Genomic DNA, 72089 nt, shown 5'->3' with positions numbered 1-72089 from the left:
TACTATTTATATTCAGATTGTTTTTGAAAGAGTTAAAAAGGATAAAAACACGTCTTAGGCAATTTCATTAAAAATTAATCGAGGTGTGTTTCGCTAATTATATAGTGATAATTCAGATAGGAAGCTCACACTTAGTAATTCAAGTATAAAACTCAAAAAGTTCGGATAGTTAAAGTGTTTTTAACTCTTAAATCTTAAAAAGAAAAATTCAAACTCAACATGATGAATACTATATTTTTATACTAATAATGTGTGTGAGTGTGGGAGTACCTCAGTGGAGGACAAAATGTAGAAAGCGAGGCAGAAATTGAAAATAATTTGAATATGTAAAGAGTAGATGTACAAATGCTTCTTATGCAGAGGTGTGAGTATGGGAGAGGTTGACTATGAATGAATTTAGGAGAGGAGTGGATAAATCGAAGAAGTATTGGAGAGAGGTAATTAGACAGGATATGATACAATTTTAACTTATCGAAAACATGACCTTACACAAGAGGCTGTAAAGTACACAAATTAGAGTGAAAGATTAGTAGATAACAGCGCGTTTGTCTTACTTATCTTTTCATAGTAGGAGTCGTACGTAATATTACTTTTGTAGTTTCCTGTCCTTTTAATTATGTTAGTATTTGATTTTCTTGTACTTCGATAATGTTATACTTAATGTTTCTTTCTTCTTCTTTTTTCTAGAATATTTTGACATGCTTTCGATAGTATTGTACCATGATTTTTTCATTACTATTTTTTTTCTTGATTTGCTTTTAATTTTTTTTTTTGACAAAGGTCTATCAAAAATAGTTTCTCTACCTTTTAAGGTAGGGCTAAAGTCTGTTACAAGACACCGACTAATGCAAGCAATAATAACAAAAAGAAAGAAACACAAGTTCTTGTAAAAGACAGCTTTTCTCATGTTTAGTTGATCAAAATGTGATATTTTCTTATTAAAAACAAGTTCAGGAAAGTATTTAGAACTAATGCTTGACAAACAATAGTATTAGTAATGCAAAGATTTTTTAATGCACACATACTTATAGTTAAAGACACAATTGTTCCTTAAAAATTTTTTCACTTTCTTTTCATTGTATTTTTGGAGTGTATTTTTATAAATGAATTAAAGTATCAAAAATTATGCAATACATAGTATTTTTAATTAATACAATAAAACAAATAGTGTATAAGAAATATTCTTATCATAACTAATACTAATATTATTAATGTCAGCATTACTAGTTCTTATTCAACACTATTTTTATACATCCTACCAAGCGACTTCGGAATATTTTATTAAATGATACGTATAAATACTTTTGAATAATAATTTTTTATTTACTTATCAAACACTAAATAATAATTACTATTTCCCTAAAAAAGTTTTAGAAAACTTTTTCCTTTGCAATCACACTTTTTTTTGTTACTATTTTAAATTTGTGCCACCACATAAGACCCCATTAAATGAAGAGTAAATTTTAGAAATAAAAATGATACTAAACATAATAAGACTCTATAACAATATTTTTGGTAATTGCGCTCAATAATTATAGTTTTGTTTGCCAGTGGTGGAGCCAGGATGTTCGCTAAGGGGTTTGAAGTATAAAGTAATAAATACGTGAGATGGGAAAGAAAAATATTAATCTTAACTCGCTAAATTTAACTTGTTTTGTTATGTTGCGTTTAGGTTCTTCTTACTTTTTACCCTGCTCCATCGAGTTTTTTTTTTCAAATTCTTGTGCTCTTTTTTTCTTTAAGTTTTGTCATGTTTTATTTTATTTTGATTTTTTTTATTAAAAAAATTCAGAATTAGTGCCCTTTCAATCTATGTTACTATAAAAATCACCAAGATTTTTTAAAGGGATAAAAATTGACATATTTAGAAAATAAATAAATGACATCATCTTTTTTTTTTAGTTCAATTAATTTAATTTACTAGGTTAGTCATTTGTAAAAAAACAAATGATCAATAAATCAAATAAGATTAGTTTAATTTTCATCTCCGTAGAATAAAATTGAAAAAAATACAATGAAATTAAATAAAAAAATTAAATTAAATAGATTTTGTTTAAAAAACTATTCACAATTTTAATATTTCTTCGTTCGGTTAAATTAATTTACTTTATTATATATAAATATTTTTTCTAACTGAATTTAAAATTTAATAAAAATTTATCGTTTCTTCAACTTAGTACACATAAAGAGAACTATGTAGAAACATAATGAATCTAAAAGAAAAATTTACAAAAAATGTGGCTAATAAATTTAAACAAAGACAAATTGAAAAAAAATAAATAAATAACATAAAAAGAAAATAATGAAAAATAAAAAGGATAAAGCTTCACATTGAACCATTGCGCCTAATGAGATTTGAACTCAGTCCTTCCAGGCGAAACTTGAACCCCTTGACCATTCTACTATCCTTCTCTTTAGTATTGAGGGGGTTCATTTTAATTAATATACCCATAAAACTAAAATTTGACCTTATATATACAATGTAATTTTTTCGCGAGGGGGTTCGGGTGACCCCCCTCGGTTCCACGTAGCTCTCCCATGTTGTTTGCTATGTAGGTTGCCGTTTGTATATTTCATTTGTCCGTTACAAACATGATAAGTATATACAAATGGATGATGTGGTTCGTATATTTCACTTGCGAATATACAAACAAGATAAATATATACAAATTTTGTATTTATACATATATGAAATTTTCAAAACTCTATCTATATATTTTGCTCACCAATATACAAATAAATAATTTATTATGAATTTTTTTTATATACGATATACAAATAGCTGATGTAAGCATATATAAATTCTCAATTTGAACCGCCCAAGTGAAATATGAGGAAACAAAAGCTCCACCACAGAAATCACGACCACAGCAAGATCATTACCCAAAAGCAGCAGCTCAAATGAAGTACGTTGGCGCTCTGGGGAAAACAATGGCGTTATCACTATCTTCACGCTCTCTCTTCACTTCCTCCTATAAATCCCTTTCTCCTCTCAAAAACCCCTTTTCTTCCTTCCCAATTCGACAATATCGTATTCTTTTTGTTCTTGAACCCTGCAAGTACAACAACAAAACTACTAGGTACAAGTTGCCAAGACGTCGTAGTTCTTTCTCTACCCATGCTTCCGCCGCCCTACAAGAAGCTCCTGCCCCAAATGAGAAAATTGTTCTCCCAACTAACGAGTCATCCGATGGGCTCCTTCGAATTCGCCATACGGTAATGTTAATATTGGGAAATTGGGATGGTTTATGGGTATTGATGAAATTGAATTGTTTCCAGTTTTATTCTCGTTAAATTTGAAAATATTAAGTGGGTTGATTACAGAAATTAGTAATGCTTAGTAAATTGTTGCTCATTTTAATATCACTCAAAATGCTGTTTTTATACTGTTTTCTAGATTACAGAAAGCTAATGTTCTTGCGCCCAAAGACATTTATTGTGTTGAAGTATTCTCCTTGTACATTTGTTGGATTTGGGAAGTTTGATTTTTTTATATAAACGTGGTGTCCAGGCCAGCTTGTGTGCACGTGGACTAATTTCATAGGTAACTTTGTATACCAATGTTAGAATAGATGGAAAGAAACCAGCTAATGTTGATTTGGGAAGTTTTTTTCTTTTATGATACTCTATTAATGTTGTTGGAGATGAGGTTTGTATTGTCTGTTGCTTGTTTTTAGCGAGGACTGGCGTGTTTACTAGTTCATTATGTAGAATGCTGAGTTTTTATATTTTAAATGTGACCAGTAGATTTTAGTAATATAAATTACCATTCTGAGGGTGGGTTGATGTGTTTCTTGCTGCAGTGTGCTCATGTTATGGCCATGGCAGTCCAAAAACTCTACCCAAATGCAAAAGTGACAATTGGACCCTGGATTGATAATGGTTTTTATTATGATTTTGATATGGAGCCTTTGACTGACAGGGACCTGAAGAGGATTAAGAAGGAAATGGTAAGCTAACTTGTGCTTTTTAGTGATTGTTAGAAAGTTACTCCTTAGTAGTCCCTCTGCCTCCCCACAAGGATTCACCCCCTTAAAAGAAGAATTAAAAAATAGTTTGATCTTGTCAATGAAGCTTGGATTTTTGGTTAGAGAATTTACATCTTAAATTTTCTCTAGGATCGAATTATCAGCCGAAACTTGCCTCTTGTTAGAGAAGAAGTTAGCCGGGACGAAGCTCAGAGAAGAATAATGTCTATCAATGAACCTTACAAGATAGAAATTTTAGAGAGCATAAAGGAGGAACCAATTACGATATATCATATTGGTAAGACTTTGATTAATTGCTTTTGTTTAGTTTGAGAAACTTACTACAGCATACTCAGTGTAATCCCACAAGTTTGGGGAACTTGAATATAAAATATTACTTTAGCATATTGTACATGTTTTCTAACTAAGACGATATGAACTTTTACTTTATGATTGTATATGACTCATAAATGAGAATGATCATGGGGAGTTAATTTGAGAACCATAAACCCTATATATTTCAGGACTATACCCGGTGATTCGTTGAAATGAGTATCTTACGTCATCAGATTGATCTCAATAGAAGATTGTGGTATTCCACTTGAGCATTTTGAGTGTATGAACCTTATCTATGTCTTGAGGATCTACTATTATACATGTTGACGTTAACTTAGTAGCTGTCTTGATGTCATTGTTATTTAACAAATGATCATATGGTAGAGTGCTAGACTAATTCGTGGAGGAAAATTTTTGGTCTTTGCTGCTAATTACATCCTTCCTGAAAGTGTTTCCAGTGGAATTCTCAGTACCCACCCTAGTTATTGCTGCAGGTTGTTCTGAATATATCATTCTTTTGTTGAATTATATAGTTACTTCTTAATATTGCTAAAACATCAGGTTAAAATTATTTTCATGTCAAGTATTATTTTTCATTATGTTCTGTGCTAAATTCACTTATACTTGTAACCAAGTCAAATATTTTTCAATTTGAGGGAATTTCATTTCTCGATATAGAAACTTACGGTTGTGGAGGGCCAAATTGATGTCATGGGAAGTGTTCCCTGAACAGGTAAGTGAAGTTTCGGGGTTCCATCACAAAGGCTGTTAAGAAAGATATTGGCTCACTTTATGTCATAATGCACGAATTGAATCTAGTGCTTAGATGGAAAAATGTACCATACTGATATTGTAAGAGTACAATGAGTTCTGCAAGTTAAGTTATTATTATGTTAGTGCTAAAAAGAAAGGGAAACTGAATCTTGCACCTGGACGCCAGATGACTTGAACCTGGCTGGACCCCTAGATAGTTGATTTGTAGCAAAATCTTACTTCTAATATTCCTGAACTTCCACCTCTTACTAAAACTTTGCCATTGAAGCCTTATACCCCACCCTGGAAGCTTTAACAATTTTGCAGAGGTCTGAGGTGTGAGAATATGAGTCGGTAAGATTAGAGTCAGCCAAATCAACTCTCTGGGATCTGGTCTCAATCCTTGTGGTACCAGATCCAAGTCATTAGTCCTTCCTGTGCAAGAATCAAGCTTACATGCTGTTATTGGTGCTAACAATTATTGTTTCTAAAATACTTTTCAACTAAAAAGTGCTTCAGAAAATGTTGAGAAAATGTAGAATAGGTGAACTTACTTAAAGAATTTACCAGCTGCTTCTCTAGAACATCATTTTTACAGCATTATTTTAGATATAGTTGACAGATTAGGATCGATCGAAGAAGGGATTAAGACTTCTTAGAGGTGGACAAAGAAGGTTAAGCTTAGACTTTTCTAGCTAAAATTATCCAACAAAATGTAGGTCTTCAGACAACATTTGCATATCCATCGTTTATAAACTATAAAGCACCCACAAAAGCTTCATCTCGTATTTTGCAGAACTTGATCTGATTGTAGAAACATCCACATAAACCCATTGCTTTAACAACAAAGTATATTTTGCTTTTTCTCATGGTCAAATGCTTTCTTTCGTAGGTGATGAATGGTGGGATCTTTGTGCGGGACCTCATGTTGAAACTACAGGAAAGATTAACAAAAAAGCTATTGAGCTTGAATCTGTTGCTGGTGCTTACTGGAGAGGAGATGTAAAGAAACCAATGCTCCAAAGGATTTATGGCACTGCATGGGAGAATGAGGACCAATTAAAAGCATACCTTCATTTCAAAGAAGAAGCTAAACGGCGTGATCACCGGCGAATTGGCCAAGATCTTGATCTCTTCTCCATACAGGCAGGTATCTCTTTGATTAACCCATTTATGAGACTTATGATGTATATATATCCTTTTTTACGGAATGAAATTCAATAACTTCTTTTTTGTTGTTGCATATGCTTGAATTGAAACTAAAATTGATTGTAAAACTGGCAGGATGAAGCTGGTGGAGGCTTAGTCTTCTGGCATCCCAAGGGAGCTATCATTAGGCACATAATAGAAGATACTTGGAAAAAGATTCATATGGAGCGGGGCTACGATTTGCTCTATACTCCCCATGTAGCGAAGGCAGATCTTTGGAAGATTAGTGGTCATCTGGACTTCTACAAAGAGAATATGTTTGATCAGATGGAGATTGAGGAAGAGCTTTTTCAGCTACGGCCAATGAACTGCCCTTATCATGTATTGATCTATAAGAGGCAGTTACACTCTTATCGGGATTTTCCGATCAGAGTTGCAGAGTTGGGAACAGTGTATAGGTATGAGTTATCTGGAAGCTTACATGGGCTTTTCCGTGTAAGAGGTTTTACTCAGGTACGTTCCAAGCATAAATTTTTTATTTAGCTCAAGTCTCAACATCTGTATCCTTGATTAGAACTATCATCCCTAAAAGGGAGCGGTTATTGCATCAATTGTCTGAAAGAGAAGGAATGAAGGGTGGTAACAATGGGTCTTGCATTTTATTTGTGTTTTCCTGTGCAGTAACCACTAACCACAATGACCTATGTCTTATGCAACAATTAATATGAATAAATGAAGATGGATTTTCTAGAAGCCCATTGTTGTGGAGCACAAACATACTTGCTGTAGTTGATATAAGTGGTCTTTTTTCTCCTCTTGGAGGGCTAGATTTTGTCTTGGTCTGCTTTGGGTTCTCTGGGACATAGAGAACATACCTAATGTGGTTGAACAAATCAGTATGTTCTCTCTTTAGGGGTTTAGTTTACCATTGAGTCTCAACATCTGATCTTTGTTATTGGCTGAAACATTTGGTATTTTCCAGTAGACATGAAAAGTTTCTCAATTAAGAAAACTGCAAATCATTTATTGGTTTTAGTTTCTTTTTATTGTGTAAATTTTTCATTGGGCATCCAAGGGAAAAAAGAAAATGATTCAGTTCCAGAGCTAAAGATCATAGTTCTCGAACGAGCAATCGAAAAGATTCTGGAGCATCTTCGGGATTAGGTATTATTTACCCAATGATCGTAGTACCAATTACGTCCTGCCGAGCTCCAATATGATCCAATTTATAAGTAAGCATCTCTTGTAAAATATGAGCAACCTCAAACCCTTCTAGATCCCAAACCTCAATTTCTTGCAAGATCCCGGAGGAGTGGTGTTTATGACACCAGAAAGACCAGAAATTTCTTCCAGAAGAAATTTTAGTGACATAATGTGAAACATAAAAGTTCCATCTCCCGCAAATCATATACCAAGAGGCAAAGAACTGCCTGAGAAGGGAGAGAGGAAAACAACACACACTAATCTGTACACATAAAAGTAGTGCCTGCTATAATTGAGGACAGTCGGATACTTCTTTAGATTACTTTGGTTTTCTTTTTCTTGCACCTATACTAATTCAGGGGCAGCCTGCTTCAGCCTACAAGGCCACATGCATAAGCCAAGTAATCCTACTCACCGTGGCTGGAGCAGATCACATTAGACTTTAGAGTGTTGTAATTGGGATAGGAACTTAAGATCTCTAGGTTGTACTGTTGTACTCCTTTGCCTCCATCACTCAGCCGTCCTCTTAAGGACCAGATTACTTTGATATTCTTTTTGTCTGTTCTTTTTTTTTTTGGTCATTATTGTTTAATGTTCCTTCCATCTTTCCCGGTCAGCACTTAATTTGGTCCAAATATTTCCCCTTCTGCTTGTTGCTTGTCACACCTTCCGTGAGAATTATGCCCAATGCAGACATTCCTCATTGTCCCCAAAACTATATAACCAGAATTTCTGGAATGTTCATAATTCTGCAATCTGACTGTGGAGCCAACCCCCATTACCTCCTCTATTCATACCAAGGACTTTCCAAGAGGAGCCCCTAGAAAGTTAAAAGGATTTTACAGAGTGCATTGCTTGTGATGCTGTGGAGTTTCAGCTTTTTAACCTTCATAACTTAGATCTCTTACGTTATGTTATACTTCAGCCTTTTGTGAAAGACTTATATAGTACTCTTTTGCCCTGTATTGCAGGTGGTGGTGGGGAGTTGTTAACTTGTTAATTTTTACCTTTTTGTTATCTTCTCCACTTCTGTAAGAGATTTTAGTTTCCACATTTATAATTATAATCATTAAAACATATTGCAATGTACAGTCTTCTTAGTAGTATGCTTGTCCTCTCTCGGAAAAGGACGAGAAAGATTGAATCGTATGAGATAATTCAGATAAAATGTCTGCTTCAAGTGTTGATTCTTTCATCCAGAACTCTTAAGTAGTAGCAGCTTGCATTACTGTTATCTGATACCCCCTATATTGATTTTGCAGGATGATGCACACATCTTCTGTTTAGAGGATCAAATTAAAGATGAAATCAGGGGCGTTTTAGATCTGACCGAGGAAATATTACAGCAATTTGGTTTTGACAAGTATGAGGTGAACCTTTCAACAAGGCCAGAAAAAGCTGTTGGAGATGATGAGATTTGGGAAAAAGCAACATTTGCACTTAAGGATGCTTTAGAAGATAAAGGTTGGAGCTATCAAATAGATGATGGTGGTGGGGCCTTCTATGGTCCAAAGATTGATCTGAAAATTGAGGATGCTCTTGGAAGGAAGTGGCAATGCTCAACTATACAGGCATGTTTTGATTTTGGTCTCCTTTTCCATTGGCCCGTAGGCTCCATGGGACCACTCTCCTCTGTCTTCTTGGCCCCTCTGCTCTCTGTTTTCAAAACTCTTATCAAGTTTGCCTTAGTCTTGACCTCTCGCAAACTTGAAAGTGTTTGTTCTATTCATTTTCGTTGTCCAAGCTCCTTATCTTCTTTGAAATCCTTCATTGACACATGAGCTTCTACAGGTTGATTTCAATTTACCCCAGCGCTTTGACATTACATATGTTGATTCAAATCAAGAGAGGAAGCGACCTATCATGATCCATAGAGCAGTTCTTGGATCTTTGGAGCGCTTTTTTGGTGTTCTCATAGAGAATTTTGCTGGTGATTTTCCACTTTGGCTTTCTCCCATCCAAGCTCGAGTTTTACCAGTTACTGATGCACAGGTAATCAATACTTATTTGACTAATTCTTGTCTCCATTTACATAAATACATGTTTAGTATTTTACCCTGACGAAAGATGCTTACACTATTCTAACTCCTGGAAGTCATCCTCTAACATAATTTGTGGTTTTTCTATTTGAGTGTACAGTACAGATCATGATCCATATCATTTTCATCAAGTAAAAAGCGTAGCAAAAGGCTTCATGATGATTTTCTTTTATATTTTAATCTGTGAATTTGCTTCTGCTTATATATATATATATATATATATATATGGTGTCTCATACTGACTTATGAGTGCATTATGTTCACAGCTCCAGTACTGCAATGAAGTAGGCAAGAAACTAAAAGCTGGTGGTATTCGGGTCGAGGTTTGCAGCGGTGAGCGTCTGCCAAAACTCATTAGGAATGCAGAGAAGCAAAAGATCCCATTGATGGCTGTAGTTGGGCCCAAAGAGGTAGAAACAGAAACTATAACTGTTCGATCTCGGTTTGCGGGGGAGTTAGGGAACATGTCCATTGATGAATTTATCAGCAGAACAAAGACTGCTAGTGAAAACCGTACATTCTTATGATCAAGAGAATGATTTATTGAAAATGTTTGGGAGTAGGGTCTCCTTAATTATTAGGTCAGTCATTCATGTACGATTTTGAACATAGTTGTGAACCACAGAGCAAATAGAGAGGAAAAATAAAGGAATACATGAATTCTTATTGAATCTTTTATTTTGTGCTTTTCACCTTATGAAGGGCTCCTTGAAGTAATAGTAAAGTTGTCTCCGTATGACCTAAGGTCACAGGTGCCGTAGAAGCATTCATTATTGCTTGTATTAGCGAAAACTATCTACATCACCCTTTAGTAGGGATGAACATTATATGATATGGTATGGTATGGTATTTGAAATATTGATTCGGTAATTTTGATTTTCGTTTTTTAAACATAAGTATATCATATCATACCAAATTAATTTGGTATGATTCGGTATCTTTAAGTTTGATTTTGACATTTTTTTAGTATGATAAATTGGTAATTATAGCTTGTTCAATTTTGACAGGAAAGAAAAAAAAAATTGCCTTCCATGTTGAATTTGGTATCTTTGTTGATAAATAATCTATTCGATTTTTTAGTTGACCTATACGTAAGATCTCATAAATCATAAAAATGAATTTGTTAAGATCTACAAATAGTCAAATACAATGACACTCCTCACAGCTCACTATCGCTTTTGTTTTATTACTCTCTCCATTTCAAAATATTTATCGTGATTTTTAAAATTAGTTATCTCAAATTACTAGTCATTATAAAAGTTCACGACAAAATCAATTGTTTCTGTCCATTTTGTTTTCAATAATAATTGTTCTTAAAGACTACAAACACTTAGTAGAGTAAATCTTTAATGAAAAGAGATTATATCTTAGTTAAGATATAAAGAATCGTGTAAAAGAGAAACACAACATAATTTAAAATGAAAATGATATTAATGTTGACACGTGAATTAATTAGTAGATTACTTGGAGTCCATGTGATTCCAGTTGTAAAATATTTGACGGAATAGATCGTGATTTGTGTGTTAAGATTTAGGTTATGTATATACATATATTATAGTGTATAAGTAATATTTATACACAATTTGTATAATCTAACATATTAGTTATCACATACTATGATTTACTCTTTTATGTATTTTCCATTCCTTTTTAACGATTAGGTTAGCTCAATAAAATTATTTCAAAATAAGTGTTACATAAAAAAATAAAATTCAAGACTAATGTTTGTAATTTTTTCTAATTATAACCCTAAGCATTAAAGAAGTAATTTTTTTCTTCATTACAACTCAATTCTATAAAACATCTAGTAATAGTTAATAATTATAGCTTAATAAACTATAGCGTAATTATTTTTTTTTTATTTGGACCACTTTGTCCTTTTCTCTCAAGAGGTCGGACATAAAATTAATTTCACCTAGTAGATTAACATTATTTATAGTAAGAAATTCTTGGGAATTGTAATTACGCAATTTTTAGTCAACAAAGACTCTACATAAATTCAAAATTGTTGATTTGGGACACTTAAGTTTCCTGTATTTAGAATTGTCTCTTTCAAATATTCATTAATCAAGAGCTGCTCATCAAACTCTTCTTTCCTAATTGTATCTCCTCCGACTCAAAATAAGTGATATTTACAATTTTGATACACTTAATAAATAAATCAATTACTAAAACTAAGGGTATTGTTTGAAGAAAAAAAAACATTAATATCTTGTTGATTTCTTAAAGCGACACTTACTTTGGACCAAGAGGGAGTATGTTGAATTTCATTTGTCTTCTTTGACATGCTTCATTTCTTTTGCATAATCCAAGAAAATTGGAAAATCCAAAAAGAAAAACAAGATTGAAAAAATCGACTTTTATTTGTTTAGTTTGATCTAAAGATATAGATTTTAAAACCTGACATAGTTAGTTTAGTTTGATATTTGAAAAACCTCAACCAACTCGGCCTAGATACACCCTATAAATAACATATACAATATTTTTCCATGTGTTATCATGCAATGTGCCATAAAAATAAGGGGACATCATTTGCAAGTTGCAACATAGCAATGGAATAAATATTGAAAAGCTTAAAAAGATTGCACTTTGGAAAAAGAATTCCACAATGATAAAACAAAAGAATAGAAAAAAGGTTGATAAAGAATATGGAATATGGAGTATGAGAAAATGAAAATGATACATGAATGTATACAAAAATATTGTAAAGTAACCAATACTAAATCCCCAATGTATGGAGTATATCAAAACCAATCAGAAAAAACAGATGTACCATGATGTTCAACATTAATTTAACAGAATAAGACATCATTTCCTTACAAGAAAAACATCAAGAATCCACCACCAATTGCCAAAACCAAATGTTTCAAAATGCCCCAGCTCATCATCTTGTGAGAAGCTGATGGTGACGATGAATCAGGCGATGCTGGTGCTCTAGCTTTGCCTGTTTGATCAGCAGCTGGACTATCAGCAGTAGGGGCGATATCTGTTACTGGTGCTGGAGCTGGAGCTGGCATTGGTGGTAAATCTGTCCCGAATATGGCTTCAGGAAGAAGTACCTTGTCCACCTGATAAACAGCAACTGGATAAGTGGTGCGAACAGCGCTGCTGACTTTAGTCCTAGACCATCCTGAGTTAAGGTGAACGGTCCCAGAGTCATCGGTGAAGTTCAAGGAGTATAAGTTTCCTCCAGCAAAGGTATTAATAGGGCTAACATCACTAAGGTTCTTGAAATCAGCTAGACTATAGTAATGTGGCAATGCATGGAAAAGGCAAAGGGACTTGAGTTGTTCTGAGGTAAGATTGGAAAGTGAGGGCTTTTTCAGTGAGGTAAAGGCTGAGTCTTTGGGAACAAAAAGTGTGATCCCTTCTTCTGTGTTGTTAGCTTGGGCTTGGAAAGTCTCGATGACTTTTGTCGATACAAGGTAGTTAAGGAATGTATGGAAAGGCCCTGCAACGGAGAGTAAGTCCGTTAGGTTCGTGTATTCAGGACCTGGTGCTGGTGCTGGAGCCATGATTGGAGATCCAATCGCTTTGCCTTTCGCGACTACAGTTGACAATTGGAAGACTAGAAGTAGACTACTAACAATAAGAACCCTGGTGTAGCCCATTTTCACTTAGTCCTGATATACACTCACTCACCCCTACAAATTCAAGATCCATTAAGTCAACAAAAATCAAACCAAATTGACATAAAGTTAGCATCTTTAGCTTAAACTAAACCAAAACAGGACTGATCCAAGTGAATTGCTACTAAAATATTATCTTATCTAGACACCCTTTTAGTTAGATCTCAACATTTCAACTACAGAATTTTCTTGAGGGCAACTTTTATCTCCCTTTTTGAGTGGTACATTTTCATCCTCACCACTACAAAATCAATGCTAAAATCTTCTTGAAAAAAATGAGCTAGCACACAATTTGAGTATAAAATGACCACTAATTAGTACTTAAAATTGTAACTCATCAACTAAATTCTTGAAAATTCTTAAATGAAGTTGTTCATACAGATAAACATGCAAGACAAAATTAAGCAGATATAACAGTAAAATAAAAAAATACCAAGAAAAAGAAACTTCTAGATGTTACAATGTCAATTACAGCTTTCAATATCTTTTGAGGAAAACAATGCAGAACATGAAGCTGACTGAACAAGAACAAGAACACAGATCCAGATCCAGTCATACACACCCCCTACCCCCCCCACCCCCACAAAATAATCTCACTACCCTCATACACAAACACTAAAAAGAACAAAATAATACAAATATTATAAGAGAAAATGCAAAGATTAATTATGAGGGGAAAAAACAGACCTTGAAACAGAGAAGCTGAGAGAGAAAAGGCTTGAGAGCAAAAGGGTATGGAGTTTAGTATACAAAGAGAGTATTTAAAGAAAAAAGAATGTGTAAATTTTACAATATTTGCAGTGGCATTTGGTGAAGGGGGAAAAGGGCAAAATAAGGAAAATGAAAGCTTTTGCCTCCGTCTATCATTACTATGGGGGTTTTCTTGTCCACATTATTTTATAATATAGTAATTTGATAGTGTATTGTTCGGAAGACTCAGTTGGTTAGGAGGGTGGTTATCTACATGAATGATTCAAAATCGATCTTCTTAATATCTTTTAAGTCGAGTTTGTCGCATAGAGTTTGACTAGTACAATTTACATCCTCTGTGTAGTGCCGGAGCCAAGATTTTCATTAAAGGAGTTCAAAATGTGAAGAAATAGACACACGAAGTAGTAGAAGGGGGTTCAACATCTACCATATATACCTAAAAAATATTTTTAACCATGTATAAATAATATAATTTTCCGCCAAAAGGGTGAATCCCTAACTATATGGTTGTTACGTCACATGCTCTGTGTGTTAGCAGGTTATTACACAATGAGAGTTTATCCAATGTGCACAAAGTGCTCACTACAAAGTGGTCATCTGAAAAAGGCAAAGATTATAGCAGCTACAAATTATCCTGGAATTCCAAAAAAAAATAAAAAAATTGATAGGGTGTTAATTTGTCTGTTGAGTGGAAAAAATTGTTGTGACAAGACTTTAAAGCAAAGTGTTGATGTGCGTTGGCCTTTCAATGTCTTCATCTAATTGTGTTTTTTGAGAAAAACTCTTTCTATGTTTCTTCTTGTGTCTCCAAATTGGTAGTCTACCCATATATCTTCAATTTGTTGGGGACAACAAAATATAAATACGGCACGAAAAAGTTATACATCAACCACACGAGAAATTAGATTTACGTGGAGAACTTCTTCAATGTGAAGGGTGAAAATTACGGACCACAATTGATAGATAAAAAATAGCATTAAAATTTAGAGAAGAAAATGAGTAAAATCGTCAAATCTAGAGCTATAGAACTCCAAATCCACATATGTCAACTCTTGATAAAAGATTATGATAAAAAAAAAAAGTTATTCAGAAAATCACCTTAATCGGACAAGAAACAAAGAGGAAAACACAATCTATCAGCTAAACATATAATTATTTGTGCAATATAAATATTACAACACGGGACTTGATTAAGCCCATAGGTTAACATTTTAGATCTATTTATAGCTAGCTTTTTCATGAAAGTAGTGTAGTCTTTGTCAACCATCAAATTCCTCTTATATTAAGAGAAATAAGTATTTCTAAAATTAAATTGACAATGTATTTTTATGATCACGGTCAATGGATAGTAATTAATTTTTTTTTTAATGGGTGTGTCAAGTCCAAATATGACAAGTAAAAGTAAATGAATAAAATACTTATAAGCAAGTGAAACTTTGTCAAAATTCTACATTAAGAATGTAGTGAAAATGTGAAATCAGTATTAAAACCGGTTTGAATTGACTTATTTTAATTGCTCTTAAGCTAAAAAAAAAAAACTTCTAAGTAATTTTGTGGTGTTTGAATAAGTTAAAAAAATGCTCATAAACACTTAGTTTTAAATTAAAATGACAAAAATAAATCAAAACAGGCTCTTAATTACTTAAAAAGAAAGAAGAAAAAACTTTGTTAAAGTTTCAAGGCTGAGATTTATAAAGAACTCACTGATTTAGTGTTCAATTTAAAATTATTTATTGATTTCCTTTCTTACTCTTATTGTAACTTTTCTAGAAGAAACATTTCCCAGAGACAAAAAAAAAAAAGCATTGTAATTATGTGTTAATCGTATAATTATTACTAGCTTAAATATATCTTGTACTATAAGTAATAGGACAATAAATACGGAGATATTGATCTTATGCACCTATATTCTTTTGATCTTATTAAACAACCCTAATATATTTTATAATATCAATTATTTTTTTAGTTAACTTAAAGCTTAACCAAAGACAAAGTATACAGAAATATATGATTATACCTAATGAGTTGTTTTATTATGCAAAATGACAATCAAATAGCTAAGATGGGGTCCAACATGAACTGGCACTACTGTCCTAATTAATAATTTTGTTGATTTTATTGCTTTACATGAATAACAATTTAAAAAAATTCTTCTTTAGTGTTACTTTATTTACCTTAAAACAAATAAATAATAAGAATAAAATTTGATTTTGTTGGTATAGAAAAAGTAAACTGCATGGAACTATTAAATATTTTCTTTGATTCATTTTATCTTAACTTATTAGCCACGGTATATCCTCGATACAACTTACATTGACAAATAATAATTGTTTAGAAATAAAAAAAATTGGGACTTGAATATAATGACACGTATTATGGAATATTTTTGTGATTCTTATTATTTCTATTATTGGTTTAATCTTATTCTTAAATAAAATGCAATTTATTGGAGAGAAATAAACTGCAAGTTCAAAATCCGAGAGGGACAGCAAGGAAGGGTGTTTGTAGATTTATTCACATTGTTATTGCTATTCTCTCAGTCCCATATTAGAGTAGTTGTCAAGATTACTAAAAATACTAATCACGATTGAGTGATACAAGATAAAATTTGCAACTATTAGACGTTATTAGTGTAATGCAATCTACTATATACACATACAAAAAATTTATATATACAATATAATTTCCATCATGTCCTTGCATCCTCTTCACACTAAGTGGCTAGGTAATTTTTATATATGTATATATATTATACATATTAACCTTTTAAGTAAAATCTTGATTTCGCTATTATTCAAATCTTATATAAAATATTATAAATTTTAAATTTTGAATCCGTCGATTAAGAAACAAAACTTGTTGAAACAATGAAGGTATATGGAAAGGGGAGATGTGGAGGTTGAGTTGTTGTTGTCGGATATACAAATATTAATTATTAATAGAACCCAAATTCCTTTGAAACAGAATATTATTTTGGTATGTAGCTCACATTTTATTTTTGGTAACCGACATTTCATTTGGCATTTCTTTAAAGCAAGATTAATTAGGGGTACAATATATTTTCACTTCACAAGAATTATTCAAGTTATATTATTAAAAAATCACCAATCTCATAAATAGTTGACGTAAAACTCTTCACACAACTGGAGTTACTATAGCTTATGGGAAAAGAGTGAGAAACGATCGGCATATACATCTATATTTAATCAAAATTCCTAACAAAAAAACAAAATAGTATCCTTTATTATTAAAAAAATGAAAGGATTTTTTATTCTAGGCAGGCAGGGTCGTCTTAACCCCTAGGCCACTAAAGTCATCGCTTGGGGCCCCATATTTTTGGGGGGCCCTATTTTTTAGAAAACAAATTACTGATTTTTTTTTTTAAAAATTATATGTACTATGGGTACTATGATTTCTATTTTCTACTAAGGAAATTGCATATGAGTTGAATATATAGTGTAGGTAAAGCTATTTTTTCACTTCAAAACATATGATTTTTTTTTATGATTTCTTATTTAGTGGTAACTTGAGATCACTAGATGATGAGAATTCAAAAAAATATTGTCTTAACCTTGAACTTTCTCTAACCCATAATAGTTATCCTGATATTGATGGTTTAGATTTATTTTTTGAATTAAAAGTGTTAATAGAAATAATTCAAGTAGAAGATATTGATCTAAAGAAAGTATTCAATCAAATAAAAAGACTTGATTCTTTTCAAAATACAGACATTGCTTACAGAATAGTGTTAATAGTTCATGTAACTTGCCTCTGCCGAAAGAAGTTTTTCGAAACTAAAGTTGATTAAATCTTATTTAAGATCAACAATATCTCAAGAGAGATTGAATGTATTAGCTATATTATCCATTGAAAAAGAATTATTAAAACAAATCGATTATAAAATAGTAACTAATGACTTCGCATCTAAAAAAGCTAGAAAAGTAGATTTTAAACTAAAGTATTTATGATGAAAAAAATAAAATATTAGGGCCCCTCTCTTAAGTTTCGCTTTAGGCCCCCCAATCTTGTTGAGTCAGCCCTGTAGGCAGGTATACAAACAAGACAATAATAAGAGAGAAGAAAATGGTTTCATAATCTGTTGTAGATATTATTTTTTTCTTCTCATGACAAAATAATATTTACATTTTTGGTTGAAATAAGTGATAGGCAATATAGATATTCACGAAGTGAAATAATTTTTTCAGTCAGACTGTTCACAATTTGAATAAAAGTTGATAAAACTAATAAAATAAATCAATTTGATTGTATATTTTTAAAAATAATAATATTTGGTTTGATTTTGTTTAAAAAAAAGCCTGACGAAATAATCTAATTGAACTGACAAATTATATACATTAAATTTTCTTTAATATACATAATATATAATATATAGTGTTTTATGAACATTATTAAATATCTTAGGTATGTTTTAATAAAAAATTATTTATTTGAAACAAAAAGAAGCTCAGAATGATAACTTATCTTGTTGGTTTAATGTATATGAATGTTATGATAATTCTTGATGAAGACTAGAAATGTCATGGCCTCTTGCTTGTCTAGGCTAAAAATGATGATTTTTTGGAGCTTTATTCATAGTAAATTGAGTGATCGAAAGTTCTATAATGCGAGTCATTCTAAATATATTTCTTTTTGAATGAATTTCCTCTTTTATTTCCATGTATGACTAGTGATCGAATAACCAAACCAAATCCAATAACAACCAAACTTTTAAATATATATTATATTTAATTAATTTTAAAATCAATTAAATTAATTCGAATTTGTTTTAACAACATGGGATAACACCCCTCAAGGCCTCAACTATGACTACACCTAAGTACCTAACAATAGGGACCCAAAAAAAAGTGTAGAATGGGCCTATTGGGCCGTAAAGCCAACTCATAACTTAGCTCAATTAATGAGAAAAGTCCGAGGCCCAAACGCAGAATTCCCACCTTTAGGTTTTGGCGCGAAGAAGAACTGGCGCGAGTTTAGTGACCAACTTTGTTAGCTCATCGTGTAGCGCAAAGTGATTAACCATTTTTCTACATTCAATGCAGAGCTTGCTAGGGTTTCGTCCTCCTCAATTCTCCGAGGTAATTTTTCAATTGCATGACTGTGTATATGATTTTATGGCGATTTTTTTGAACTTTTTTCAGCAAAATTCAGGAATAAAACGAATAAATGAGAAATTCATAAGCTTACGCCTATACCAAAATCATAAATCTCTGGAAAATTTCAGTTTCAATCACTACTTGCAAAGCTCAATAATTAGAAAAAAAAGAAGTTGAATGAATTGAAGTGATAAAAAGGGGATTCATTGATTTGAACAAATTGATTGATGTAGGAGGCTGCTTGGCTTCCGGGTTGGCTTCAGCAACAAGATGTTGAAACCAAATCATCTTACGATGGTACAAATATTGGGAATTCATTTTCTCAGGTATGCTCTTTAATTATTATTTTCGATGCCATTGAGTAATAACTGCTAATACAAGATTTTTTACTTTGCCATAGTATTGTTGTATATCAAAGGATTAAGAAAGAAACTTCAGGAAGTCGAAGTAAAATTACACGGGAGCAAATTTTTTTTTTTGTTTGCAAGACATTAGCAGATGTTTGAAATTTTAAAGATTGTCCTTAACAGATATCTAGTTACATTTTTTGTTTCAAATATAAGAATCCATATAGTTTGTGAAAAGATACAAGGTATTATTTTGATAAAAGTTGGTTTGCCAGCTAGAGACTAGAAGAACAATTCACTACATTAAAATTAGTATTTTGTGCGACATTTTTTCATTGGTGAGAGAACATTAAGATGTTGAAACAATATCAAAGCTTTTAATTTACACCATATAACTAATGCTTAAATATGGAGGAAAGTGTAAATGTGGATTGAACTGAGCGTGGATTAACCTTACTAGGATGGAAGCTATCTTTGCTCAGAACTGTTAATTGTATTCTCATTTCTGAACCAGTTACTGAAAGTGCTAGGTCTACCTTTTGTAGCAACAACAATCTGTAGTAGTTTTATCAGCATCATTTATAGCAGTGTAAACTAAGTGATAAACCAACAGGAAAGTAAAAAAAGGAAGTTGCAAAAGTGAGGTGCAATAAACTTTAATACTAAGCTGATGATTCTGCGTCCTGTTTGCTCCAATAATCTGTTGTGAGCTAAGACAAATTGGTTCTTGCTTATATTTACTACAGGTAACTATCATTGGTTGATCCTTCATAGTTTTTTCATGGTCTACAAACTTCTAATTTTTCTAGATAAGCCTCGTGTGCCACGAGAAAAATCAATTTGGCTCCTTGGTCTCTATGTAGGAATTTCTCCAGCAACATAATGCAGTGGCGTCCCATCAACAATCAACTCAAGAAGATGGGTATAAGAGTTGCCATCTATTCTTATCCGGTGATGATAGTTCACCACTCAGTTTGGTTCAACCGATTAACAATGTAAGCTGAGGAACTTTTTGTATATATAAAATGTTTCGAAAATTCTTAGCTTTCACTGTGAGTTATTTCCCAACTTTAGTTCTTAAGTTGTAATCTTCCAGGAGAACTATGGATTTTTTTTGATGTGATAACTAATATTGTGCTACAATATGAGAAGCTACGAATCCATACTATTCTTTATTGACTACCTATAGTAAAGTAGCTATATTGTAAAACAGTTAAAATCTAGTTACATATTTTAAGTACTAGTGGCTTGTTGTGATTAATCAATATCTTTTTTGCTTGCTATAAGTTATTTTCAATACTGACATAGATTTCAAGACTTGGATGATAGAGACCAGCTTAGTGCTACTTATTTGGGCCTCTCACTAGGTGCTTTTCATAAGGAAGTGACAGAAGTTTGAAAAAATTAGTAGAATGGCAAAGGAATAATTCGTCAAAAGTTAGAAAACTAGTCATTTTAAGCAATACATTTCAGGCCTCCCAACCTCTTTCACGTCACTTTCTAGCTTGCTTCTATACGTGATAGAAAAAACACTATCAATTGCAGGAAATTCATGTAAGATGGCCTGGAAGGTTCCAAAAACCCTTCTGATTGACCAGAAAACTGCTTCTGCTATTACTAAGGATTTAGTCCTTGGGTGAGGAACAAATAGCAGTGCTGCTTTACTGGCAAAGTGTGGCGATTTTGCGTGGAAGAGTAGACGTTATGGAGAAGTCCAATAAGGGAAAATATGCGGTAGAGGATGGGGAGCGAAAAATTGCACTAATCAACAGCCCTTTTCCTGTAGCTCTGTGGAAAGAGATTTTGTAGGGGTGTCGTTACTCTGTAACAATTATTTTCTGGGTGGTTATCAACGGCGTGATGAGAGAATCTTAAGTTTGGTTTGGCAGCTGTATCCCATCCACTTGACAAAGAGGCCATTGTAGCAGAGTTATCTAGGTGGTACATCGAAGGTTTCTGGCCACTCCGATTTTAGGGAAATTCAAGATTGGAACATGAAGATTCAGAAATTCAGATGACCACACTACATTTTCTTATATTTATGGGGTGAAATATATAGGTGGATGGATAGATTTGTGAATTTGAACTCCTCTTCAATGAAGTTGTCTATGTATACTCCTCGTGTATAGGTCTTATGTTTTGTCAGTAGTCCTAATTAGTTATCACATAAAATTTTAAAAAAGGAAATAAAAGAGAGTGACTAGCAGGCTTCAATAATTAGTCCCATATTTCCTTATCTTTCATAAATTGCTAAGGAAAGGAGACTGTAGCTATGCTGCTAAACCTCACAAAACATACAGAATGTTCTTGTGAAAGTTGTGCATTCTCTACGGTTCTGCTTTAAGATGGTTGGCCGGTGACCTTTATTACTGACTTTGTCATAGGTTTGTTTTCTTTTAACCTGTTTCCACGAGTGAGATTAGTACGTGAAGTTAAAGTGAAACTGATCTATAAAACTAGTATTTTAATGCAATTATCTAAGACCGCATCTAGTGAATTGATGGGGATGCATGACACTGGATCAGTTCACCCTTGCAAATTTGGATTCTGCTTCTTGCATGACACCTTAATCTCAAATACAAGGATGGGATGAAGAATGTTACTTCAATAGCAATTGAAATGAGATGAACACCACATTAATTTGTCATGTGGAGGTTACAAAATTCTAGGAGTTATAGAAGGCCGCAATATCTCACTTGCCTGCCTACTGGCCAACCTTGTGTGTGCATTTACGGTTGGTCCTAGAATCAAATTTTACTTGTAGTATCATTCAACCATGGCAATTTTAGCATTCTTTTGTGCCTTTGTAGAATTGTATACTACATGCGTGCAATTTATAAAAGAACTCTTCGGTACATGTACAAAGTTCTAATGCTATTTTTACAAGCTTGCCTTTAGCCCAGGTATTCCTTTCTTATTTTCTCCGTTTCGGGGATCAAGGATTAATGGTGATTGTTACACTTACATTAGTACAGTATATGCCAGGATTGTTCAGAATTTGGTCAGAAACTTGTATGTCGGTGTAGAAATAAGTATTAGATTGTTTTTTTTTGTGATCGAGGAATCTGTCTAGAGCCAACACTTTGGGCCAACCGCACCCTTAGTTCCCTTGACACAGGGCTCTAATTTTTTACCTAAGCACGAGTCCCTCAACCTTTGCCAATTGAGCTAACCCCTGGGGGCAAAAATAATTGTGAGATTTAGAGAACCTCTAGCTTTAGAGACCATGTAATTTGCCTTAGAGTATTGGAATGAAATTGGCCACTACTGGAGTTGAATGGTTGTAGAGTAATCATATAGCCAACCAAACTAGTTTGGAATGTGTAGTTAAGTTTGACTGGATGATTAATTGATCTTCTCCAATTCCCTTCAAATCAGAGAAGCCAAGATAATGAATGTCACATAATTGGTTTTTGTCACTGCTTGCATGATGCTCTGTCCTGTGTATTACTAGTGCATTCATTAACTATTTCTATGTTACTTACTTTTAAAGGTGGTTCAATTTCATCTTCATCTGTCATTGGGTTGTAGCTCAGAGAATCTTCCAACTACACTTGAAGATATATCTGAAGCAGAAAGGATCAAGTCCAGTCATGCTCTGTCAGTTCAGTGTGTTCAAATCCCAATTGTCACTGAAGGGAGTGCTAAGGAATTGAAAGTAGACAACTTTACCGCATTAGGAAAAGGATGTAATAATGTGAACAAAGGAGAAGGGCATGAGAGAAATGCCTGCTTACATGAAGTCAATCACATGGATAATGCAATTGAGTTGTCGATTGCTGCATCTGAAGCACTGGTTATTCATGAGGTGTTCAAGGATGAACTGTTTTCAAAAAGATTTCCGGCTTCAACTGTGTTAGAAGCTGCACTACAGGTGAAACAAGCACGGCTTGAAGCTTGGAAAGAGAGTCATGAAAGCTGCAATTGTGCCACTGAGGAGATACCCGAAATTGATTGTCTATCAGAATCTGAAGATTTGAGAATGGAAGATGCATTCCATGATGTGGGGTTATCTGCTAGTGACTCTGCTGATTTGCATTTCCATGACTTTAGTCTGTCTCACGTTAAAGATACTCTTGCTTCACAAACTCAAAGTTGTAGTGGCAAATTGGAAAAGGAAGGAGCAGTTCTTCATGGGATAGACATTCTTCAGCCAGGAGATAGTTTTACCAAGCTAAACTTAAATGATATTGAGAGTGAGTCCCAGTTGAAAGTGGACGAAAGGTTTGGATCTCTTAGTGATGACGGGCAGAGAATACCAACAAGGGATCCATATTTGGTTGCAGATATCATCCCTGTGGAACGTGAGAGTGATCACATGTCAGACTGTTTGAAGGTAACTCCTATTGATTCAGCTTCAGTAGTGACAAAAGTGGAAACTATTAATAAAGACAGAAGATATGTGAGAGTTTTTTGTCTCCATGTAGTTTTTCCGTATTAATGATTGTTCTTTACCTAGTTGGTTTTCTTTAACTTTTGCTGTGGATTAGTTTGGGCATTAATGTTACCCTGTTTGCAGAAAGTCAATTTTCCTGTCTTGGAAGGAAAATCATTTCAAGCATCTATTGGTTCTCCCAGTGTTAAGAACATTAATGTTGTAGGTAAAGTACTTCTCTTTGTATATCACATTCCATTGGAAGAATCTTCATGTCAGATAATGTATTTCATTCTTACAGGAGAAAGTGAAGATTTACCAAAAGTATTTCCCAATAGATTCGAAAGTCGTTGGTTTGGTGGTTGGACTTGTTTGAAGGTCAGTAAATTCAAGTATATCTTGTCACTGGTTCCTTCATCAACCCTTCCTCTGTGGAATATTTTACTATTAAAGCAGAACTTATGTCATGGGTAAATCCAAAGCTTCAGTGATCCGTCACTTGAAAGGAGCACTTGTATGCCTAGAAATTGTCTGATATTGTAACCAATGAATGAGTTGATTCTTGGCACTGACACAGATGCAACAGGTTGAAGAGTATTCTCTGATTCTGTTTCGTAAGGTACTACAGTATATCTCAGTTGCCTTCAATCCATTAGTCAATATTAGCATTACTCATCTAAGTTGGGGTCACACATCCCTGTTGTAGTGATGGTTTAGGAATCCTCCATATAGAAAGCTCATTTTATCTTCTATTTTTTTATTCTTATGTCCTCAAATCAGGTCATTTTTTTAACCCAGGTTTCAGAATCAGAGGAAATTTGAGGGTATGATCGTTGGACATGATAAGCTTGAAAGACATAAAGTAACCAAATTTTCTTTTCAATGAAATAAACACAATAATTTTCTTACCAGCATAGGAAAACCAGAGCTTCAGAAGTACTAGATGCCATGTCACTGCTAAAAGAGATCACAGCAGTGCAAGTCCTATTTGACATTTGGAGTTTGCCTTTCCGCTTTGTATCTCATTTCTTAGGCTTTCTTTGTCATCTTGCTTTGATTACTATTCTCTCTCCTCTTCACTTGCTGTTCTTATCACTGATCTTTCTTGTTTTTACGTTCTTTTTTCAATTTTCATGAGATGTACCTTATTTCTGTTTCCTTCTCATCTTTCTTTTTAGAATGAAGTACGTTTGTTTGATCAAGTCAAATGCAATGCTATCAAAAGTATTCCCGAACCTTTTGTTGGCGAGACAAGTTATTTCTCAGAATCAGCTGACATAGCTCCAGATATGAGTTCCTTTGTCACACGAAAACAGGATGAAAGGGTCATCATTGCTTCTCAATTGAGTATACCTTCTGAGGATTTATGTAACAAAGGAAAGGAGATGACACTGCTCTCTCAGGATATTGTGGCATCTTCAGATCTGTCCTTAGATGATACCCTCTGTTCTGTTGTTCCGTGCAGTATATCATCTGACCATCTGTCTTCTCCTTCAGCTGTATACAATAATGTAAGGGATGAAAAACAACAAAGCTTTGGTCCCACAACTGAATGTGCTACGAACTTGCGGAAAAATTCGGTTCTTGATAATCAGGTGGTTCATGGGAAACAAGTTACCACTCCGAAGATTAATAGAGAAGGGATGCATGTCCCAGTTCGCCGAGAAGTAACCTCTCTAAGAACTTATAGTGTACTCTCTGGCAATGGGATATCCTCAGAGAAAGGATATTGTTTAAATACATCGTTCTCATTGGGAAGAAATGATGCATCGATGCTAATGCCAGTAGGTCAAATGACAAACGAAAAAGGAAATTGCGATGATATTCCAACAGACGGGAATGAAGTCACAGTTTCTATGCCCAAGAACACAAGCTCACCCCTTATATTGAACCCTGGACCACGCCGTCGATTCCAAGCTTCAAAATCATTTCAACATGATTTTGGAACAGAAAAAGATAGAAAGCAAACAACAGAAGATCAAGCTGCTATACAGTGTCCAAAAAGAAAGCGTGTTCACTTTTCAGAAACTGAAACTGAGATTCAACGGGGGAAGGAGCCTAAAAAGTCACTCGTTGCACTAAAATCTTGTTAGTGAGTTGTAATTTGGAATTTGACTTGGTGTTTGTTCAAAGAGTAAGGACACAATTTCACTTCTTTCATCACCTTCATCTATGTAGGTCATACTCCCAAAACTGCTAGAAATTTGAGACCTCCAACTTCACATTTAGAGTCGAGAACTCAAGAACTCAAGAAACGTCTAATAAATTCTAGTGCTAGAGTTGGAAGAAGATTGATGCTCGGAAATATGGAATTCTTAGTCACAGGATTTTCTAGGAAGCGAGAGAAGAAACTTGAAGACTTAATCAAGAAACATGGTGGCACAGTTCTCTCTGATATTCCCGCTCCAACTAATAGGGGGAAGAGATGCAAGGGATTTCAATCCCAGGCAGTTCCTGTTGTTCTTTGTTCAAAGAAGGTCAGTCATTGTCTCTCTGCTTTTATTTTGCCATTTCATTTCAGGTCTCTAGCATGATGCTTATAATGGGCATAAAACGGAACATTGTCCATATGTAAAAAAAGAATCCAGTGACTAGCTACTGCATCATGTGCTAGTGGAGGTAGTACATACCCGATGAAATAGTTAAGGCGCACGGAGCTGGTCTGGACACTACCGTCATAAAAACACTGAATTTGGATTGTTAAATTCTTAAAGTTAATTAATTGGACCTTGGAGCTTTAGATACTAAAACCATAACTTAGATTTGTAAAACTTCCAGCTTTCTTGTCCTGTTGCCTATATATTTACTGTCATTTCACTTAAACTGCTATTATCCTAGATTTTACTTTCTAAGGTAAATATTTATCACTACTTGGTGTTATTGCAGCTGCAAACAATCAAATTCTTGTATGGACGTGCAGTAGATGCCTTCATGCTTAAAGCTAAATGGCTTACTGATTCAATTAGTGAAGGCTGCATTTTACCACCTGAAAAGTAAGTTTTCTACCATGCCCAAGATATAACAGATGGATTTATGAATTCTTCAGCTCTCACCTTTATATATTACATTTATGATGGAAAGTTCATTGTCCCAGCTATAATTATTCTATTGGATCTTTTTTTAGTGTTATCATTCTACATGTGTAGTTCAAGAAATCTATAAGGCACTGATATCAGGAAAAACTTATATTCAGTTTTGTAGCATCTATCATCTCTATACCAAAAACTTTTAATATTCTTCCTGTATCTCCAATGATCTGTTTTCACATTATCAGTTTTTGAACTAAATTAATTCAGGCATTGAGAAGGATCGCTGCTCATGCTACATATACTTTAGCATATTATAAAACTAATAAGACTAACAAGACTCCCTCTCAACCTTTCCTACCTCATCTTCTTCAAGATAAACCCCTGAACCCAACATCGGATGGTAAATTAAAGGTTTGAATAATCCAAAAGAACTTCTAGACTGCTTTCGGAGTTAAAGGCAAAATGATTGCCAAAAGAGCAGTCAAAAAACATCGTTCCCAAACCTACTTAAAAAAAGGGCAATGTGTTCAGTCCCAAACATCTTCATCAACACTGGGAGGGGGTTTAAGGTGTAGGATGTGGCCTATGGTGTGTTCATCCAAAGGAAACATGTTATTTTGACTGCCATGATATGATTATGGGGCCTTCTCCTTCACCAAGATTTTAACTTTACAAATGGCATTGTAGCAATGTACATTAAGCCTCCCAAAAGTCTAAAAACTATCCATACAAGTGTTTCTACATTGCACAAATATTGACCTTACATAATGGAGTCTCTACTTGTTCAAAGTTCTCCCATTTTTCTCTTTCCTCTCTATAATAACAGCAAAATGCAAAAAAAGTGTGGTTTTCCACAACTTTTCCAACTTGCTAACTGAAAAAGGAAGCAACAAATGAATGTTAAATCATATGTACTATCACCACATCTCTGAAGCAAAGTTTAAAAAATGCATGAAGGTGGTTCACATCCTCCCCAAGTTTCTAGCACAAGCAACGCCAACTAAAAATGCATCTGCTATTTATGTGTTTTTTTGGTTAAGATAGTCTCCCCCCCGCAAACACACACACACCAAGTGAAGCCTCCTTCTTCAGGGTCTCAGATTTCCCCACGTCTTTCCATATAGGTCTGGAATCTCTCTTGATCTTCTCCCTAAGATTAGAATGAGAAGTCCTCGAGGATGTTCGTTTCCGTCTTTATATGATTCCCTAGGAAACTACGAAAGCTCCTCTTCACTTCCTTAGCTCTGGGGTAAGATAGTCTTGATAATGCTACTTCGGACTAAAGGCCGTAAGAACTCGAGCAATATTGTGTAGGGCTATATGATTTCAGTAGGAATGGCTCCACCTCATCATACTCCCATACTTAAAGAATTAGAGGTATTCTGGGAGTTATATCTCATGGTGGTTGAGTGCATACTCTCTCTAGAATCTCAACTGCTATGATCAACTGGTCAATAGTCAAATGCAATAAGTTCAGTAAATCATCTGTCAGTGTATTGTTTTCACACCATACATCTAACTACAATCAGCTCTATACTATTCCCATTCCCGACCGAAAACTCAAGTATGGACAGTACATTTTCTCCTTTATTATTCCCATTGACAAGCTCATGCTGTATCATCACCTCCCTTCTGAACTATCCATGTTGGTAATTGCTGTATTTTGCCTCACTTACCTTCCTCGACATGTCCCATCTTCACTTGCACCTCCACTAACATTTACCAGCAATGCTCAGATAAAGATCTCCAACCTTCGAATACCCAAACTTCCAATCTCCATAGGGATGGAACCCTCTCATATTTAAGCAGAAGATATTCCTGTTCTCATTTGTGACGTTCGACAAAATAAATCCCTCAGTAGTTTCTCCAATCATTTATTGACCTATACCAGAAAACAAATGGATATAGGAAGTGGGGTGCTCGGTGTTACCTGTACAAAAGTTGTATTCCCCTCTTTTGGGAAAATAAACTTTTCTTCCTACTAATCCAGCTTATAGCAAGAAACAATATGCTTCCAAATACTAGGTTTAGTGCCTTCTTGTGTCTACATGTTTCTTTGAATGCACTCAAATGATGGCTAGTTAACCCTTCTTCTTTTTTTGTGAATCCTAACTTCCACAGTGAGGAAGTGTGTGTTAGAATAGGAATAAGTTTATACAATCCTATTAGAATAGGAATAGGAATAAAAATAGAAATAGGAATACTTAATAATATCCTACTTGGTAAAGGATTTTATTCCAGGGTCTATACATAGGGTCTCAATGTAATAATGTAGACACGACAACAATTCAATAATATTCTTTTCCTATATTTCTCACATAACATCAGAGCCTCTACGATCTTGGTAGAAAATCAAAGAGCTTCCGCTGCCGGCGGGCGGCTATTACTCATATATGTCATCCGTCTGGCCAACGATTATGTTAGCAAAAAATTGGGTCACTGTGTATCTTTTATGTGACTATTTTTTCATATCTAATTTGTATAGCACCGTGCCATCATTCCGGTGACTACTTTTTCATATTTAATTTGTGTAGCACCGTGTCATCATTTCGGTGACTATTTTTTCATATTTAATTTGTGTAGCACCGTGCCATCCTTCCCGTGACTACCTTTTTTTGCATATCTGATTTGCGTAGCACCGTGCATCTCTCCGGGCTACTTTTCATATTTAATTTGTGTAGTACCGTGGATTTTTCCATGTGTCTTTTCAGTGACTTTGATTTGCATAGTTCCATTCGTCTTTCCGGTGACTCCTCAAATCTGATTTGCGTAGGGTTGTGCCATCATTCCAATCCTACCCTTATAATTTTTCTTTTTCAGTAGGGTCATGCCATCATTCCGACCCTACCCATATTATTTCTCTTTTTCAATGGGGTCGTTCCATCAATTCGAACTATCCTATATAATTTCTATTTTCTAGTTGGGTCGTGACATCATTCCGACCCTACCCATATAATTTTATTTCTTAGATTGTGACCACTTTTAGCCATCAAATCTAATACTCCGGCATATGAGCATGTTCCGACCAGTTTTTCGGTGACTTGTTTAATATCGACTCATCTATTGATTCCAACATGATCCATAGACTTTATACTAGATTTTAAGCACTTTGTTGCTTAGGGGGAGTTTAGTAGCCTTGTATGTTGATTACGTAAGTCACTCTATGGTCTGAAACAGTCTTTGCAAGCTTGGTTTGGGAAAGTTCCTACACTGTAATTTTATCACTCTGTGTTTTACCGGCATTATGCATCAAATTCAGTATTTCATGAGAAGACCAAGCACATTGAGATTGATTGTCAATTTTGTGAAGTCGAGTGATCAACTTGCAGATATCTCACCAAGCCCCTCATCGGTCCTCATGTTAATTACATTTGTAACAAGCTAGGTACATGAATTGTATGGACTAGCTTGAGGGGGAGTGTTAGAATAGGAATAGGTTTATACAATCATATTAGAATAGGTATAGGTTTATACAATCCTATTAGAATAGGAATAGGAATAAAAATAGAAATAGGAATACTTAATAGTATCCTACTTGGTAAAGGATTTTATTCTAGGGTCTATACATAGGGTCTCAATGTAATAATGTAGACACGACAACAATTCAATAATATTCTTTTCCTATATTTCTCACAACATAAGAATTCAAAACATAAATATGACTTAATGGTAGCATATTGCTTTACCCAAGCTAGATATTGTATTTAGGTTTGTGAAAGCTCCACATGTGTTTGCTTAAGGATTAAGAGATGGAAAACTGTAGCCTCAAGGACTAAATATACTCAACTTGTTATGCTGAAGCAGTTAAACTCTTTATTAAGTACTCAGTTTCAATGACCATGCTTATTTGATTAATCTGGAAAAAAAAGGATCCTGCTAACTTGAAAAATCTTCTCTAAGCATGTTCCTTTTCTTTGTTGTAAGTAACTTAGTTTTGATTATTGCTAATGTTAATTCTAAGTAATGATTCTCTTCCTTATTTGATTAAGAAAACATGATGAAAGGTGTTAGACTGCGCAAGTTACATTTTCCTTTTAAATTGTTCCTGTTGTTGATCCTGATAACTTGCTTATTCATGATTAGTTGCATCTTTACTTTTTGTCAGGTACATGGTTGTTAAAAAATGTGTTGGCAAAAGGTTTATTGCTGTTGGAAGTTCAGTCGAAAGCAATAGTCATAGCCCTATCTTTGACAATCTAGGCATCATGCTTCACGGCGAAAAGAATTTCTGCACCGACATGGCCAAAATAATCAAGGTAGTTTGGTTTTTGAAGTCATTCAGTAACTACTATCTTCTCTATTTCTAGCAGTTCTATTGCTCAGTTGCTCTTAATACTCCATTTTTCTTTTCCTATTTCAAGTGCCAGTTTCCTCAAAATAAAAAACAAAAAGAGAAAAAAAAAAAGGGAAAAGAAGAGAAAAAACTACTCTGGTCTCTGTTATAAATAAATAAATCCTTATGATTGTGTCCCATAGATCTCAGAATTTGTTCATTTGAATGAACCAAGTGCTTTCTCCTTTAACAATTTTTGTGTACTTGGTTTGTAATTTAGGAAGTTTTAATTCCATTCAATGATTAAAGAAGCATCACTATGTGAATAGCCAGTACGTGTCCAAGTTTGCTTGTATTTATCAGTTCTCTGTCGAAGTTGGCACCAAGAAAGAGAGAAATAGAATACTTGATTACTCTTCCCTTTTCCACAAGATAAATTTATTGATTGAGAGCTGTAGATTCCCGTCAAATTGTCAAGTTTTCCCTTTTAATGCTTGATTCAAGTGTCATAGTGTCTCTGTTGATCAAATGTAGGGTAGGGTGGAACTGAACTTTTTTTCCGACTAAAAAAACATCTATAAGCTCAACTTAGACCAGAAAAAAGCACATCAAAGAATATCAAATTGATCTAATGGACACATGAAATAGGTGAAAATTCGAGTTTTTCTTAGGTAAGTTATTCTTATTTCTGTTAAGTATACGTCATTAGGTTTTGTGAATAATATATTTTTTCTTTATTCCTGATTCCTTTGGAGAGTTACTATCATTATTGCTAATACATAAGAAATTAAGTAGAAAAAAAAAACAAATCCAATTTGATGATTCGGCGGAAAATATTGATTTATGTTTCCCTCAACCCCAGCTCAATAAAAACTTATTCTATGAGCCCCTTCTTTTAACCCATGGAAAAATTAAAGGCTTAAAGTCAATTGAACTAATCTTTGTCAAGATTTAGCCAGAATCTAATACATCTCTTCTCACATCATTGAAATTATCTGGGAATTTTTCTGCTTTAGCTTATTACTGCTTGTAAACATATTTAAATGTAGTAATTCTTGTCAACAAATTATGAAAAATCCTCTTGTTCGTCTTTGTTTGTCTTTAGTTTCTCAGTCAAATCTGTGTGATAGTATTCCTAGAGTGGCTACTTTGTTGTCATTTAAGCTTTCATGTTATGATACCCCTTTTTCTTCTTTCTGGGGCACCCAGCATGGTGGTGGGCAAGTTTTCAAAACGCTTCTCGAGTTGGTTCAAAATTGTGACAGTGAGAAGATTGCAACGGGAATCATTGTTACTGAGAATGAGCGTAGAGCATCACGTCACCTGAAACATTGCGCCTCGGAAGGGAACATACCAATTATGGTTAGTTAGACCCTTCTTTAATTACGTAGTTTAGCTGGTTAATTGAATTATTTAGTTCAAGTATATTAAGCTCCAACTTGCATAAAAGTGTGCTATGGATGAGCCGTTGATGCTCTGATGTTTTGGAGCATTTAAATCTGTTCTTTTTAGCTCTGCCTTACCATATACACTTCATTTTTTGTTTTCAATTTGTGCAGTCAGCTTACTGGATCATAAGGAGTTTACAGTTGGGAAAACTCCTTCCCTTGAAGGAGAAGACAAAAACCTGCAAGTTACCTACTCTCGTGCTTCCAGAATATCGTGATACCATGGGTTTAAGTCAAGAAATATAAATGCTCTTCTTTGTGGCCGTGTATGTGCGCTTGTGACAAAAGTTGCTTAGTATAACCCCTATGAGGAGAATCTCAAGAGGTTACTTCTTTTCTTGACATATGAACCCAGGTTCACTAGGGGAGCTAAGTAGGTTGCTGATGTGTAGCAGCACATTGTTTGCTCATTTATTTACTTCTAAAGACAGGAATTCTTTTTCATCTCCCCTGTCAAAGTCGACATCTTAACCTGACTTCCTGAGCTCAGTTGATTCTCAAGGTGTACATAATTTATCAGGAGGATGCTGGTAAATAGATGCACGATAGTTTTGACAACATTCATTTAGGCTGATGGGTTGAGTAGGCACACTACAAGAACAGTGATCAATGCTCAAGGTGGATATATTTATCCTAGCTTCTTTGGCGCATGATCAAAGTATTATATACAAATAACTACTTTGCTCTGAAGAAAGCAAGAAGTTAACAAGGTGTAGTGGACTGGGTTATAATCATGGGTGAAGTGATATGTTGTATATTGTATGCTGATGGATGAATCAAATTTGTTATCTGATGCTGTATGTTACAAGTCATCATCTATTTCTACTGTAAGAAGCCTGTAATATATCGTTTAATATGTTGTTTGAAAAAATACCATTCATGAAGATAATAAAATTTATCTTGATTTAGATTAGTTATTCACAATTGATCACTTATTCCTATTTATATGATTAAATATTAATATGTGAAATATGCAGTCTTTTGCAACAAATCTTATGGGAGACCCAGGGCACTGAAAGTATTTCATTCAATTTGTTAAGAGTGTACAGAGCCAAAGGAGGAGAATATATAAAATTTCCTAGTAAAGTATTGCAGTATGAAAAATCAAAGTTCTTTTTATGGGAGAGTTAATATCTCTGACTATGCACTCTTCTCTTAGAAAGTCACTCAATTTTCAATTTTATTTCAAAAGTCATTCAACTATGCACTTTTTTTTCCAGAAAGTCACTCAATTTTGAATTTTATTTCAAAAGTCACTCAATTATTCACTCTTCTGTTAGAAAGTCACTTAATCTATTTAATTGTTATTTTAATTAAAATTTGCTAATATAAATTATTTATATAAAAAATTAAAATTTTAAAAAATAAAAAATATCATTTAAACTATTTAGTGATCTACCCACTTGACCCGACCCATTAAAAAATATAAAGTGACCAATTTTATTTTGCCCTTATTCTCCCAAATTATTCCATCTTTATGACTCTTTCTCCTATATTGTTCTGCATTTTTTTCTAGTTCTTCATTGTTGCTGCCTCTTCTTTCCTTTTTAGCTAGGTTTTAATTTGGGCATCTCGACTTCAAGCTCTATACTATGTAGAAATCTCAATGGATTCTCCTATTCCTCTATTTTGATTTAGGCATCTGTTAGCTCAATTGCAGGAATCACTGAAGATTTGAGGATTGAGATGAACTGCTGAAGAATAGCTCAAGAACAATTAAAAGAGAAGAGAAGACTTAGAGAAAAAGAGAGATTTAGAGAAGAAAACAATGATCTGTATATTGATGATCTGAAATGTACATATGAGAGTGTTTATATACAACTGTAGTAGTGACTTATTCAGCCTAATTCTCAACTAACTTCCTGATCGATTAACCAACTCTATGAGCAGTAATTCAATGGAACAGTAATTGTGTATCTAACTAATTAATTGTCAGTTATAACAGAATCTGCTGACATGGCCAATACTAAGCCTAATTAGCTGATTAGTGTAACAATACTCCCCTCCTAAAAAAGATCCTTGTCCTCAAAGCTCAAAACTAGGGAACCTGACCTTCAATGCCTGATAGAATTCCCAAGTAGCATCATCAGCAGACAAGCCTTCCCATTTGACCAATACTTGGACCACAGTCTTGCCACCCTTCTTGACAATTCGCCTCTGAAGAATACTCTCAGGATTGGGACAAAGTGGATGGGCAATGTCAATGACAAGAGCTAATATGACATGAGCAGGCAAGACAAAACAACTTTTCAATAATGAGACATGCACAGTGGGGTGGATTTTGACAGAATCGGGAAAAAAAATATTGTAAGCCACTGGTCCCACCTTCATCTTGGCTGCCAGCTTATGAAAAGAGTGGCCAGAAACAGTACTCTGCTTATAGGGGTGGATCTTGTATTACCCAATCACCAACTTCAAAAACCCTGTCACTCCTGTGTGAATCAGCCTGTTGTTTCATTCTCAACTGGGCCATTCGCAAATAGTGTTTCAAGAGCTCCAACTTCATCTCACTGTGAAGTAATGTAACATCAACTTCAGCAGAAGCTGATTCACCTTGAAGATATGGCAAGTGTAGTGGAGGGGGCCTCCCATAAAATGCCTCATAGGGAGTTGTTTGAATAGAACTATGAAAGCAAGTGTTATACTAATACTCAGCCATAGCTAGGCAAGAGAACCAAGTATTAGGTTCTTTACTACAAAAACACCTTAAGTAAGTTTCCAAGCTCCTATTCAGCACCTCAGTTTGGCCATCAGACTGAGGATGGTATGCTGAAGAAGTGTCAACTGGACCCCTTGTAGGTTGAACAATTCTTGCCAAAAGTTGCTGAAAAAGACAACATCTCAGTCACTAGTGATTGTATCAGGCAACCCATGTAATTTAACCATTGTATTCATGAAAACCTCAGCTACTGACTGAGCAGTATAAGGGTGTTTCAAGGGAAGAAAATGAACATATTTACTTAATCGATCCACAACCACCAATATGGCCTCATAACCCTTGGATTTGGGAAGACCGTCAATGAAATCCATGCTAATTTGAGACCAGACCACTTCAGGAATAGGTAGTGGTTGTAATAGACCTGGATAGGCAGCTAAATCAGATTTATTCTTCTGGCAGGTGTCACACTTCTGAACAAATAACTTCACATCAGTTCTGATACCCTTCTAGTAAAATAGAGTCAAGAGCCTCTTAAGAGTTTCTACACTTGAATGTCCTCCCTGAGCAGAAGAGTGCCAAAAGGAGATGATATCAGATCTTAACTGAGGCACCTTACCAACTACTAGTTTCCCCTTTCTCCTGAGCTGGTTATTTTGCCAAGTAAATTGTTTATGGCAGTGTGGATTAGCTACAAATGTTGTAATGAGAGTCCTCAATTCAGGATTTGCATCCCAACTAGATGTTATAGCTTGAGGGAGATCAGAAGAAGTATTAGAGAGTATCAAGGTCATTAACTCAACACCTTGCACCCTGGACAAGGCATCAACCACTTTGTTTTCTACCCACATTTTGTACTCAATGACATAGTCAAATGGCATGAGCTTAGTAAGCCACAATAACTGTGAGTTAGTGTGTAATTTTTGGTTTAACAGATACTTCAAAGCCTTTTGATCAGTTCTGATAACAAATTTCTGGTTTAACAAATAATGTGACCACTTGGTCACAGCATGCAGAATAGCCAGCAGTTCCCTATCATACACAGAGAGTGTTGCATGCCTAGGTGAAAGCCCTTTGCTGATGAAAACAATAGGGTGACCCTCTTGCATTAGTACAACACCAATCCCAAATCCACTAGCATCAGTTTTCATGATGAACAACTTGTTCATGTCAGGTAATGCCAACACTAGTGCCTTAGTCAATGCATCCTTAAGTTGAGCTAGTGCCACAAAAGCCTCCTCATTCCACTGGAACCTGTCCTTCTTCAAAAGATCATTCAGTGGTCTTGGTATAGCACCAAATCCTTGGATAAATCTTCTATAGTATCCAGCTAATCCCAGGAAACCCCTCAACTATTTAAGGGTAGTTGGAGTAGGCCAATCCCTTATAGCAACAATCTTCAAGGGATCTGTAGACACGCCTTCGTGTGTGATGAAATGACCTAGATATTCAATCATTCTTACTCCAAAAAAGCATTTAGATTGCTTAGCAAATAGCTGGTGGTGCAACATAACCTCAAAAACAGACCTTAAGTGTCTCAGATGCTCATCTAGAGTTCTGCTGTAGATGAGTATATCATCAAAGAAAATAAGTACATGTTTCCTAAGAAAGGCCTGAAAGACAGAATTCACCAGTCCTTGAAATGTGGCAGGTGCATTTGACAGGCCAAAGGGCATAACCACATATTCAAAGTGCCCAACATGAGTTCTAAAGGTTGTTTTAGGTACATCTTCAGTTGTCATCCTCAGTTGGTGGTAACTAGATCGAAGATCGATCTTAGAAAACATTATAGCCCCCCCCCCCCCCAACTCATCTAATAAGTCCTCAACAACTAGAATAGGGAACTTGTTCTTGATAGTGTGTTTATTCAAATCTCTGTAATCCACACACAACCTCCATGTACCATCTTTCTTGACCACCAACACCACTGGAGCAGCAAATTGACTACAAGTCTACAACTAGGTTGCACCACCCCTTGATCTAACATCTGTTGAACCAACCCTTCAATAATGTCCTTCTTGACTGAAGGATATCTGTAAGGTCTTTTATTTATAGGTTCAGTATTGTTGTGCAACACTATTCTATGATCAAAGACTCCTCTGAATGGAGGTAACTATTGGGGTTCCTCAAATAAAATCTTGTACTCTTATATTAGACTTAGTAGTCTAGGGTCTTCCTTAAAGTTCTCCTGAGCGTCAATTGAATTCCACTGGTCTTTGTTAAACTTAGATGGCACTACTTGAATCATACATAGTTGGGAATTGTTACATGACATTTTAGCTAACTTCCCAGCTCCTGTAGTTCTGATTTGTTTGCCTACTCCCCTGAGAAGATGCTTTCTCCCTTTATACCAAAACTCCATGGTGAGTTTCTTAAAATTCATCTTGATATCTCCTAGTGTTAACAACCATTGCACCCCCAAAACTACACCACAAGATCCTAATGGCAACAAAAGGAATTCTGCTGAAAACTCCACACCTTGTAACAACCAAGAAATATTGCACATCTGGCTCACCTGCATGTCATTACCATTAGCTGTTGTTACTGCCTGAGGCATAGTAGATGTAACTTGGCATCCCAAACCCTTCACCACTTCAGGATCAATGAAATTATGTGAACTTGCTGTGTCTATCAAGATGTGAAGAGGTTTCTTGGAATGGTAACCAGTGACCCTTAATGTTCTGAACCCCAATGAGCCATTAAGTGCATGAACATAGATTTTCATCTGTTCTAATGGCCTAATTAATTGTATCTCTTGTTCCTCCTGAGCTGTTTCTTTTTCCTATTCACTCTCCACTTCTTCATGTTCCTCCACCTCTATCAAGTATAATTGCTTCAAGTTCTTGCACTTGTGACCAAACACATACTTCTCATTACAGAAATAGCATAGTCTTTTGGACCTCTTTTCATTCATTTCTTCGGCACTCAGGGTTCTTCTATTTGTCCCTCTAGTTGTTGTATTGGTATAGCTACTTGGGGTGGGTAACAAGGGAGGTTTACTTTGAAAATTCTGATCACTATACCTTCTTGGTTGATTTAAATTTTGAACAGGCTGTCTCATAGCTTCTAAGTATGCCTCTTGCATTCTTGCCGACTTATAAGCTTGAGATAATGTGATGGGGTTTGTTATTTTTACTGCCATGTTCAACTCCTTCTTCAGACCTCCTACAAAGCAACTGATTGCATTTTCTTGTGACAGATTAACCCTGGTTAGAATCCTCTAAAAAATAGTCTGATAATCTTTCACTGCTCCTGTTTGTCTCACTTTCTTTATCTCCTCAATTGGGTCATCATTATCTGCCCCAAATCTTTCTACTAGAGCCATAACATACTCACTCCATATTGGTGGTTGTAAGTATTGTCTATACTTCATGAATGACAAATGCCATTGAACAACCTCATCGTCAAACTGTAAATATGCAATTCATATCCTTTCCTCCATCGAAATGTTGTCCATACTAAAAAATTGTTTGATCCTGAATAACCAAGATCTGAGATCTTCTCCAGAGAACCTCAAGAATTCCATTCTCGACCATCGAGAGAATTGAGAATGGTGATTGGTGAAACTACTTGTACTCTTCTCCTTGTGGAACCTTTCATCGAACTATTTCTGTGCATCTGGCAATTCCTCTCTTTCAAGATGAATTACAGGTGATTTTTCTCCTTGATTTCCTCCAATAGTTGCAAGTGATTTATCTCTGTGATTTCCTCCAACAGTCGCCAATTGATCCTTCAATTCCAATACAACTTGATCTAATTTCTTAAGATTTGAAACTTCCCCTGCAAGAGTTCCCATTTCTGATAACATTTTCTGCATCATCTCACGCAATTCCCCCACTTCATTGTTAGAAGACCCATCATTTGTTCTTGTGTTTTTTGTCATTGTTGCCAAGGAAAGATTAGCTCTGATACCAATGTTAGCTCAATTGCAGAAATCACTGAAGATTCGAGGATTGAGATGAACTGCTGAAGAACAGCTCAAGAACAATTAGAAAAGAAGAGAAGAAGAGAGATTTATAGAAGAAAACAATGATTTGTTTATTGATGATCTGAAATGTACATATGAGAGTGTTTATATACAATTGTAGTAGTGACTTATTTAGCCTAATTCTCAACTAACTTCATGATCGACTAGCCAACTCTATGAGCAGTAATTCAATGGAACAGTAATTGTGTATCTAACTAATTAATTGTCAGTTATAACAGAATCTGCTGACATGGCCAATACTAAGCCTAATTAGTTGATTAGTGTAACAACATCTTCCTTTATAGTCTAAAATTCAACTTTTGATTGCTGAAACATCATTCATGGGAATCTCTGGCTGGAGAATCTTTTTTCACCTTGTTGGTATTATACGCGTTCTTGTTGATTTTCTAGTCCATTTTGTTGCCAACGATCCACGATATCTTGGAAATAAGTCTGACAAAGAAAAAGATCAGCTTCGACTAAAATCATTTAAAGAAGAATTAAGTGAACTGCTAAAAGAAGCAAAAGCAATTATCAATGGATAACTAGAAAAAAAAACGCATAGGGGAGGAGAAAGAGTCAATAAAATGGGTCAATGTTATATTTTTAGCGGGTTGGATCAAGTGGAGAGTGTCATTAATGGTTTAAATGTATTATTTTTTTATTTTTTAAAATTTGGTTTTTAAATAAAATATTTATTTCAGTAAATCTTAATTAAAATATTAATTTAATAGGTTAAGTGACTTTCTGAGAGAAGGGTGGATAGTTGAGTGACTTTTGAGATAAAATTCAAAGTTAAGTCACTTCCTGAGAGAAAAGTACATAGTTGAGTGACTTTTGAGTTAAATTGAAAGTTGAGTGACTTTCTGAAAGAAGAGTGCATAGTTGAGTGACCATCTAAGATATTAACTCTTTTATGGGATCCTTAAACCTTTTTGTTAGTGCAAAGTAATTAGTCTCAGGAAAACTAAAAATTTATACTCCTTCCGTTCACTTTTACTCATCCGAACTTAGAATTTCCTTTAAGAAATAATAGATGAAGTATATATTTTACTAATATATTCATATTAATTGGTATGTAGTCTCAATAGACTTGAAAATAATATAAAAAACGAGTAGTTAATGTTAAGGATAAAACAAAAAAAAATGTTTTTCTCATGATATGTTTAAGTAGACAAGTAAAAATGAATAGAGGGAGTACAAATTAGCATGTTTGACCAAGCTTCTAGGATGTCAAAAGTATTGAATAGTTAGGGTGTTTGACAAACCTTTTAGAGATAAAAATTAAGTTTATTTGACTGGTAACTTTCATATGCTAAAAAAAGTAGATTTTTTTCTAGAAGAAGCATTAGTCAAACGCAAAATACTGCTCTAATATTGGCAAAAATGCTCGTCAGATTGATTAACCTAACACAAATTACTATTAGCATTCAAACGAAAAAAAATACTTTTCAAAATATGTAGATTTTGAAAGCTTGACTAATCAAACTGTGGTGTGATTGAGTTTTTACTATCCTGTAACGATAAACCTTATTCCTCATTTGTCGATTGAATATTTCACTAGGGGTGTTTTTGGTATGAAGGAAAATGTTTTCCTAGAATGTTTTCTTGGAAAATAAGTGGATTTCTAACTTATTTTCTCATGTTTGGTTAGTGAGTAAAAAATTTATTCTGAAAAATATTTTACAGAAAATATCTTTTGTATTTGGATTGAGACAAAAAAAACTCTTTAGGAAAATAATTTTTGATCTGAAAATCAACCCCGATAATTGATCTAGGACTCCACCCCGACACCTAAACTAGAACAAGACCCCGTTAACTGTTTCAAAATCCGACCCTGAGATTTGACCCAGAACTTGACCCAGACTTTCGACTCAGGACCTAATTTTGACGGGGTCGCGGGAGTGGGGTGGTATAAAAAATTTCAAAATTTGAAATATTTTTCAAAAACAATTTTTATAAAAAAGTTTTTCTGATGGGGGTGGTGCGGGGAGTAGGGGTGGGGTTGGTGTAAAAAATGAAAAATTTTAAATTTGAAATATTTTTGAAAAATTATTTTAAAAAATAAAATAAAATTGACGGGGATAGCCTGGGTGGGGGTGGCGTAAATATATTTTTTAAAAAAAGAAAAATTGACGAGGTGGCAGGGGAGGGGGTGGCCCAGTGGTTTGGGCTTGAGACTTTCATGTTGGAGGTCTCCAGTTTGAAACCCCTTGCCAGCGAAAGCAATGGGTTTGCCTTCTGGGTTCGTCGCACCGGGCTTGCCTAGTGCGGGTTACCTCTCCTATGTGGAGTGCGGGTTACATCTCCTATGTGGTTTGCAAGCTATTGCATATTTGCGGGTTTTTACCCTGTGCGCACTCAAAGAGTAGTGGCGGCGCGTTTCCCTTGTCATCAAAAAAAAAAAAAATTCAAAAGTAATTTTTTTTTTGGAGGGGGGGGGGNAGGTGTGATAAGGGTTGAGTGAGGACAAAAAAATTGGTGGTAGGGATAAAAATATATTTGAATTTTTAAAAATTAATTTTTTTTAATAGGGAGGGTCGGGTACGGGGTATGGGTAGGATAAGAAGAAAAAATTAACAGATGAAGTAGAGTTTTGAAAAATGTTTTCTTTAATTTTGGAAGGAAAGTCATTTTCCTTATATTTGAGAAAAGTTAATTGATTTGAAAAACATTTTCCAAACATGGGAAAATTGGAAAACATTTTTCCTCCGTACCAAACACACCCTAGGAGTGTCATGTTTTCTTTTCTTGGACAGCAGTAATTTTCAGTGGCAGCAGAGGCAAAGAAAAAGGAACTCAAAATAAGGAAGAGGAAGTGCAAAATGCCAACAAAATAACTTCAAAACTAAAGAAGGAATGATCATTTCCTTTCTTTACCACCTTTTTTAACTGCTGATTGTAGGACAGGAATCGGAAAGAACTATAATAAAGTAATAGAGAAAAGTTATGTACAAAACTACACAACTCTATAACCTTGAAAAAACATGCAGTGCCAAACAGGTTTCTGCCAGCTCATGAAAACTTGCATGTTTCAACGAAGCATTAATCCCGTCAAGCAGCTTTTGTCAAGTTGGCTAGCTCTATCTGTGAGATGCTAAATGTTGGCTAGCTTTTCTAACTATACTTGCGTTGTTGCATCAAAATCAGATAACAATGGAGGCGATGAACCGCTCCTTTTGCTTGGCAATGGTGTGTTGAAACGCGATTGGCGTTTTGTTTGGACAAGCGAAGGTTCCAGCTCCCCATCTTCACTGGCTGCATCAATTTCACTATCTACTTCACCTTTGAAAACAGGGTGGATATAAGCATTCTGAAGGAACTCTTTCAAGTTGAAGTTTGGCTCCTTTGTACGTTCTAGTGTATCTTTCCTCACTGTTTCCTAATATTGATCAATCAAGAAAGGGATGCCATAGGAAGAAAAATCACTAACTGCCTCAAGTTGGCCATAGATCATACAAGGAAAAGAAGAAAGCCATAGAGAAAGCTGCAATACCTGCAACGGATATCTGACAAAAGCTGGCTCATAACGACCTTTGCAGAAGATATGGAACCATATGGTTAGTATAGGGAGTGTAATTAGCAATGGAGTCGATTTAGAAGCTTCCTTTGTACTTAACAATCCCATTAGAAGCAATTGAGAGACTATCAGCGCAGTTATGATGCGCCCATGTACATCAGGCCAGAATGCTGCTGCACTTTCATACTCCTGATTGTACACATTTATAATCTACAGGTAAACAAAAACATCACAAATCAGGTTTTCACAAGTCCATATAGAATTGCAAAGTAGTTTTGACTGTGCGCATGTATTAGGGGAAGCAAACACAAAATTATACAGCTGGCTGACATACTATATAGTTAACCAAGAAATAAAAACAAAATAAATAAAAACTGAGGTGATAATCACGTAATAAATAATAGTCCAATTAGTCTCAAGCCGGGGGAAATGTACTTCAAAGTGATCATCTTCAATCAAACGAACAACCAGCAGCATTTGGGTAAACATAAAATCATGCATAGTGTACACCTAGAAGTACCATGCGACTATAAAAAAAAACCCACTGATTTACTAAGATTTTGAATGGGTCACTTTTTCCACTGGAAGAAATCCTTTTGAAAAACTTAACTATATAAGAAAAAGTCATTCAAAGTATTAATTAAGCTTACCTGATGTCGATATACAACGTATGCCAGAGCAAAAAATACTATGATGAAAGGGAGTAGGATCGGTGACACAACAGCATAAACAAGGCCTAGTAAGAAATAGAGCTGTATCTGAGGTTCACCAGTGTTGAACCCGAGACTTCCTGGATCCATGGCCTCTTCTCTGTCCTTCTCAGTCTTCACCAGGAAGAAGTTTTTCAAGTGAAAGAATATTAATGGCTTCAATCTAAGTATCTCTCCAGCAACTCCTGCCCACCCATCCACCATTATGTAAGTTATGAAGAAGGTTGCCTTCATCGGAATGGATACACCGATTGTCTTTGGTATTCTGCATCAGAAACCACTCAACCTTTTAACTGTCTGATCTTTCATAATCAGCACAAGCAAACCAGAGTGAAATATTGTTTGCTCTTCTTTATGAAAGTTGCGATAAAAGAGTAGAAGAAATAAAGGCATGAGATTGGCAAATGAAGTAGCAGCACTCTCTAGATATGAATTGAAGAAGTTACATATAAACATGTCATTTGTCAAGATCATTATGTTCACCCACATTTTATGCATGAAACAAGATTGATGAGACAACTAGAAAATTTACTGAATTTCTGTCACACCTCAAAAGAAGAGAAAGGGACATGAACTGCAAAAATAAGGTGGACAAAACTCTCAGGTCCTATCACTGGCAGAACGGGAGAAATCAGGTTGTGATAGATAAAACTGAAGACAAACAACATAAATGAAAAACAAGAATGTTTATCAAAGGAAGCATTTTGCATAGGAGAATTAAATATGAAATTATAGAGGACATACTCATTTGCTGACTGATGCAACAAATTATTTAGCTGATTAAATGCGGCCCCAGTGATGATGCTTCCAAGAAATACATTAACAAACTGAAAAATATAATATCTTGTTGCGGATCTCCTTTCAAGAGCTGATATGGAGCAAAATCCTTCAAATTTTGACATTTGCATCAATAATGAAGGTAGGAAGATAAGGAAAATCTTCAATGCGATTCCAGGGAGGAAGCCTTGGATGAAGGATTTTACAGCATTACTGCATGGAAAAAACATCATTTAATATAAATACTTTAGCAATATTGCTTTGTAATCACATACTTTCTCAGTTTGCCAAAGCTGGTATTCAAAAACTATATAACTCAAATTATCAAATGAACTAGAGAGGAAACAGTGCGAAGAAGAAGAAACTCACGTTTCAATTAAGGATTTCAAGAAAGGTAACGCTTTCTCAATTCCCTCTATATTAGCAAGGGACTGTACAAATGCAATTGGAATCATGAAAAAGAAGGTAAGGAAGAAAAATGCTACAGCAACAATAAGCCTCCTGATTGACAGTGAAACATAAGGAATTGCCAAATTATCCCAGTAGACATCACGGGGCTCTGGAGCCCACTCAGTTAACCAGAGTGTTGGATTTCTGGCTTGTTGTGTTTGCGCACAAACAGCAGCTGCCCATCTTGTTCTGAAGGAAACAAATGCTGCTGGCATAATGTACTTGGTGCTCCCAATAATATTCATTCTCTCATCAGATATCTGACACAAACACAATCCAAAGTAGTGATGTGTGAGGGGCCATTATAAGGAATTTTAGAATTAGATATTAAATACTGACATCTGAGGATGTAGCTATCACTATGTTACTACAGTCGAACTATTCACCAAATCTTTTGAGACGCCAATGAACTCTCCCTGTAAGTTGATGTTCAACCAACTAAACTGATTTACCTCTTATTTTATAGACAATCTGACTTGGTCACAAATATCTGATAAAGTAATTTTTATGGTTTTGAATTCTCACTTAATACATACACCAAAATAAGAATGTCAGAAGCATAAGAATGAAAAAAAGGACAATCACTCCTAAAAAATTTAAATAAACTACGCAGTTACAGTGCACAAAAACCTCAACCACGTTAAAAAACATATTGTTGGTGAACTTACTTCTTTTGAGAGCCTTTCAATTTCAGAACTATTGAAATCAATTGCATCAACGGTCTTGCCGCATAAGCCAAGAAAACCAGTCTGCTTAATAGAAATAATATTCCTCATTAGATGTTAGTACTGAGATGTGAGAAATGGCATTTCACCTTGCGATCACTACTAGCTAATACTAGAGCAAAATTAAACTATTAATAGTACCTTTGATGTTGGCCTTTTGGACTGATTTCTAGTATACTTGAGTTGATAATAGTCCAGCCAATTCTGCTTTTTCTTCTTCTCATTGACTAGCGCTGTCAACTTGTTGGCATTGTATACAACCTACACATTTATTAAGGGGAAAATAAAATAAGTGTTTATTCATCATAGACGGAAAATAAAATAAGTGTTTGTTCATCATAGACTGAATCATCCTGCCTTATTGGCGTTAAAACCTGCAGCTCTAGTAAATAAAGGCAACTACTACAGAAATGTGACTACCTCATTTAATCTGATCTGTGAGAGGATCAAAGCAAATTCAAACAAAAATTTATACTTCTGAGTTTTGTCATATTTAAAATCCGATTCTCTCTAAACCATTTTGCACCAGTTTACCATGTTAATTTCACACCAAAAATGTATACAATTTTTTTGAAAATAAGAGGCAACGTGTTCTCACAAAGTATCAGATCTAATCTGTATGAGCAACTACATATGGTAAACTCATTTTGTACCCCACCGACAGTGAACTCGCAATAACACCTTGTTCTTCACCTTCTAATTCATGTTACTATATTCCTTCATTGATATTGACAAATGATTTGAGGATATATCAAAACGTTAAGAGCTAAGGTTATGGAAGTCCTTTAGAGGTCAGTACAAAAACAAAACAAATGTAATACTTTGAAACATTCTAGTTTGGCAGCGAGCAAATCCTTTAAATGAGAAGATATGGCGTATAAATTGCAACCTGATGAGTTAAATAATGATCTTGATGGTTGACCATGAAGAAGTGCTCTACCAGCTCACTCACTGACTCATCAGGATCTGGTGGCACATTTTTGACAAGTACCTGGGCAGGGCATAGTATTTGTTAGAAAACATGCATCAGTCATTGAAGGCTATTAGTTGGAAGGGGGGGTTTTAACCCAAGAAAAGAAAAGGTAAGAAATGTCTCTCTTGTAAGATGGTTATTATTGACCTAGAAAGAGAGATGGCCTTGAAAACAAGATAACATCACATATCATCATCTTCTACCCTCATTGAGGAGCGTAGCTCCTTTTCTTTTTTCCAGATAAGAAAAGCTATTATTTTAAAGCTTCAAGCTTCGGTTATTGCATTATTTTCTTGCGTTACTGTTCCACTTTTGTGTATGCTATGTAATGATTTTTCTATTAGTTAAATCATGACTGTTTTACTTCTGTATTTTATCTTTTAAAACTGATTTGATATGAGTTACTTGAGCCGAGGGTCTTTTGAAAACAACCTCTCTACCTCCCCACAAGGTAGGGGGTAAGGTCAGCATACATTCTACCCTCCTCAGCCCCCACCTTGTGGGATTACACTGGATATGTTGCTGTAAGCAGAACACAGTAAGTTGAAATTCTAAGATAGGATATGCTGAACTTCAGTACCTTTTGCATCCTAATAAATATTCCCAAGATCAATATTAAGTTCTCCCTCCCGAACAAGTAACAAGACATAATTATCTTAACAATGTTAAGTTTAAAAATTTCACAAGCTATAAGGTAAATTTATAGCCAAACTTTGCCTAAGGCTTCACTTACCCCATAAACCTACAGTCAGATTAAGATTGCCATCATAATAGATCAACAAGGCTTATGGCTCTTACTGTAAATTGGTCTGGTCGTCGACGTTCAGATGCAAGGAAATGCAACCTCATTGATGCAATTATCTCGTACTCCCTTTTCAGCACATAGCAAGTCCAGAAAGTAAAGATGTAAGCCATAACCAGATGGGTCCAGAATCTGCAAGCAGTAGTTCAAGTACTCAGGGACAGAAGCAAGAAGACATAATGATTCCACCAATCTACTTCCCCCAAAACATGCATTTACAAGTTCAATTTTTTAAGTCGTGTACCTAACATTTGAAAATAATCAACTTGTCATCACTGTGCTTTTAGAGTTGGTGAAACTTAAGCTCATCTATTTTGACTCCCAGCATGTGAAACCTTACAGAGACTTTGACAATGAGTGGTTTAAGCTAATTCAGTGAAACTTAAGCTCCTCTATTTTGACTCCCAGCGTGTGAAACCTTACAGAGACTTTGACAATGGGTGGTTAAGCTGGTTTAGGTTAAAACACCAAACTGTCAACTTGTAACTTCTGATCCCGTACTTAATGGTTCAGCGGGACTTAAAACTTGCTTTCTTTCCCCTCTTTTATTCAGTTAAAACTTAAGACCTGTTTTCTTCACATGTCCATACTTAGAAACTCAACATTGGACAACTTCAAGGCTTACGTCTAATAAGGATATGGTGCTTTGTCTCTATCGACACCCAATAACTTCTACACGCATGATATGTTCTACTATAGTTTATAGTTAGAACATAAGATAAAATCAATAGTAAAAAATATGTATATAATAAAATGTTGACTTATTAAACTGCCTGGACTGGTGTTTTTTTCGGCCACCAGTAGTGAGATGTCTTAAATAGATTTTGATGCACACAAAAGGAATCTCGTTTCGCTAAGGCACCTTGATACCTCTTTACGTGCATAAACAGATGTAGAAATTCTACTTTCTCTGAATACAATATGTTAAATATGCCTAAAATTTTATATGCTACATTTTCTGTTTTTTCTTCGAGTCATTAAGTGGTTTTCAGCACTTTGAGATTGCTTTCCCTAACATCTTCACTATATCGTGTCAAAAAGAGATGACTGTAAAAACAGAATTTCAGGATACATAAAGGAAAGGTTCATCAACTGAGTTGCAAAACCCGCTTGAGCTACTTTATAAGCACGTCACACTGAATCCGTAGAGATGGAGAAGCAGAGATGGCCTGTTCACAGACAAATATTACTACTACAGATTGCTAGGGAGAGAGGAATTGCTATTCCTTTACCAAACAATTTGGACACTGAGGGCGCCAAAAAAGGTGTGCTTCTTCAATCTTCACATAGTTGGCAACTAGGGGTGTAATATTAACCGTGAAAATCTGAGACACTTGAGTTGGTGCTTCATGTGTAAAGGTTCAGGTGAAGTAGTAGATCATCCTACTATTACATTGTCAGGTAGCAACACTTCTGTGGTTGGTGGATTTGAATTGGTTTGGAGTGTGGTGAGTGACGCAAGCAACCGTCAAGGAGTTGCTACATAGCTAGTCATTTAGAAGGAGAAAAAGAAGGCCTAAGTCATTAGCTCTTATGTTGGATTGTATGGAAGGAGAGAAATAGGCAAGTGTCTGAAGAAATAGAAAATGACTTTGTAAATCTAAGGAATAGCCTTTTTTTTAATGTTTAGTTTCTTTTTGGTGACCCATTAGGTCCCTGCTCGTATAGATGATTGGGTGTACGGTCATATTCATGTAGACTCTAAACTTTTGGTATACTATACCGGATTTTCCCTTCAAATTACATCTATTACAAGATTATGATACTTTGAGTACTTTGCAGCTGGAACCAAGCAATGAGGAGCTTCCTTATTTTTAAGGATTTGACAAATATCAAGGGAACTTAATGACATTGGTACATTTAAAAGGATCACAAGACATTAGTGAAACTGGGAATTTCAGGAACCAAGCAATGAGGACCTTCCTAATTTTAGGGATTTGACTGATATCAAGGAAACTTAATGGCATTGGTACATTAAGAAAAGAGCACAAGATATAAGTGAAACCAATAACATCTTCAAATTTGTCAAAGAAAAATGGAAAAATTAAAAGAATGGCAGCTTTAGAAAGAATAACTGCAAACTATACAGCAAAATAAAGATTCTGCTTACCTCTGTGATCCCGAAGGAATGTTGGAAATTGAAAGCTTGTCTAAGTCACTGTAAGTCAAATCCATATGCTCCAATGTGTGGTTGGTCCAATTAACAGGAACCATGACTGAGAACGCAATAAAAGCAATCGGAACAAATATTTTAAGCCTGCATTGAGCAAAGCGAAGATAGAAATTAAACACAGAGTGGGGAAAAAACAACTACTATAAAGCTATTAAAGACAATATGTTCTGGCTTTTGATTTAAGAAGCCCGGGGTTTTCAATATTAAGTTAGCTAGAAACAGAAATAAGAGACAGAAGTCAATGGTTATCCCTAAAATGATTATGATATGGTTCCTAAAAAGTTGAAACAATAGCCACATCATTAGGCAGGACTCCTCAATACCAAAAAAACTGTTAATACTAATTTGTATGAATTGTCTACTCAAATAATTTATCGGGGTAAACTTATCAGCATTAGATCACAGCATTACTCATTCCTCAAGGTATGATATTATTAGCCAGACAATATTGTAGTAGCACATATTGATGTGTGCCAAAGATTTTCACTCAAAACAAAGAACATCTTTTAAGATTTCTAAGTGCTCGAGGTCTATTTCCGAAATGACTATCATCACAAAAGAGTAAAAACAGTTGAGCAATTTCTTGAAACTTTAAGTTAGCTTCTAGACTTTTTTGTGATCAAAGCTAAATGTCAAAACAAATGGAAGAGAAGGCAAATGGAAGACCTCTAGCACATCTTAATGGACTTTCAATGTATACACATGGAGTATAGAAAGAAACTATAAGCAAGTCACAAGGTATCTATAAAAACTAGAAACATGGTAATCAGGATTCAAATAAGATTCCAATGTCAGGGATAATTATAATTTACACAATGGTCGTAAAGTTCAACTTTCATGAATGAATTTCAATATTATGTTAGTAAAAGAGGTCCCTGCCTAAATTTCTGATCATCATATTCCCTAGTCTGTTCTTGCAGTTAAAATTGGTGTCCTGTGCATTAATGCAACAAAGATATGCAGCTCCATAGCTGTACCTATTAAATTGTTTCTCTGAGTACAATATAACAGAGAGGACATGAAAGTGCAATTTGAACATGATTATATACTTCAAAGAAGTTGAACAAAGTAGTGCAAAATAGCTGATCTCAGCCACCTAAATATTCCATACAAGTAGACCAGAGTTGATGACTTAATTCTGATACCTTGTTCAGTAAAATTCTTGAAGCATGGACACAGGCATGATTCATCTGATGGCACAACTGAAATGAACCTCTATGCTTATGTACATACTATATGATGAATGCCTATTTTAATTTAGTCATATAAAAGTCCAGTATGCACAAACAGATAGTAGTGGCGGAGCTTCTAATGCAGAAAATGGAAAACAAGAAGTGAAAGTGAAAGTGCCAAATGAAGATACCCTATCAAATAAATCCTCAAGTAGACAGCTGAGTCCAATCCTGCGTGTTCAATAAGCTCTGGTTCTGGCATTTGTAATGCAGCAGGCATCCAATTTAGAAACTTCAGGTACGCACGAAAGTCCAAGTTGACAAACTTGTTGACAATTGTACCCGAGTGCAAAGGACTGCTTCTTAGACCCTTTAGGTACCATTTTGGGAAGTATACCCTATCATTGACAGGTTGTATTCGAAGGAATGCAAATGCAATTAAAAAAATACATGCACTCAGAATGTTAATAGCAGCTGCAACACCTATATCAGTCAGAGTGGCCATGTTTCTGCTTCAAAGACTTTTCTGCAATATTAGCATTCTTAATGAGATAAATATGTCAAAGTGAAATCCTATCAGGAACAATGTACAACATATATTTGACTCAAGTTTCAACAATGGGATTAATCTGGTGGAACTAATCAGAATGAATGAAATTTGAAGAAAGTGATAGCAAAGAATGAACTCATATCCTTAAAGATAAAGATGAGAAACTACATAAAGTATAAAGACAATAATACCAGGCTCACTGTTTTCAGTAAAAATGAATACTAAGACCAGAATCAGAGTCACTACACTACGGTAAATGAGAATATATCCATGTCTGGGCTAAACCTTCATGCCTTATGAAGGAAGGATTTGATGAGGATTAAAATTGCAGTCTGTCAACCCACATTCTCAATTTAAGATGTTTTGTCACTAGAGCACACTATCCCCTTTACATAGACAAAAAAATGAAGATCTCTAATTGATTCTCAGTAAAATGCTTTGGCAACAGCACACTGAGAAAAAAAAATAGAGGTCAATAGAACCTCGGAGAAAAAAGGGCCGAAATTTCATAGACAGCTCATGAAAAGAATCCAAGGAACGCATGACGAAATCACTGCCCTTGAAAGTCATCACCATAAAGTCTAGCTAACTAACATTATGATCACTCATATTTATCGAATAGAATTGGCTAAGCCTATACTAGTTCCTTTTGCTATCTATATTTTCACAGCCTCCCTTCTTAACCAATACTCATGATATCCAAAAGGAGTGAGTAGTTTGTCTCGGTGTACTCGAATTGTATCCTACTTGGTGACATTCAACCATACTCCAAGTAAATCACATCAATAACTTCCCTGTTCTCACTCATTGCAAAATAGCTGGTCCTAGATTATTCTAAAAACATTCACTGGAAGGAGTCTTAGTTCTTCACTCCAATGAACTGGTGTTAAGCCCACTGCCTCCAGCTCACTGTGCCCCTCTGGTATCCATCATTGACTAACCACTATATATAAACATTTAGAATACCATCAACTCAGATTGGTTAGGACTTGATTCAGAGTCATCTACCACCCTGAATATAAGGGCTTATCGACATACTAGTTGCCTCTCAAGACCTTGCAGTAGAACTATCATCTAAGAATATCAATTATTAAAAGAGATTCACCGGAGCCTAAACACAATCCAATTGTGAGATGAAGCAGTTCAGCACCAAAGAAACAGTTAATCAATGCAAATTCCATCTCCTCAAAACTTCCAGGATATCCAACTTCTGTTATTCATATACACTTCCCTTGGCATTAAAATTGAAACCTTGTAAATCAATCTTTATCGCCTTATCCTTTGAACCATCATAGATCAACCATCCTATAAGGTCATGAATGAACATTCTTCCCCAATTCACCATCATGTAAATTTAGAACAACAATATAATTAAAATGCACCAAATCCCTAAAAATTGGAAGTAGCTTTGAACTAACAATTAATCCAAAATCTTCCATCCAATAAAGTTCACCCTACAAAAATCAAATACTAATTTCACCAAAATCCAGTTAACAGTCCACTACAGCAGAAAAAAAAATTCAGCTTTACAGCATTTAGTTTCGCTCCTATATTCTTCCAATTACCTCGATGGTAACGAAAAATTGATCAACTTATACCAAACAAAAATCTAAAACAAAATCAACCCATTCTCGAACTATAGAAAAGAAACAGTAATTTTTCATGCACCCTTCAAAAAGTAGCAATCTTGATACAAGAACAACACATAAAAAAGTTCCAAAGTTTCACATAAAAAAATGTCTATACAAAAAAGAGTGGGGTATGGGGGTCACCATTACTCAAAACCAAGAAAAGGGTGTTTGAGATTCATACTCAATGACTGAGAAAAAAGCAATTCTTGGACTTGCCAAACAAGCAGAAGAGACAATGGAAGGTGTGAAGTAATAATTCAAGAATTCAAAAGGGACAGTTCTATTACAGTAGTATTTATGAAAAAGGACAAATGGGGTTCATGAAAACAGAATGAAACACCTGAAAAATGGCTAATTTTGGGGTGGCGAGATTACCTGAATCTGATCTGTGTGTAAAAGAGGGATAGTTTAATGGAATTGTTTATAGTATAATTTTTAATATTGAAATTGGAGATTTTCTTTGCTTTTATGGGCTTTTCTTACGTTACTTTTTCGTTTTTCTTTTTTTCTGTGAAAAAATGTTTAAAATTAAATGTCGGTATGGTCCATCTGCAGTAACGGCTACTTTCTTAGACTTCGTAGTACTGACATTTTAATTTTAGGGGAAAAAATGGATTTTTATCGCAAGAGAGAATCACTGAAAATATTTTTAAATTTAACGTGAATTATTGATAGTTTTAAAAATATTCATTTACTTGACTAACTGAATATATATACATTCTTGATATTATAACATGAGTGAAATACACCCCTTAAGTTCTCGTCAAGTTTAGGTGTGTTTTAAACATAACTTCTATCGATTTTTTTTATTAAAAGTCTCATGCTCCTAAAAAAGTTTGAGACCACTTGCTAAGTCATGTGACAGATCAAGGGTGTATAGGTGATGTATCTAAGTTTAGTTTGTCAAGTGAAAGAGTATTTGTAAGGCTGTCAATAGTTCGGGGACGAAGCTAATAATGCGCCAAGTTTTAAAATGTTTTTTAACAGTTCTCCAATAAAATGATACCCGATATAGTTTTTTATTTGTTTATATCTGACTAACATTTTTATTTTTTGCAATCTTGTTATGAGAATATACTTTTGACTTTGAGCCGATGATTTAGTGAAAATGACTTTTTTTTATCTCATAAAGATATAGAAATAAAGTTTGCATATAACCTATTATTTGCGTTTTCTAGATCTCCTTTTATGATTATATTGAATATATTATTATTATAATTATAATTATTTTTGACAAACTGTCAAATATGTATCTTTCCAAATAAAAATAATCTCTTAGCTATTTAACTAGTTAAATCATAACCCCGTATAGTTATAAGGGGTACAAAAAGAATAGGTAATTTTTTGGATCTCTTTTTAGAAAAAATATATTAAAAGATATAACACATTAAATTTATTTGTAGCAATAAATATTTATAATTAAAACGGTATACAATGAACTTTATAGAGATCTATCTCTAGTAATTAATAATGTAATATGGGGGTTGAAACTTTATGTATCTATTAAAGTGAGATTCATTTGGGAGTTACATAGTAATACGTTATAATTTTTTATATCGACATATTAGGGATTTTTATGATTATGTTCTATTGAATTTATTTTTTAAGCTAGCACCTTTGTCTCGAATTATTAGGAAATTCTACTTTTAGTCCTAGTAATTCAGACACTTTTAACCTCTTTACTTGTGAATAACCATAACTTTTTTTTGAATTAATAACTGTTCAACCATTTAATTACTTGTGTGGTTAAAATATTATTATTATTTCATATTTAAAGGTAATGTATTTTGACAAATAGTCTTATTGTTAATGTAAAATGATCAAAATCATATATTTTAAAATTAAAGAGTAAATATAATAAGTCATATATCAAACCGATCAGGGATCATTATTGATTTCATAATCAAACATTAGTCATCAAATTATGGTTCACGTATGCCTTTTGCCCTGTTATGTAGATAGGAGGTTTGGATTGATTTCACTTTCGAGAAACGTTTATGTCAATATATAAGTTATCAATTATGAATAGGAGCGCTGACTCCGGAAGGAGCTTTATTCAATGCGAATTCAAAATAATTAAATTTTATATGAATATCAAATAACAGACAAATAAATAAAAGTCATCAACTATAGTATACATTTACCAAAAAGTTGACATTTCGTATATGAAATGTTGACTTATTGTTTATTTATTTATCAAAATATCTTTTAAGATTGAAATGGATTGGTGGGTGTGAATTGTGATATATTATTACGTATACTATTCATTGCTTTTGGTACACGAATATTCACTCCATTTCTAAATTTCTTACACGTGCAGAAATTTATTAAAGTGATTAAAAGAACACCTGTCCCCATTTCCCTTTTAGTTTTCATTTCTTTTACAATAAACAAATCATGAACCTTTTTTTAAATGTATCGTTTTTCCTAAAGTTGACACAAGGGCATTGTGGCCGGAAAATATTATAAGTTGATTTAATTTTTTAAATACTGAATATGTATAGTATAAGTTGATTCAAGTACGTGACATGAGGGCATCGTGGCCACTTACCGTAATTAACTTATATAATTAGATTTAAACATAGGTGAATTATTACGATTTTTACCCTTTAAATTTATAAAAAAAGATTTAAAGAAAATAATTTTAAAATAGACTTCATTCTAATCCCATTCCCTTAACAAAATTCTTTAAAGTTTTCTCCTAGTACACTCTTTCTTCAACCTATGTCACTTAATTATCTGTTTTTTTTTAAACTCTAGGAATAGGGGTCCCTTGATACCTACATTTGAACACATTATTTAATCCGTCCCTTGACAACCAACATCTCATTGTATGCCTTAAAAAAAAATTATGTTTAGACAAACCCAATATATCAAAAATGTATTAGTTTAACTTTACTTAATGCATATAAGTATTTAATTACAAATTTGATGACTAAAACTAAAAAAAAAATTCTCTAAGAAAATAAATTTCTTTAAAATGAGGAAAATAACTTCTCTGGTGGGAGTAGGAAAACAAGTTCCGTAAGAATGACATTCCATAGTGATTGTGTCCTCTCCACCTTTCAAGTGTAGAACACACTTTATTTTCACCCACCAGCATAGCCCCCACCTTCCATAATATTTATCAAGATTATATATAAATACTTTTCATTGCGATAATACTTTTTGTTTGCATACTAAACACAAAAGAAGAGAGTAAGAAGCCTACTTATATTTCATAAACAACATTTACTTTCCTATCGATAAATCCTAAACTTTAAATTCTAGCTCTGCCACTAAGTTTATTAGCTTAAGTTTGATTCTACTAAGCAAACTTATGGTCTATAATCCACGGAAATGGCAGCTAGTTATTAGAAAAGACAAATGCAACAATTACTAATTACTAAAAAAAAGATTAGTACACTACAATTCAATAAATAAAAAAGGGCATTGTTCATTTGATCGCAATTTCTTTTGGTTTCCCTTGTAGAAAAATAATGCATGTTGTTTATTCAAAATGAAAAAAAGAACAAAAGAAAGAGGACTAATCTGGTGTTAATTAAATGTTTGATGCTTTATGTCTATTTATGAATATGATGATTAACTTTTTGTGAGTTAATTGAAGCTTAATTAGCAGGATTAATTGTTTAGTTGGGTTAATGACGTATGGATATATTCTTAGAACTTATTAAAACCAACGGGTCAAACGAGAGAGGTGAGGGGGTCATGTGTCCCCCACATAATCGCCATCAAATCAAATCAATGCTACAATTATCTTTATGAACATGAAATCCATATAAAAATATAGTCATTGATGTAGACAGACCTTATTTATATTTGAGTACTACATGAAATGATCCATGTGGCTTGTTTTATTTATGATGTTAAGATGTTTTTTAAGGCTTCATTTGTTTTCATGTTAAGATTAACTTATCCAAATAAAGGATGTATACTAAAATTAATATGTCTATATATTTGTATGACGGTGGTGATGGTAAATTCTAATCTCATTATTGAAAAAGAGAGTCCTACAACAACATTTGGGGCATCTCCAATCCTACACTCTATTTTACTCTTCATAGTTTTCTATTTTATCAGACAACCAATTTCAACCCAATTCTCTATTTTACACTCTAAAAAAGAATATTTTTCTCTCTCCTCAATATTATATTAGTATTTCTATTTCATTCTTATTTTCTTATTTCATAGTATAAATCCTTTATTTCTTTTTCCCAATAATTACTTTATATAATTTTCATGTGATATAATTTTTATTTTTTTATTTAATATAAAATTTTATTTTATTCTAAATTTTAAATAAGATAAATTACAAGAAAATATTATATAATATACAAATTAATGGACAAATTCAAATAAAAGTGAAATACAATTACATAAACACTCAATTTTCAAAATTATTACGTTGCTCCCATAAATTCTCTATTAATGCATTACGGAGTTCAAAATGAGCATTTTTGTCCTTAATTTTTTTTTATGTCTAGCTAGAAGTTGTTTAAATCGGAGATTTTCATCTACCACCATTTATGTCGTTGGAGTTGGAGCCTCTACGACATCTTGAATTATGCATTAAGATCACGTTGATCCTCAATTATCATGTTGTGCAGTATAATGCATGTAGTCATTATATTATGTAGTCATTATATCATGTAGCACTTTCTTTCTCCAAAAACGTGAAGGTCCTGCAAAAATTGCAAAACGTGATTGTAAAACTCCGAATGCGCGTTCAACATTTTTTCGGCATGATTCTTGTTTCATCGCGAATTAATTATTATGTTATGTATTGTATTTTATCTTGCATTTAAATTATTATGTTATGTATTGTATTGTTATCTTGTATTTTAATTATCATATTATGTGTTGTATTTTTAAATTAAATTTTTCATCTTATCATTTTAATTTTGTGTATTCTTTATAGTGAAAATTAATAATAAAATCAAATTATATTATCGACCAAAATTTAAAAAAAATACTATTAATTCGGGATGAAAGTAATATATATTAAATAATATATTTTTTAAAATATTATATTACATTTAAAAGAAGTATGAATGGTAGCTATTTAATTAATGACATTGTATGTAAAATAATATGTTAATTAGAAAGTAATAGAAATAATAATAAAATATTCAAAAAGTGAAATAGAGAGTGTGAATAGTAGTTCTCCAAATTTGGAGAACTACTATTCACACTCTCTAAATATGAAGAATAGAGGATGATATAGAGTTGGGTTGGAGTGCCCATTCTCTATTTTACTCTCTAAATATAGAGAATGGAGAGTAAAATAAAGGTGGGTTGGAGATGGTCTTAGTGAAAAGACTATTCTATGATCAGTCGCCTACTTAATTACATTTTTGGCATGACATTAAGCAAATTCATTCTTCTGCGAATATGAGATAGACCGATAGTCGGTACGAGACTAAGGGATAGTGTGAACAGTGATAGACCGAATTCAAAGATATAGGTCAATCAAAAGGAAAATGGTGAAAGACCAGACACCGATTAAAATGGTGGTTGATAATAATGTTAACCGACTAGAGTAATTATAAATATATAATAGCAAGTGATAACTATAATTGATAATAGTGGTTAATAGAGGTAACATAATGGTGGTGATCCCCGATAATGGTTAGTGATTGTGATAAATTTGTGCCTACCTAATTACTCAATTAAATGAAAAACTTCAATTTTCTAGTTAAGTTGCACGTTTTTTTAATAATAACTCGTGCCTTTTCATTTTTTTTAATAATTAATGAAGAAAAGGGCGATCTCAGCTACATATAACTTGTGCCAAAAGTGCTTCAATATGATTCACAAATGAAAAGTTGAAGGCCACCCCCCAAAAAAAAAAAAACTATCCTACATTCCTTTTCATATTTCATCTTGCTTGAAGATGAACCCAAGAAGTTCAGGCTCAAAAACATAGTTTTCCTCTATACATTTAACATATTATTTATTTTTTTTATATCTTTTTTACCCTTTCACATTCTTGAGATCAAGAGTGGGTACATTTTTACATCATATGTCTATGGGGTGATAGAAAATATGATGAAGGGAGAAACTTTCATGGGTCTATGGCCTTCTTAGAAGGGTTAGACAATTTCCTTTTCTTTGAGCTAGCGAATTAGAAAATTGGACAATCACGAGGAGTAGAAATATGTTCGATCTATAAAATTATGTACGAATAAACTCAAGATCTAATTTAACAGAATAAATACATTGTCACGCTCCGAGTCTACACCCTGACGCGAGTGTCACTCGAGAACCATTGCTGGCTCCAAGCGAACCCTTGGCCTGACTCAACTTTCTACGGAATACTTACTCAACATAAGATAAACTCAAATGTAAAACTTTAACTCAAATGATTAACTCAGAATATAATAGAATATTCAACTAGCCAAAAATAGACAACTCAATTAGTCTTTAAAACATTTAACAAAATAAATAAAATAAACTTCTCAAACTATACTGTCTATCTATGAAGCCTCTAAATGACAAAGATGGAAGTCGGGACAAGACCCACAACGTCCTAACAAAACTAAAAAGTAAATGGAATTCTCCGAAAGCAAGGAGGCTCACCAAAGCTAACTCGAACTACAAGTGGTATCAACGAAACGCCTGTTGATGACCTTAGTTACCTGTAACTGCATCATTAAAACGATGCAGGCCAAATGACATCAGTACATGGAATGTACGAGCATGTAAGGGAAAATCTGAAGCATAACATAAGCTTGAACTGAAACTAAAGGAAACATACTTACCTTGTCTCAAACTCACTCAACTCAAGGAATACTCAAACTTACTCAACTCAGAAGTACTCAAGGATAAGATACTCAACTAAGTAATAAGGTTCTCAACTCAGTGAAATATGTCTCAATTCAACAATAAGCTACTCGACTCAATGAAATATAGTTCAACTCAAGATACTCAACTCAAAGATGCTCAACTCAAGATACTCAATAATAAAGCAACAATAAAAGATGCAATATATGGAAATCTTTTAAAACTGTAGATAACAACTCAATGTAGTTAAAAATACAATACTAACTCAGTTTGTATGTAAAAGTACAAAATAATCCTATTTGGGAGATTCTCTAACCAACAACTATCACTATGAGCAATGTGATGATACAATGTCTCGTCCACGCTGCTAGAACTGTCATATACCTTGTCGGGGTATAGAACTCCTTAACTAAGTGGATCCACTAAGCTATGCTAAAAAGCAATAAGGAATCATCTAAAAAGTATGACCCTTTACCCACATTGGCATACATGGTTTATGGGGGCTGTGAGTTGTCTGAACGCTCCCCCATATCGGTGCTCAATACTACTCCCAATAATATAACTCATGCTCATAAATTTTAAAAACATAACTCTTCCTCTGGTTTGAGATAATTGCTCAAACTGCCCTCTTAAAAGAGGTAATTGCTCTTGAAATAACTTTTAAACTCATAACTCATTTAGAAATCTCAGTTTCTCTTTTATCAATGTAAAAATTGATACCTCTGGGAATACATAGTTCATTTATACTCTTTCTCAACTCATACTTGAAAACTCTTTCTAAAAAATATATCAAAATCATATTATAATATGATCATTGATGACTCGAGAAGTCATACTGCATAAATATTGATAGTATAGCTAGATACCATACTGCTCATACATTGATGGCATGCTCGATTGTCATACTAATCATGCTTTAGAAAACTCTTTTATTGAAACTCATCTTTACTTTCTCAAAACTCACTATAAGAACTCAAGTGTTGACTTTAAAAAGCTTCTCAAAATTCATAACTCAACTCATATGGTTCATGTGGAATTATGGACATGAATGACTCAACTCGAGGATCTTAATAGCAGTGTGGAACTCAATACTCAGAACTCAAGACTCAAGAACTCAAGGACTCGGAACTCATAACTCAATTATATTACTCCTCTCAAAGATACTCGATTTATGGAGTTCATACAAAATTATGAGCATGAACAACTCGACTCAAGGGTCTAAATAACAATATAAAACTCATGTGTACGACATTTGCCATTTTCATACTTACTTCCTCAAAACTTAGCTCAAATCGATAACTGATCTCAAAGGATTCACAACTTAACTCAAAGACTTTCTTGAACTCTACTCTTTAACTCTTTCTTGAATTTGAATTATGAATTCAAGGATCATGATTTGGGTATATGGGATTTCTCAATAATTAGATGAAGTTTAGATAGTTGATAATAAGAAAACGGGAAAAAACATAAGCTGGGGAGCATGTGCGCGACGCGGAGGAGGGTTATTATTTTTGGTTGCAAAATAAAATTTTGGGATAGTGGAGTCCGCGCTCTCTCTGCGACGCGGAGATAGAGGCTACTCTCTGGGGGAGCAAGTCCGCGACGCGGACCTGGGCCCTAAATTCTGCCCGATCTTTTCTTCACCTCTCAAACTCGATTCAACTCATACCCACTAAAATTATAAGGTAAAACCTCTCGAATTCTTATAACCCAGAACGAGTTCAACTAAATCCACCCAAGAATTTACTCAATGAAACCTCATACTTAAAGAATAGATCACAAACTTCAAGAAACTTATTAAGAATTCATCAAGAACTCAAATATACTCAATCTAATAGATGCAATTCGAATATGGAAATCATGATTGACGTGTGGGTGAACGAATCCAACACTATGAAATCTTACATATATACCTCGATTTGGCGAAATAAACCCTCGATTCGTAAGAAATCTTGACCGATCTCCCTTTTCTATTTTTTTCTCTTCTTGAACTCTCTCCTAAAACTCTAAGCGTAATTTAGGATTATGAAAACTGACCCAAATCATCTTAACCCCTAAAACCTTACTAAAAACGTTTAAAGCTGAAAGGGTAAGGAAAAGACCAAAATACCCCTCATAATTTTGGGTAACTTTCCTTAACTGGACAAACTGACTTCAAATGGGCATATCTCACTCGTCCAAACTCGAAACTTAGCAAACTCGGTGGCGTTGGAAAGAGGATTCCAAGACCTTTCATTTGATATCTTATGGACCACCTAACTCATCATGTACTGAAAGTTTTGGTCGTTTGAAGCTGACCCAAAACTTAAAAGAACTTACGAATGACTTGAATGAATTCTCTTTTGTTCTTTTTGGAACTCAATGTGCTACATCTAGTGACCTTAACACTTAAGAAAATTTAAATCCTCGGTAAAATCCTACTCACAATTAAAAATGGTTCGAGTTTTAGCTCAAAAAATTTTGAGGTGTTACATATATTCTTATAAATAGACGTGCAATTTGAAAGTTGGAACTATGCAATAAGTTTTAAAGGAAAGGAATATGAGTACTGTTAAACATACTAGACACAAGTGTTTGTGCTCACATAGGCTCAATATCTGTTTTTTTTTTTTTGTCTCACTTTATGTGATATAGATAAAATTTAGAGAGTCAATTAAATTTTAATATAATTTTTAAATATTTTAAGTTTTTAATTATTGTAATTTGTAGTACTTTTTACGTAATTTTAAAATAATATATGTTATTTTCCTTGTCCCAATTATATAACATAGATAAAATTTCAAGAGTCAATATGTTGTTAATTATTGAGATTTACAATACTTTTTACGTAGTTTCCAAATTAAAATAATGCATGTTACTTTTTTCGTCCTATTTTATGTGACACAAATAGATTAATTTTATGAATCAATCAATTTTTTTTTATAAGTAATCAAATTTTTATATGTTTTTTTAAAAAATACTTTAAGTTGTCGATTATCATAATTTATGGTATTTTTTTATGCAAATATATAAAAAAATAATTAAAAATAAGATAAACTAATTAAAACGGAAGAAAAAAAATAGGCAAATACATATGTAAGTGTGGAACCACACAGTGATACATGCATGTTGACCATCGCCTGTGTGGTTATCCACACTTCTAGATAAGTAATAAGTAATAGATAATGTATGCTAAATATATAGAGGAAAACTTGGTTTTAATCTGGACATGAGTAGATCAATCATTCTTCAAAATCTATTTAACACTTTTAAAGTGATGAAAAGTTAAAGGAAAATGTTATCAGTGAATTGGATTAAAATTTGATATTTAAATCAATTTAAATTTGCAATTAAAATATCATTATTAACGTATTTTGGATAGATTATTTTTTTAAAAATTACTGTCACGCGAGGCGCAATCAAATCTACTTGTAAATCAATAACCCAGAAGAAAACTTTTGATATATTGACATTAGTCCAATAAAAAGATGAATCAGCAAGTGGCAGCCGTGCATAAAAAAATAAAGATCATAAACCGCATATGTAGATAAAAATAATTCAAGTAATGCTTAATAAGATTTCATATTAATATAAGAAATCGAGAGAGAAGAAAAAAGATTCACGCAGTGAATTGTAAAGAGAGAAATAAGGGTGAGATGAAAACGTGAAAGGTGAGAGGAGAGAGGAAAGTTAGTGATGCACATAGAGAGAGGAGGATGAGAGTGACGAGCTAGAGAGAAAGAGAGATGAGAGATTCACTATAACATCCTAAGTATAACTATGTTAGATAGTTTTTTTAAAATATCCCTAAATAGGTAGCTATGTTTACTTAGGCCCCGTTTGGAAGGACACCCTGATAATTGGATTTGGTGTAATTACATTGTCTGTCCTGTTTGGTTGGATATGTAATTATTTGGTCAGCAGATAATTGGTGTAATTGGCAGGGGGTAATTACACTCTTCAATTCACAGCCAGAGGCTGTAAGTTGCTGGTAATTACATGGTATAATTACCAGGTGATTACTTTTTTCTTTTTTTTTTTTAATTTCTATTTTTTTTTGTTTTAATTTTTTACTTCTATTATTTTAAATATAAGTTCTTTTTTTTTTATTATCCTAAAAATTTCTAAAAGTTTATTTTTTATTTTCTATAATTATATTTCATTTTCTTCTCGTTCTCAACCTTACTTCACGTGATTCTATGCAATTTTTTCGTATTATCTATTTCTTTATGCCATGCTTATTTTCTCATTAGCATAATTCTATTAGTATTCTAGTTTTTAAATTAAAATAGAATTTATTGTTAAGTAAGGTTATAGACTTATCTTATTTTTTATTATTTTTTTAAAAATAAAAATAAAAATAAAAATAAATCATATTTATGTATGCTATGTTGAAATTTGCGATAAGAGTATTATGTTAAATTTTTTGTTTTGAATTTATAACTTATGTTATATTTTCAGTTTCATTTGTTTTAGTAATATTGAATTCACATTGCAAGTTATTTTTTAATTAGGTCTGATAGATTATCTTTTTGTCAAACATTTTAATAATTTATGACATTTATTTATATATTAATCTTTTTATCAAACATGCATTTCACGATGTTAGTAGATACTTCATACTTTTAGTTTTTATGATCAATTCAATTGAAATATATTAATTTAAAAAAATATAAATCAATTATTTATTCATAATATTAGTTAAGAACATGTTTATTAATTAATATATATCTTAAATATTTAATTTAATATCATTTATATAGTTTCTTATTTGTCTAGTATAGATTTTAATGATTAATTTATATTTTTAAAATTTAATATAATATTATGATTGCAATTGTGCATCCAAACAGAACATGTGTAATTATGCCGTGACAACCAAACAAGTCAGTGTAACTACTAGACTGTGTAATTACTAGACTGATAATTACTACCCTAGTAATTACACAAATTCCAATTACCAGGTGGCTTTCCAAACAGAACCTTAGTTTTATTGGGCCTAATTAAGTATTTGGTTGGGCAGGCCACCAATATCCGGGTTCATCTCGAAAGGCCCAGATTGTTCTCGAATTCAAGTTAAGGTTGGCGAATTTGCCTTCCCCATCAAGAAATCGGAATATCAATCGAAAGAGTTTCACATATATATATATCTTACCTTGGACCGATCATTCGTTCAATATATCTGAAATACATAATCTATCGCATTGCAATAGAAGAGAAGAGAATTTGTTTGGAAGTTTTGTAGAGAGAGAAGAATGGATTTTGAGCTGAGAAGAGCAAGAGAGAAGCTAGAGCAAGAGCAGAGGGAGAGGAAACTCAAGGCCAAATTGAAATTGGACAGAGAGAAGAAAGCCAAACAAGAAGCTATTCGTCAACGTGAAGCAATTGAAGCTGTTCAGCGTGCTCGCCGACTTGATGCTGCTGAAGCCCAAGCTAAGGTCAGGTTATCCGATACACCCTTTTCTCCAATAGTTTAATCGATTTGGGAATTGGGTATTTGTTGAATATGTAGATAGTGCTTAGTTGGGTTATACTTTATAGGTGTTAGTATATTGATCTCTTGTTGAATTTTGTTGATCTGGTGGCACATTTTTGACAAGTACCTGCACAGGGCATAGTATTTGTTAGAAAACATGAATCAGTCATTGAAGGCTTGGATTAGTTGGAGGGGGGGGGGGGGGGGGNGTTTAACCCAAGAAAAGAAAAGGTAAGAAAACTAATTAAGTTAATCCAATGTCTCTCTAGTAAGATGATTATTATCGACCTAGAAAGAGAGATGGCCTTGAAAACAAGATAACATCAAATATCATCCTCTTCTACCCTCATTGAGGAGCGTAGCTCCTTTTCTTTTTTCCAGATAAGAAAAGCTATTATTTTAAAGCTTCAAGCTTCGGTTATTGCATTATTTTCTTGCTGTTACTGTTCCACTTTTGTGTATGCTATGTAATGATTTTTCTATTAGTTAAATCATGTCTGCTTTACTTCTGTATTTTATCTTTTAAAACTGATTTGATATGCGTTACTTGAGCCGAGGGTCTTTTGAAAACAACCTCTCTACCTCCCCACAAGGTAGGGGATAAGGTCTGCATACATTCTACCCTCCCCAGACCCCACTTTGTGGGATTACACTGGATATGTTGTTGTAAGCAGAACACAGTTAGTTGAAATTCTAAGATAGGATATGCTGAACTTCAGTACCTTTTGCATCCTAATAAATATTCCCAAGATCAATATTAAGTTCTCCCTCCCTAACAAGTAACAAGACATAATTATCTTAACAATGTCAAGCTTAAAATTTCACTAGCTATAAGGGAAATTTATAGCCAAACTTTGCCTAAGGCTTCACTTACCCCATAAACCTACAGGCAGATTAAGATTGCCATCATAATAGATCAACAAGGCTTATGGCTCTTACTGTAAATTGGTCTGGTCGTCGACGTTCAGATGCAAGGACATGCAACCTCATTGATGCAATTATCTCGTACTCCCTTTTCAGCACATAGCAAGTCCAGAAAGTAAAGATGTAAGCCATAACCAGATGGGTCCAGAATCTGCAAGCAGTTGTTCAAGTACTCAGGGACAGAAGCAAGAAGACATAATGAAACCACCAATCTACTTCCCCCAAAACAGGCATTTACAAGTTCAATTTTCTAAGTCGGGCACCTAACATTTGAAAATAATCAACTTGTCATCACTGTGCTTATAGTTAGTGAAACTTAAGCTTCTCTATTTTGACTCCCTGCATGTGAAACCTTACAGAGACTTTGACAATGGGTGGTTTAATCTGGTTTAGTGAAACTTAAGCTCCTCTATTTTGACTCCCAGCATGTGAAACCTTACAGAGACTTTGACAATGGGTGGTTAAGTTGGTTTAGGTTAAAACTGTCAACTTGTGACTTCTGATCCTGTATTTAATGGTTCAGCGGGACTTAAAACTTGCTTTCTTTCCCCTCTTTTTTCAGTTAAAACTTAAGACCTGTTTTCTTCACATGTCCATACTTAGAAACTCAACATTGGACGACTTGAAGGCTTACGTCTAATAAGGATATGGTGCTTTGTCTCTATAGACACCCAATAACTTCTACACGCATGATATGTTCTACTATAGTTTATAGTTAGAACATAAGATAAAGTCAATAGTTGTTCTAACTTACTGTAATTGTAGGTAGTCTTAAATTGCTCTTTATTATTTCAAGTTTGTATTTTGAACAGAGAATTCCAACAAACGAGAATTGTTAACAAACAGTTTACTTGAATATGTGCATTTGTACCTGAAAGTTGCTACCCCTTTGTATTTTGTTGCATCATCATCTCATATATCAAATTTTAGTGACTCATGAATTCTGTAAGAATAAAGTTTGATCTTTTTGAGATCTGCCATGTATTGGCTTTCGGTGAGATTAGGTACTGAAGGAAAGTGAGAATTCGTGGTATGTTTCCTTCATGTGAATTTGTTTGCTACAATGCCATGAAGATGGATGATCTGCAAGGTGCCTAAAATGACCTTATAGTGTTTCTTAGGGGTGCTAGATTTGAGAATGATAAGTGTTGGGTAACGCCAGCATCATGCCTATGGCAAGGCCCGTGAGGGGCTGTAGATTTGAAGATTGGAATATACTGTGGTGTAGTAATCCCTTGGTTTGAGGATAGGTGTTGGGTAACGGCATAACGCCAACATTATGCCTATGGTAAGGCCCACGAGGGGCTGCGGTGGCCTGGGTCCAGAGTCATGATCGAACATGGCGCTTGCTGGGTGGACTTAGTTAAGAAATAAAGCTGCGCATTTGCTATCAGCTATAGCTTTTGGCATGATGGTAAGCGCTTGATCCTAACAATAGGGTTAAAAAACTGAAAAGGCAAAAAGAAAAGAAGTGGAGGTTTTCTAAGGGGTGTTAGATAAAAAAGTGAAAAGACAAAAAGAAAAGAGGTGGTGTTTCTAAAGGGTTAGATTTGAAGGTTGGGATATACTGTAATGCAGTAACCCTGGGCATCAGGATACATTTTAAAAAGTGAGAACTCAAAAAGGAAAAGAAGTGGAGTTCATGGATGGAGGCAGTCATAGTTGAAGTTGTCCTTTTCCAATTATATTAGTTATGAAGGGCATGGAAAAATTTACAGGCGAATGTTTTCCCACTGGAAGAAAATTTTTCGTAATTTTTCTGGTGAAAAAGTGGGGGTGGTATATGATTTTGAAGGGATTCCTTTGGAGAAGTTATCTTTTTTGTGTTATTGTCAATACCATTGCACTAGCATATTATAGTTTTTCCCATCAGGCACTGGCTTTTAAAACTTTGAATCTATTTGTGGTGGTATTTCCACCATATGAACTTTTGCTGGAAAAATAGCCTCAATCGCTTTATTGTTTTATGTATTATTCCCTGATTATTGGAAACAATTTTCACTGGCACAAGGATCTCCTCCCAACAACCTCCACTATGATAGAAATTGACATTGTGTTTACAAAGGCTTCGAATAGTGCAGGATAGGTTGACCTTTATACTGCTCTGGAATAGATTAATTGCTGGAGACAAGAATGAGTGAACCTAGCTGCAAGAACATGTCTTACTCTGATTGTCTTTATCCTAGAAAGAGTTGAAATAGAATCAACTTGGATTCGGGACCGCTATTCAAAATCTTGGTGAAGCACTGCATTTGTTATCTCATGTCTGCTTTTCATGAAAAAAATATCATTGAACCCCATTTCAGCTGTATTATTGCAAAAAATGATTTGAGTAGTTAACTTGTGGGTAAAAGTTGGGCCTGTTGATCTAGTTTTAGTTTGTTACAATAAATGATATGTAGAATTGTGGCTTAGAGGGGAAAACTGATGCACTTCAATCGTTACAGGGTCTGTGGTATAACCATATGGATCTGAGTGCGTTTGAATGTATGTATAATTTTCTGCGGTAATGATTTAAAAGGTAGTTCAATTGCCGTGCTTGAGTATAAGTTAACTCTACAGCTTTCAACATCTAGGGAAAAAAAACTCTTACGTTCTTCTGGTATGCAGACTGTAGGGGCCTTATTTTTCTTAAAAAGAACATCTACTGTATTGGGATCATGAACACGAGAAAAATAAGTATACAAGATAGGGTTAGGGTTAGGGTATGAACTTTGTGACATATAAGCATTTTAATGGAAGTTAGATACAATCACGATGTTGTGCAGGCCAACAGAGATGTATTTCGGCTACTTGAATTGTGGTAGATCTGCTTCAGGTGTTTTTTCCTCCCTAGAACAAGAACAAGAAAAGAAAAGGTATACCAGGAAAAAGGAGGGGTGGGGAGGGGGGAATAGTTAAACTACCACAAGTGTCTTGTGATCTATATCAAATACTTGTTAAACTAAATGCTATCTGCCATGTTAAGAAATGAAGTGATGGTAATTGGCTAGACAACTGTTCAACAATAAAATAATAGTTGATATTTGCGGGACTTATTACCACATCATTTATTTGTTTTTAATTGATGAAGTATGAAAGCAAGCACATTTTTCTTGGATACCTAGTAAGTTAAACTACTTATTTCCCACTGGGAAAACAGAGGCGTATTCAGGATTTATAGATAATGGGTGTACTATTACAAAAAGGTGGATATAAGACATAAGTTTGATTGGTTAGATTCTTTTTACTGAAAACAATTAAAATTTTAAAATCATAGGTCCAAAATTAACTTTTATTTATCCAAACCAGTTACAAAATCTTAGAAAGAAAACTAAAAAAGATAAGACAAAAGATTCAAATTTCTAAACTCACCTAGAGAGGTGCACCCAATGATCATCGTACTACATTATATTATACTTCAAGTTTGGGTTCACGCATCTATATTTAAATATTTTTTAAAAATATAACACTACTATATATGATTTCGGGAGGGGACCATGGGTTCACGTGAACCCGGTGACCCCCTCCTGTATACGCCCCTGTGGGAGAATCACTTTAAAATTTAGAATTTCATTTGTCTTTTACCAGTTCTACTTGCCACCTTGAAGTTTTTTGACAAGTTAAGAATTTTTACAATATGTTTGTTATTTATTTGCTGCTTCCTTTCTTCAGCTGTGAGTGGTTTTCTTTACCGAAACGAACTTGTTAACACATTATATTTTCAAACCATCGCCTATTTTACTTCTCACTTGTGCTTGGTTAAACCAACATATGGATTTTTTTTATAGTATTATCTGTACTCAAATCAGATTTGCTATATTGTCGTGTCTTTCTTTTGATAAGGTAAAAATATTATCATTAAAGGTATCAAGAAGGTACATAAAAGAAAGTTCCAAAAATAAAGAAGGTATATAGAAGTACAACAGAATCAGACAGCCCGTGTAATAGACCCCAGTTGCAAAGTCCCAATTGAGTCCAAAAAGCCTATATACTGATCCATGTTCTTCTAATAAACTCTTCTTACACCAAAATAACAGATTATGAAGACAAATGTTCATCACTAATCACTCTAGCGATGTGGTTCTTTCTATTATCAAAACAACTGTTCCTTTCTTCTCAAATAGTCTGGAAGGTGCACAAAGGGATAGCCCTCCACATCTGCTTCTGAGATTTAGCTATCTTCTGCTCATTCCAGCTCTCCAGTGAACTCTTTAACATCTGAAGGCATTACCCAAACAACACCACACAAATTTAGGATAATCTTCCAGCATTGTTTAGCAAATTTACAGTGGATATTGACCGACATCAATTTCACTTCACATAGATAACACCTGCTACACAAATTTAAACCTCTCCTTTGCAGATTATCTTAGGTTAAGTATACATATCCTATTGAGAACCCATCCAAAACAGGTTACTTTGCAGAGGCTTTAGTCCATATCAATTTCCATGGCCTACTTGTCTCAAAGTGTTATCAATTCACAATTGATTGCTAAATTGTTATGCCTTAACAATTGATTTTCTGAAAACCTGTAATATTTTCAAATGTCTAGGTCAATTCCACAATGTTCTGCATGTGCATTACATACAAAAATAAAATAATATCAACCCTTTCGGGGTAAGTGTGGTTTGCAAGAATGTATTTGAATCAATCAAGTATGGATGCCCTCCTACTTCATTAACTTTACACTTGGAGATTAGTGTAAAGTGCTGTACCCAATAAACTTAGCTGAAGTTTTCTGAATATCAGTGCTCTTATGAGTTCTGTTGTTTCCTCCCCCTGGAAAAATTGTAAGCATTTGCTGATTCTCGAGATATCGACGAACTGAGGCTGAACATGCCTTGTTGATGTGGGGTGTGAATCAAAATATTAGTTTCTTATGACATGAATCAGTCCCTACCTCCATGCTACCTACTAAGTGAGAAATTTATTGATATTTTTATTGGATCCATTGGGACTGGCGGAGGCTCGAACCGGCAGTTTCTGCCTTGACAGGGCTAACCAATTGAACTACAATCCCAGAGAAATATGGGATCTAGCAGTAGATCTGATTGTGAAAGACCTATTGCTCGATACTTCATGGGTAGAGCCAAAGCGTGTGAACAATACAATTTCTCAATAACATCAATTAGTTGATTAAATATTAACTTAAAGTATAAAGTAAAGGCTCTGTTGTATTTTATACTTGTTGGTAATCTATGGTCAGCTTCCCTTCGTAGTACCCTACGCCAAGCTGCCTCCTTGAGAGAGAGATGTAATATATGATAGCCACAGTTTTGTAGTACTATCCCTTTCCTTAAATTTTTCTACATTATTTTTGCTCTGTAGTTCAAATTGTACTTGTTTTTGGTTGAGGGATCATGGGGTTTAAGCTACTTGCTATGGTTATTCTATCTGTGTTAGACAGTTCAAATGAATTTACAAATGTTGGGACCAGTTCATGCGTCCATTTCTTATGCTTGATTACATATCTAAACCATTATAATCTGTTGTCAGATTGGGTTGTACATAGACAAAATTTTCCTTTTCTGATTATCAATTAGAAGAAATTAGCTGGCTCCATTCTAGTGTAGCGGTCAAGGTGGTGTAATATTTTTCCTTATTAAGAAAAGTAGCCGGCTCTGTCATCCCTATTTGTCATGTGACCTATTACTGATGTCAAGCCGTCTTGAGTAAATTAATGATGGAAGGGAAGGCCTAACCCTTTCAATTTTTCTTTAACAGGCAACCCAGCAAATTGAAGAAGAATTGCTTGCTGGACGAGGAGTTGCATTTTCTCGTGTTTTGGAAGCTGTACCTTATGAGGGTGCCGGAGATAAAATTAAATTGCCACCATCTTGCTTCACTGAATTGTCTGATCAGGGTGCCTTTGACAAGGGACCTCTACACTTCAGGGTGTCTGTCATTCACCAATCTTCTCTTTCGAACTTGAAGGATGCAGAGCAGAATAAGCGGACAACACATGCTGGAGTCCTGGAGTTCACTGCAGATGATGGTGTTGTAGGGCTTCCTTCCCATATATGGAGTAACTTATATCCTGCAGAGTCGCCAATGGTTCCCATGGTTGAGGTGTGTTATGTCTGGCTCTTAAAAGGAACTTATGCAAAACTTCAGCCAGTTGAAGCAGGATTTTCTGATATCCCTAATCACAAGGCAGTTCTTGAAACAAGTCTTCGTCAGCATGCGACGCTTTCAGAAGGCGATGTACTTACTGTTAATCATGGTGTTCTGACATATCATTTACGTGTTCTTGAACTAAAACCTTCTTCGAGTGTGTCTGTTCTAGAAACAGATATAGAGGTTGATGTAATCGGTGCTGATCCAACTGCTGAGAGCACAAGTCAGCCTGTATTGCAACCTCTCGAATTGGGCAAGTTAGATTCTGGGGTGGTTGCAGAAGGAAGCTATGTATATTACAAGTTCCAAATAGGCGATGATATCTGGGGAAAAATCTCTTCAGGAGA

At 34.2% G+C, this 72089-nt stretch overlaps 5 protein-coding genes across 5 annotated transcripts in view; 3 read left to right on the top strand and 2 right to left on the bottom strand.

The window, feature by feature from the left end:
• The first annotated feature begins 2870 nt into the window (after positions 1–2870).
• LOC125876103 (threonine--tRNA ligase, chloroplastic/mitochondrial 2) lies at positions 2871–10119 on the top strand. Its single transcript, XM_049557218.1, has 8 exons — positions 2871–3216; positions 3804–3950; positions 4119–4266; positions 5950–6203; positions 6342–6719; positions 8672–8980; positions 9201–9401; positions 9715–10119. Exons 1-8 carry the CDS (start codon positions 2902–2904, stop codon positions 9973–9975), a joined length of 2013 nt encoding a protein of 670 aa, XP_049413175.1. The 5' UTR covers positions 2871–2901; the 3' UTR covers positions 9976–10119.
• A 1990-nt stretch (positions 10120–12109) lies between these two features.
• On the bottom strand, positions 12110–13912 carry LOC125876320 (fasciclin-like arabinogalactan protein 7). Its single transcript, XM_049557475.1, has 2 exons — positions 13765–13912; positions 12110–13092 (listed from the first exon to the last, which is right to left on the bottom strand). The coding sequence occupies exon 2, from the start codon at positions 13057–13059 to the stop codon at positions 12265–12267; it is 795 nt and encodes a 264-aa protein (XP_049413432.1). The 5' UTR covers positions 13060–13092; positions 13765–13912; the 3' UTR covers positions 12110–12264.
• Positions 13913–18788: 4876 nt separating this feature from the next.
• Positions 18789–33238, top strand: LOC125877879 (uncharacterized). The gene is made up of 12 exons (XM_049559164.1): positions 18789–18884; positions 19136–19228; positions 20113–20244; positions 22743–23585; positions 23769–23850; positions 23926–24002; positions 24803–25712; positions 25803–26101; positions 26511–26617; positions 30759–30909; positions 32136–32288; positions 32486–33238. The coding sequence occupies exons 1-12, from the start codon at positions 18843–18845 to the stop codon at positions 32618–32620; spliced, it is 3024 nt and encodes a 1007-aa protein (XP_049415121.1). The 5' UTR covers positions 18789–18842; the 3' UTR covers positions 32621–33238.
• Positions 33239–41890: 8652 nt separating this feature from the next.
• LOC125875956 (CSC1-like protein At3g21620) lies at positions 41891–52974 on the bottom strand. Its single transcript, XM_049557031.1, has 12 exons — positions 52856–52974; positions 50491–50825; positions 49065–49211; positions 46951–47086; positions 46069–46170; positions 45321–45440; positions 45123–45203; positions 44374–44714; positions 43972–44217; positions 43168–43492; positions 42494–42727; positions 41891–42379 (listed from the first exon to the last, which is right to left on the bottom strand). Exons 2-12 carry the CDS (start codon positions 50802–50804, stop codon positions 42119–42121), a joined length of 2307 nt encoding a protein of 768 aa, XP_049412988.1. The 5' UTR covers positions 50805–50825; positions 52856–52974; the 3' UTR covers positions 41891–42118.
• Positions 52975–64365: 11391 nt separating this feature from the next.
• LOC125875957 (uncharacterized) overlaps positions 64366–72089 on the top strand; it is an 8833-nt gene continuing 1109 nt past the window's right edge. The window contains exons 1-2 of the mRNA XM_049557032.1: positions 64366–64680; positions 71350–72089. The exon at positions 71350–72089 is cut by the window's right edge and continues 559 nt beyond it. Coding sequence (XP_049412989.1) covers positions 64498–64680; positions 71350–72089 — 923 coding nt within the window. The 5' untranslated portion in view covers positions 64366–64497. The remainder of the gene's footprint in view (positions 64681–71349) is intronic.

Source organism: Solanum stenotomum, chromosome 9, assembly GCF_019186545.1.
Source record: "Solanum stenotomum isolate F172 chromosome 9, ASM1918654v1, whole genome shotgun sequence".
Lineage (NCBI taxonomy): Eukaryota > Viridiplantae > Streptophyta > Magnoliopsida > Solanales > Solanaceae > Solanum > Solanum stenotomum.
Note: the sequence above shows the minus strand (reverse complement) of the source record. Positions and strands in the feature narration are given on the sequence as shown.

Bases quoted from the DNA above. Each gene is read 5' to 3' on its own strand.
- LOC125876103 (XM_049557218.1), top strand. From the start codon at position 2,902: ATGAAGTACGTTGGCGCTCTGGGGAAAACAATGGCGTTATCACTATCT. The intron at 6,720-8,671 runs GTACGTTCCAAG...TTGATTTTGCAG, and splicing joins GTGTAAGAGGTTTTACTCAG to GATGATGCACACATCTTCTG. The intron at 9,402-9,714 runs GTAATCAATACT...TTATGTTCACAG, and splicing joins TACCAGTTACTGATGCACAG to CTCCAGTACTGCAATGAAGT.
- LOC125876320 (XM_049557475.1), bottom strand. From the start codon at position 13,059: ATGGGCTACACCAGGGTTCTTATTGTTAGTAGTCTACTTCTAGTCTTC.
- LOC125877879 (XM_049559164.1), top strand. From the start codon at position 18,843: ATGCAGAGCTTGCTAGGGTTTCGTCCTCCTCAATTCTCCGAG. The intron at 19,229-20,112 runs GTATGCTCTTTA...GTCTCTATGTAG, and splicing joins TTGGGAATTCATTTTCTCAG to GAATTTCTCCAGCAACATAA. The intron at 24,003-24,802 runs GTCAGTAAATTC...CTTTCTTTTTAG, and splicing joins GTGGTTGGACTTGTTTGAAG to AATGAAGTACGTTTGTTTGA.
- LOC125875956 (XM_049557031.1), bottom strand. From the start codon at position 50,804: ATGGCCACTCTGACTGATATAGGTGTTGCAGCTGCTATTAACATTCTG. The intron at 46,171-46,950 runs GTAAGAGCCATA...TGCCCTGCCCAG, and splicing joins GACGACCAGACCAATTTACA to GTACTTGTCAAAAATGTGCC. The intron at 45,204-45,320 runs GTACTATTAATA...TCTATTAAGCAG, and splicing joins CCAAAAGGCCAACATCAAAG to ACTGGTTTTCTTGGCTTATG.